This window comes from Oxyura jamaicensis, chromosome 10, assembly GCF_011077185.1.
Source record: "Oxyura jamaicensis isolate SHBP4307 breed ruddy duck chromosome 10, BPBGC_Ojam_1.0, whole genome shotgun sequence".
NCBI classification, from domain to species: Eukaryota; Metazoa; Chordata; class Aves; order Anseriformes; family Anatidae; genus Oxyura; species Oxyura jamaicensis.
The window spans coordinates 17,884,152-17,948,450 of NC_048902.1; the positions used below are offsets into that span (position 1 = coordinate 17,884,152).

Below are 64,299 nucleotides of genomic sequence, written 5' to 3' on the forward strand. Positions count from 1 at the left end.
GGAACTCAGAGAGCCCAGTTCACCCCTGGTGGAAGCTCCTTGGCAGCAGCTGAAGCGTAGCAGCAGATTCCCAAGGGCCAGGTCCCAAGTTGGGTGTTGGGGCCCCAAGTGAGAAGAACAAACCGATGGCAGACACAAGTTGTGGGACATTGCCACTCTGCATCATGTGCTGCCTGTCCCAGCCCCTCCATGTCAGCCAGCACCTCCTCCGGGCCCCTGCAGCCCCTCACCTTCACAGTGAGCCAAAAATTTTTCACCCTAAAGCTCACCTGTGGATCCCTTGGCATCCACACCCCCACCTTATCTCCATAAACACTCTCCTGTGGTGCAAACAAGAGGAGATGGCCAGCTGGCATAAATATCACTGTCCACCAAAGCTACCTGTCCGATGATCTCGCTGGGTATCCCACTGTACAACCATGAGCCCACCTTTCATTGTTATGCTATTTGCTTTAGTGTTACAGGCCAGATGTTGGGATCATTATCCTGTTGTTCCTTGAGTATTGCACCAAATATTTTTTGTTTGCAGTCCTCTATGATCTCCTCAGCTCTTCCTTGACTTATCCAAATAATTGTTTGAAGGCTTAACTTACTTTTGAGACAGGAATGTGGTTTCAGCCAGCCCTCTTCTCTTTTAAAAGGAAGAAACAACCTGACTACGAAGCACAAACTGGTTCCGTAGAAAGCATAATTAACCAAGCTTTTCCTCAAAAAAAAAAAAAAATATATATATATATAAAAATAAAAAGGTGGATGTACTTGTTTCAGGAACTGAAAGGTTGGATATTAGGGCAAATAAGCACTTAGCAGGGTACAAAATCCCAGAAACACAGACCTGGATCCTTTATTCACAACTGTTAGAAAATTACTTTCACAAATGCTCTGCAGTGCTTTCTGTAACCTGAGTTTTCCCATTTCCCTTCATTGTATTCCTTTGTGTAATCCAGATTTGTAAATCATTCCAGGAAACTTTTTATTAACTTTCAAGAGCATTCCAAGACAATATCCTGTAGTTTCCCCTGGCCTGACTCAGACCCAGCCGTATCAGCTGAGAAATACCAATAACCTTTTTCACGTCGTTTGTTTTCTGGTAACGACAGAAAACCAAAGAAGCTTCTGGTCAAAGTTCTGCTCCCTGCTTTGATGGGGAAGATTTTTTCCATGCTTGTAACTCAACAGAATTCATACTGAATAATTTCATTGCACCTGTGAAAGCTCGCCTTCCAGCCTAAGAAGCACCAAATATTTTCCTTCCATTGATTACAGCTGAGTAGTCTCACACAGCTGCATTTCAGTGGAAGTGGGGCGAGGCCTTTATATGAATGCTGTTTTGCCAAGAATGGGTGGTGTGAGGCAGATAAAAAGGGCACAATTACAGCCAGCCTCAGCAGGTCCTCCTCCATTGTGCTCCAAACCTCCTGTAGCAGGATGCTCGTGGCTCTGTCACCACGTTCAGGGGCACGGGGAGCCCTGTGATCCACCAGCCATGGGCTTCAGGAGCAGTAGTGGTTGTGCAAGAAGGAGGAACCCCCCCTCCTTGTAGGGGGCTCACGTTCTCTTTGTGCCAGCCCCTACTGGAGAAAAGTCATTAATGCATCCAAAACTTTTTCCCAACAGAAGTGCTGCTTCCCAAAGAAGACAGGAACTCATTCTCTTTTGTTTTCATCGCTTTTCACAGTGTACTTCTGTTGAGCTGACTGACATTTAAATAAGCCACAGGAGAATTATACCTAAGACACTTCTACTAAATATTGCCGTTGTAGTAGGAGGGTGCAAACGCAAGGGAGGCATTTGGAAGAGACTTGTAAACAGTTGCCTTGGTACTACCTAATTAGAGTGTTACATTGTCTGGTGGGATCCACTCCCAGGAATGTGCACAGCCTGGATTAACTTCTCCAGAGCCAGTGTGGTAGACTGTGCAGTTGGGATCAGGAAATCAGTTGTGAAAGGAGCCAGGTCGCTGCTGAGCCTCTTCCTGGAGGTTTCTTCCTGATGAGCAAAAAAGTTGTTCAGCCTGATGCTACGGCAGCTGTGCCAGTGTGAGTGAGGGGTCAGGTTCTTCAATTATTATTAAAAAAAAAAAAAAAAAAGAAAGAAAAAAAAAAAAAGAAAAGAACAAAAAACAAAAAACAAAAACCATTTATCCTCTCTCTGTGGAGTTGCTCATGTGGAAAACAGAGTGGTCAAAGGAAGCATCTCCAGAGGAGGAGTTGCAAGACCTGAGTTGAATCTTGCTCGTGACGGCAGCCTTGGCCAAGACACTTTTTCTGTCCTCGTTCACACTCCTCACACTTTATTTTCCTGGTCCTGGGGCTCTAGAGGTGCATCTGCCTGTCTGGGAGCCAGCGCATGCAGAGAGGAAAGGAAGCTTTCTCATTCCTCAGCAGACAATTGAGAGCGCTAGATGATTTTTCCTGTGCAGTCAGTGGTAAAGGATCAGACCCTACTTAGGATATATGAGAGATCTCATTAACACAGTCTAGCCATTTATTGCACATACTAATTACTTACTTAATGGTATTGCTATTTGATTATTTAATGGCTGTAGCATCCCTTTTGATAATTCTGCTGTGCATGCTTAAGTGTTACAATTTCTAATTAATTAAATGGCTTTGAATTTCATATTACTTTTTAAATAAAAAGAACAGGGGTTAAAGAGAGCTATTTGAATATATTCTGACGTCCTTGAGATTTTCTATTTTTTTGAGTCTGTTTGCTCAGTTACGGAGGAGAAGCATTTCCAGGCTTTGAATTCTGAATGTACAGGAAGAAAAGTGCTGGGAATCCAACTCAGCCAACAAAACCGAGAGTGGTGTTTCTATGGGGTTGCAGATAACCATCTTTGTTAAAAATTCTAGATGATGCAATCAGGGCAATGTGGAGACTTTCCCTACCGTGAGTTTTTTTTTCTCTACAAGGAGAGCTGAATTTTTGCTGCATGCATTTTAAGCAATTTCATAATTTAAAAACTGCAAAAATCAAAATGCAGACTAAATGTCACACAAACTTGACACCACAGACCTGACAGAGCTCATCTAACATAATGTCCATTGACAACTTAATCGATTCCAAAAGAAATTCTCCTTTCGTTATTGCGTAGCTGGCTAAATTTGGTTTCTGTGACTTGACGTGGCTGAGTCCACCTGTCAATTCTTGTGGCTTCAACCATCATATTTTAAAAGGTTTTTTTTCTTGCTGTCTTTGCATCATTGTGAAAAAAACACCACATGAAGAACAAAAGGAAACTACTGAAGTGACCGCAGAGTGGAAACAGTGAAACTGAACACCCTGTCCGCAAAGTGATATTGAATGAACCCACTGAACAGCCTGGAGAGAGAGAGAGGTGTTCTCATCTCTTTCAGTTTTGATAATATCAGTCATTATTTTTGTAACTGCAGCAAAAAACAGCCCAAAAGGCGATTTTAAGGTGCTTCCTAGAAGCGTTACAAGAACTCGAGTGGGATCACTGAGGATCCACCACATCGGAGCGGGTCAGCCTGGTGCACGTCTCCCTCGTCCCCAGGAGCTGGCGATGGCAAAATTCATGGTGTTTGCTTGCTGGGTTTGAAGTGCTTCCTTTCGCTGGGTGCCGAGTGAGTCAGTAGGCAGGAGCTGCAGAGCGTGCGGGCCATATGCAGGGAGCTGCAGAGATCTGACTCAGAGATGTGGATCTGCGTCTGTGCGCGCAGCCGGGTGCTCGGCGACACCTCGCTCGTTCCGCCGGGTTTGCGGTTGTGGGGGCGGCGAAATGAAAAAGCCTTTTGTCATTTCAGGGACGTTTCCTTCGGAAGAAATCAATTTCTTCCTCCGGGTCGAGAGCGGCGAGCGCAGGTGGGCTGGGAAGTGCTGCTCCCTTGCAAGCAGCGAAGCCCCACGGGTCCTGGGCACCCCCGGCTTCAGCTGCTGGGGGCAGCGGGAGGAGGAACTGGAGGGTGGGTGCTGGTACTGAGGGCATGATCGTAGGGATCACTCGGGAAGGGCGGCTTCTCCATGGCCTTTTATGCTGGCAATACCAGGGTAAAAGTGCAGGTGAGCATCCCCTTGGCAAGTTGTTCTTGGCGTGAGCAATGTTTTGCTCCGTGCCTTCCACGTACAATATTGCCCTTGCGACCAGGTGGACGGGCATCAGCTGGTCATTATGATTAGTGGGCCTTTTACATTTAAGCAATTAAAACTGGACCTACAGATCTAAGAAATTCTAGAAGAAAATGGCCTTTCTAGCACATCTTGTCTTGTTTCTGGGAGCTGGCAGGGCTGCTTGAGGTCCCCTTGCGCTGCCTGAGGTCAGGTCCTCGCAGTTGCAGCCGCTCCAGCAGCCTGTGCAAGAGCTGCTCGAGGCTGGAGCATTGCATCACGCCCGTAAACTGCAGATGGCTTTTGCATAACTCTCCAGCTTTAATTCTGCTGTTACGGCATGCTCTGGGTGTCTGCAACGGCTCCTGCGAGAAGTGTGTGCTCAGAAGCTTTCCAGAGCCTGGAGCAGACCAAAGATCTTAATCTCAGCGGTGCTGTTCCCGTCAGACCAGAAGGGGTTGTGCTCTGGGGCCGTGCAGAAACCCGCCCAGGGCCCACTGTCGGTGGCTTTTTTGCTTCTCCCTGACCCTCACAAGCTGGGCTGACCCTTAAAGAGTGAACGTGGGGAAATCTGGATTTCATTTTGCTGCTCTGGTGAAAAGCGACCAGAGGCTGGGGTGCTCCCTGGCAGCCAGGGTGTAGCACGGCTCTGGGAGAGGGAGGGATTCTGTGCAATGGCACAAAGAAAGAGGATCAAGGGGAAGAGCAGGAGCTGCAGGTCTGGGCACAGTCGTGCCTTCGCTAGGAATTTTGCAAGTCCCTGTCTGCGTGGTGTTGTTGTTGATTTTGCCATCTTTGATCAGGGTAAACAGGACTCATGTTCACAATGAAAACAAACAAGCCAGGCTGGAAAATATCATGAGTCAAGAAGGCTCCCTCAGTGCCTCCACCTTCCTTAACCCCGAGTCAGCAAACACTTCACTGCGTTGCAAATCGAGGGGTGAGCCTGAGACTTGCAGCCCAGGCAGCCTTCTCGTGGGCTCCAGCCTACCTCATCATGGGTTCCAGCCTCCTCACACTGGTTGCTCAGAAGACCATCAATGAAGTGTTTAAACACGTCCATTGAAGTGGACGACCAGCGAGGTGTTACGAACCATTGTACAGCCACGACTCACAAGCACTTCCCTTTGCCTCTGAGACCAGTGCCGAGCCTGGAAAGGAGCCTCCCAAATTCATCTTTCTGGATCAGCAGTAAGAGGTTTTCTGCTTGCTGCAGAGCAGCAGCTGCCTCCCTTCATTCCTTCGCACCTCTTCCATGCAGATATCATCAGCTGGAGGCTGCTCGCTGCTACGGCGCAGATTTTTCTTTCATCTGGGGCCCCTTCTCAGGATGATGCAAAGTTTGGTCGTTTCTTGCAGTTTTCTGCACTAGGCTGATGGAAAAAGAGCAGGAATTTCAGAATCATTCTCTCTTTTCATATTTCGCTTCAGCTGAATCACTTCCCACGTTATTTTTATGACGAAGCACTCACACTTTTTGACATCAAGACAAATGCTGGCAACTTCCCAGGAGGCTGGGAAGCGCAGCGCATGCTGAGAGCGGCTCTGTCTGTCTTTCGGTGTGAATGGAATTTATTTGGGGTGGAAAGAGATTTTCTTGAGCACCGACGCTGCATCCTCTGCTCTAACTCTGCCTCGCAATCCCTCACTCACTGCTGCAGCTCGGGATGCTCCGAAATGTAAAGGGATGACACGAGGGCGTCCCGTGGGATGTGGGGGAGAGAGGAGGCTGAAGCTGTCAGCAGAACCACCTCAAAAAGGGCTGTTGGACATTTTTGTTGTACATTTTTATGGAATTTTATGGAAGCTCCACGTAGAAATGTGCCCCTTTAGTTGCAGACTTAGGAGAACGACAGGGAGCCTGTCCCAGGATCCCAGGGTGCCCCCACGCCACAGGCATCTGCGGTTGCTTCGCTCACAGGGAGATGCTGGCATCAAAGGGGCCTGATTGCCAACTTTTTATTATTATTATTTTCAAGTAATCGTGAGCACTGGGTATTTGGTAGCCCACAAGGAGAACGCGGCCCCTGCATATCTTTTAAATTACATGGTTTGGTAAATAAATGAGTGCAAGGCTCTGAACCATTTCTCATTTCTGGGTGTTTTTGAATCGACAATAAAAAACCCCAAGATATTAGATAACATTTTATTGCAGAATATAAATTAACCTCTGTCTAGCTAAGCAGAGAATATACCACTCAAAAATTAAATGTGGGAGTCCTAAAAAAGTAATAAAATTATTAAATAACTAGTAATAAGGATGTCTAGCAGACTATTATCTCTGTTTTCATCATGTGTGGCTCTTGGATGCACTTCTGATTATCCATGTATTTTATTTTACTGTTTGAAAAAAATGCAGAATTTAGTTATTCCCATATTTAAAAACCTTGCCCACATATTAAATTCAACTTTTTTATTGCATTGCTGAAATTAAGCAAGGCTTATTTTTGCCCCAGAAGTATCTCATGTGTAAGTATGAAAACTCTAACGCAGAGAGCCCAGTTCTTCTATTTGCAGTGTTGGATTTATTCTTTGGAACAGTTCTACCACGTTCAATAGAAATATTTGTCTGTCCGTTTCATGAAGAACCATTCCAGAGTTTGTAACCGGTTCCTTAGCAACTATTTCTTCTTTTTAAGCTCAAATTGTTTTTAAGCACAGATGTAATGTAAAAATTATCTAGACCACACATCAATTGTTATAGTTACACCAGTTTACAAATGATATACCAGTCAATTGTCCAGACAGCTGTGCAGATAATTCTTTTCTTCAGACTAAAAGAACATTTTGGTGTTTTCTTTGTTTCTGCTAGAAAAAAGAACGTGGTTTTCCAATTTAGGATTTTTAAGGGAATAGCCAGCAAGTAGAATTAAACATATTACATTTTCCAATGGACTTCTGCAGTCTTCATAACAAACAGTCCTGCACCTGGACTTCTCACAGAGTGCATTTTCCATTGAGCGTAAGAGGAGTTTATCTGAGAGTGGGCACCATTAAGTTTAGCGTTGTGCTGGCTTTGCTTCCATCTCAGCACTACAGGAGTAAACCAGGAGTAACTCTGCTGGGCATCGTGGAGTTAGGTCTGCGTGCAAGCAGTGAGGGGAAAGGTAGACGATGGGAACAGCACCTATTTCTTTAACAGAAATCCAACCTGTACAACAGAGTTCCTTTGATAATCTTTAATTGCCTTGAACTTGTACTTTTTTATTTCTATTTTTTTTCAAAAGCCCGGAGCTTCCCACTATGTACAACCTCCAAATTTCCAGCCAGCATCTCCCCTGATACGCCATTTACCTCCACACCAGTGTCTGGGATGCTGCTGGTGCTTCTCCTGGTATTCTCCCGCCTGCTGCAGGCAGGCGGCTGGTGGCTGAGGGCTAAACCCAGCCTAAACCTCGGTTTTGGGAACTTGTTCACGTTTCAGCACATGTAAAACTCTCCTGGTGTTGGACTTCTAATTCATATTCTGCACCCTACTTTTAATTTGCAAGAAAAAATGGGCAGGTTGCTTGCTTTTAAAGCTGCCAGCCAGCTCGGTGACAGTGAGCAGGTTTTAAAGAGACCGAATTCTGGCCCTCGGTGTCCATCACATGGATAACTGGTAGCCAGAGTTATGAAGAAAACCTGACTCATGAAGACGTGCTACTAGGACTAATGAAGATGCCAGTCATTAAAGCCCAGTCTGCTGCTGCCCCCGAGGAGCTGATCCTGTGGAATTTCCCCACGTAAATAACTCACTCACTCATTTCAGGAGCTGTTTGGAGGATTGGTAAGATTCGCCTAAACTATTATTTTGATTTCCAATTTGTGATAGCAAAACTACTAGCTCAAAGGAAATGAAAATGAAATTGTACCTTTCTTTAGAATCAGGCAAAAATTTCCCATCACAGTTTCATGTAGATAATGACATATATTATTTAGATTTGCATCAGAATGAGAAATATGAACACCAACATTAGGTGTTACAGACCTTGTTAAGAATATGACAAAATAAAAATAAAAGTGTGAAACTGATTTTTTTAATCTCTCTTTTTTTTTTTTTTTTTCAAGAAAATTAGTAATATTTCAGCCTGCTACATGTTTCTCCCATGGGCTCTCCTGTTTGCTGGTTGCAGCCATGACCAGGCAGACCCAATCCAGCCCAAGGAGAAGGGATGATACCTGAGCTTGCTGAGCCAACGTTGCCTGCCCTGGAGGTTAGGTCCACGCCAGCGGAGATCAGCACAACATCAGAAGTTTTGGTTCATTATCCAAACAGCCGAATCTTTTCCAGCTGGCCCATCGCAGCTCAATAATCATATAGAGTTGTATCAGTGGCACTCATTCATATTTCACAGGCTATAATAAACACAGCAAAAATTAGATGAGGTTCCATTTGAGGTTAAATGTTTCCATGAGATAATAACTTCTGTTTATAACAAGAAAATAAAAAAAAAGGACCAATGGTCTATCTTTAAAACCTAATTTAGTCACTTCATCCAAAGTCCGCAACAGACCATGAGTGATAGAGGATCCTGCTCCCCCCTTCAGAGTTTTAAATGTGAATGAGGGCACCGGGAATCCCACTGGGCAGAGGCTGGAGGAGCAAAACGCCAGGCTTTGCATTGTCCAGCGACTCCCAGGGTAACAAATTTCCCTTCTTTCCTTCCTTGCCCCATGTTCTGCTTCCTAAAACCAGAAATCGCCCCATGCAGAAGTCTCCACTGCCCCCTGCTCCCCGCAGTCCCCGTGGGGCACACTCCTGGGGGTTCCATGGGGCTGGTGGTGGGATGGGATGGCGATGCCACACCGGCATGGCTGGGGAGTAATAGTGGAGAGCCCAGGCTGGGAGGGATGCAGCCGAGGATGCAGCAGAGGATGAGGCTGAGGATGCAGCACCCGCTGCCAGGGAACGCACCCGGACACAGGCAGCATCTGCTGTGGAGAGAGGGCTCAACACCCAGCGCTGTCAGTGCCAAATTTCTCAGAAAGGATCAGAGAGGTATCCTCAGAGAGGTAATGGTGCCTCATTGGGGTGTTTGTGTCTCGAATGAGGGCTGGACTGCGGCGAGCCAGGTGCTGCTCCAATGCAGCAGCCAAACACCACACTGTGCTGTTCAGGACTGCCTGGGCGGATCAGAGGGTGAGAGGTGGATCGCTCACCTTGCCTGGCAGTCTGGAAGCTGCAGCAGCAGAACATCTGCAGAAGGCTTTCCCCACGGCCCTACTAAAAGTCCCAGGCAGGGGCTGAGCAGTCCTCGGGGCTCCGCTCGGTGCTGTAACCACACGGCCGCCCTTCCTACCTGGAGCTCGCGGCTGTGTTTCCTGGCCTCTCGGTGACTTCAGCAGATATTTAGTGTGCACAAAGAGTAAAATGTCTGTAATTACAGGCACCGATGTGTTAAAGAGCACTCAAAATGCTTTGCTCTGGTTTTGCATTGGTGCAAGGAGGCATAGTGCTCTTTTCCCTAGATGATGCAGCTATTTGCCGACAGAGCTGTGTGCTCTGGTTCCGTCCCATGCTGTGTGTGAGCTGCAGTCTGCAGCCTCTTTTCAGTGAGAAAACAAGAAAGCGACTTGCTTTTTTTTCTTGAGAGGTGCAGAATATTACATGAGCCGAGAAGAGCCTTCTGGAAACACAGCTTGGGGACGAGGGCTAATGCTGCACCACCCTGTCCTCCAGCAGCTGCAGTTCATTGAGCCACTAGCACCATGTCACCGGCTGATAGCGGGGTTGCTAGCTATGAGAAAACATTCAGGAAATTATGTGGCAACTTATTAAAAGCACATCCTTCAGCCTGCCAAGCGCAGCTGAGACAACAGGGGCCGACCCCTCTGTCTCTGGGATGGTCGGGGGGACGTCCTGGTCCCACCATGACAAGAGGGGTCCACTGCTGCCACCCCACGTGTGGGATGGAGCAAGGCCACAGCAGCTTTGCTTCTGGTTCTTGTTGTAGTTCAAGATAAGCTCGGAAATCTGAAGAAGAGGAAGGCACTTGGAGGTTTTTCAGTTCATGGTGCAGAGCCTTGGCTCCACAGGCTCCAACCAGGCTCCTGATGCTGGGGTCGGTCAGAAATGCACACAGGCTGGGGAGGGCAAATTTGGGATTTCCAGCCCCTTGGCAGCACTGCCAGGAAAACAAGCAGACAAATACACCCTCTCCTCCAACAAACCCTAGTGGGAGGCCATTCCCACAGCCAGTTCCCCTGCTTATTTATCTGCACCACGAGGAAAACCCCGAGCCCCTGTAAGGTGCCAGGGGCAGGTTCCTGCTGCAGCCAGTGTGATGGCAGCATCACATCGGTGGATCAAGGTGGGAAACGGGGAGCTCCTCGGCAGCTTCCCGGGCAGAACGGCTTCTCAGCCGCGTGGCACCGACGGCTGTCGTGTTTGGAACAGGGAGACCACACAAAAGCATGAATGAAGATTAGACTTCAGATCTTTTTTTCCAACCCTAGAAAAATTTTAAAAGAGTTACCAGAGTGCTCAAAAATGTTTTTAATAGTTTGGAACAACTAAATTTAGCTGAGCTGCAGATAGGCCTCTCTTTATTACAGCTAGAGTTACTATGGCAACATGCTACAATTATTTATCGCCATGACGATCCGCTGTAGATTTTTTAAATGCATTATCTATTTTTGTTTGCATTGTCATTCCTGCCAGGGGAGGGAAGACACCAATTTGGTGTGCAGCGAAATGGCCAGCATTGCATCCAGGCGGCCGCGGGGAAGAGGCTGGGGGAGAGCTGGAAACGAGCGGCAGCGAAAGCCAAGCAACAACCACTCGCAGTTGTTATTTTTTTTTCTTATGCCACCTAAAACAGGTTGCTGTTTCTAGCTGACAAGTGAATAGGATTTTGTTCTTTGAGGGTCTTCCTCCCAGATGCGATTAGTTGTGCCGTGGGGATGCGCAAGCAAGCGCACCAGCAGGAGCCTGGCTGAGGTCGCACTGCCAGCCACGACAAGGATGCTGTTAGCTGAGGTGCTGCCACCACAAGTTCTCAGTGTCTGCACTATATGCAGCGAGTCAGGGGGAACGGAGAAGCCTGGGCATCGCTGGTGTGCAGGAGGGAGAGAAGGAGAGCTGCTGTGTGCTGCAGCTGTTCCGCTGTGCACGCTGCAGGCTCTCCACCAGCTCACTGGTGCTCGTGGGTCATCTTATCTTTTATTCCTGGAGCGGGCACACTCTGGCCCGGTGGTTTCTGGCCCTAGCAGAGCAGGATGGACCTGTCCCATCCCAAGTTTCGGTGCTGGGGCCCCGGCTGGTGCAGGAGCTGCAGCCTCCTTCTCCTCGCATGGAGGCTGGGGTGAGCGGACGTGCTCGAGGAAGGGCCGGTGGATATTGTTCTGACCCATCCGAGTGATGCTCTGCTGGTCTTGTCTGGAGCGATGGTTAAGTAACCCCAAGGAGGACTTAGAAAGAGCTCCCTGTGTGGCTCGCTGACTAATGAAAAGCCCTTTGTATAATCCTGCAATCAACAGCATGGGGCTGCTGGGACGGGTAATTGGGCTACGAACGGGCTCCATTTACAGGAGATTATGTAATTTACCGCTCTGTCATCATCCGCTCCCAAAACTGTGATTATTTCTCCAAGGCTCACGCTCCCGGAGATACAAGTAATGATCAAGGCCTGGCTCTTCACGTCTTGGGTCATGAGCAGCATCTTTACAGACATGGTTAGCTGGGGCTAAACCCAAGTCCCCAGTGCAGTGAGGCAGCTCCTGATGGGAGATGCCAGATTTTTGCTCTCGTACAGATGTCAAAATGAGGGGCACCCAAGAAACAGACAGGCAAGCAAACACTGGTGTTCACTGTGGTTAAGGGAGCCGGAGCCAGGCCTTTACTCACTTTACAGAAAGCAGGGCTCTGTGCTTCCCCCTCCTCCCTTTCTAAACGTGCACACAGCAGCTTCCAGGCAGAGCCAAACTTTGCGGCAGCCCATGGGTTTCCTTGTGGGAGGAGGTCTGCTTTGCAGCCCAGGCACGGTGTTGCCCTGCATCCCGGGGCCAGGCAGCTCCATCCTGATGATTGTGCCCACCTCTGGGTGCCGACCCACAGCCACAGGTGGCTCAGGGCTCCCCTGAGCCATCCGTCCCATTTGAAACCCTGAGGGTAATGAATGTGGCTTGGAGGGAGTGGGATTTCCCCGATTTTGCAGGCTTGGCACCAGGATGGAGACACGTGAAGGTGCCCAGGGTGTCAATGCATGCAGGGACACACGGCCACTTCTGCACTGCATGCCATGAGCCAGCGGCTGCAGCACGAACCAGTGCAACGGGGAGCTCTGCAGGTCACCTTGTGCCCCGGGTCACCCCGAGCCTCTGCAGGAAACTGAGATGTGGACTGTGCTTTATGGGTTTTGCAGGACACACACCAAAAGCTATGAGGAATTAGGCTCTCATACCAAGCTCTGCAAATTCCCACAGTGAAGGACAATGTCTGTCTCCAGCTGCTTAGGAGCAAAGCAAAAGGTGGGATTTCAACAGGGGACTGGAAACACGGGGATGTTCGGTGATTTTTCACAGGTGATGCACACAGCATAGTGTTTGCTTTGGCGAGACTATTTACTGATGTGAAAACCAAAATCCTGCCTGTGAAATCGGACACGCTCTGTTTGGGAAGGTGCTTTCTGGGAATTAAATCTAGTTGAAGTCCCGAACCAGGCTTTGCAGAGCCTGATGAGGAGCTGCAGAAGGATGGAGCTAGTTTTAGGACAAATCTGGGGGATTACAGGGAGCCCTCTGATGTTTCTCAAGTGACAAATTATTTCAAGACACAGCCTGGGCTGTAGCAGCCCCTGCATCATGGTGGCAGGGTGAGAGAGGAACACTTTGAGATGTTAATTAGCAGGGAAGAGCTGTCTTGCACACCAAACCACAAAGATCTCCGGTGATCGCAGGAGGCAAAGGAGAGCAATAGAGCATTTCATTTGTAATGCATGTTTTTATTTCACCTTGGAGATCAGCTCATTGATGGATTTGGCATGCAGACAATGAAACTGCATTGCTGCAGGGTTCCTGCCTGCAAGGTGCTTAAGCACAAAGGGAAGCCCCCAGGAAAGCTCCTGGCGGGGGGGCAGGAAGCATGGCTTGGCAGGAAGCTTGTGGCAAGGGGTGGCAGGGAAGATCTGCACCTGCGGCAGGCTGCAAGCAGCAGAGCCTGGGCAGGAGGAGGCCGGAATGGCAGTGGGAGGATGAGGATGCTCTGCATAGGACCAAGTGCGTGAGCTGGGAAGTGGGGAGTGTTTGAGGTTGTGTGCACCTTTCCCTTGTTTTCTTTTCCGAGTTGATGTCTCCTAAGCAAGTCCCACTTGTCCAGGATCACCATCCAGCTGGGAGCAGTTTCCAGCCCTTCTCCTTTGCTTCCCATCCATGTCCTCCAGCTGGCAGCGGTGCCATGGCCCTGCCCCAGCTCCGTGCCTTGCACTGGGGAGCGCTGGGTGGGGAACACTGCCTGATTGGTGTGGCCACACCAACCTGGTGCTGGTGTGTGCCAAACACCACACCGATAGCTCAGAGCAGACCTCCATCCTACTGCTTTTCTGCATGGGGTCAGGCCTGTGCTGCCACAAGGGTCAGCTCTGCCAGGGCTGTCCCCTGTCCCCCCAGAACGGCTGGGGGCATGCTGGGGCGATGCCAACTCCCTGCCATGTCCTACCTCAGTCATCCTTGGGGTGCAGCAGAGAGCACCCAGAGGTGTAAATCATGGGTGTAAATCAGGGATAATGTCACTGCTGTCAGCTGAGGGGCCTAAGGCAGCAATGAGAATAAAGCCAATGTTCCTGCCTGAACCATTCTCACAAATTCTGCTTAAACACACACATAAAATCTATCAATCAATCAATCAATCAAACAAACAAACAAAAAAAAAAAAAAAATGGGCAAAAAGTGGCTGTTAACCACGCAGGTTTAGGTCTTAGGCAGAGACAGTTTCACCTCATTTATGTAGATCTGGAGGCTGGTCCTGTCTACTACATACAGATACGGCAACGGGGAAGGCGGGGGGGAGAAAGGAGGGATAAGAGTGCAATCTCCACCAAATGTAAGGGCGTAATTAATCAGGTAATTGCAGTATTTGCATGGAGTGTCTGTAAATATTACCCCTATTTCTAAGTATAGTACTTTGGACCACATATCTTATCATGGAACCAACTGTCAAACAGAAAACACATGCACTTGACTGGAATATAATGAATATTAGGTCAGCCGAAATGCAAACTGACTGAATTAATTTGTAGTTGTGTACCAAGTGATGCCGGTGCGATAAGTTAATGAAACCCTTCAAATAAATATCTGCCGGGGGAACAATGCAGGGGAGCAATGGAGTGTGCGCCGCAGGATCACAAGGGCTGTGTGACTGCAGAAGGACGAACCCCAGAGCAAGCAGGAGTGAGGGACCTTGCAGGGGTACAGGGGACGAGCAGGGACCCTGAGGTGCTTTAGGGCCAGTGATGCTCTGGGAACCTGCAGCTGCCTGGTGGGGACCCCAGAATTCAGCTTCAATTTGGGCACCATAAAGAAAGAGAGTTAAAGCAAGAGAGAGAGCACGAGGGGTGAGTAAGGAGCAGTCTGTGTTCTTTGGGCAGTGGTGAGCACAGAGCTCCCCGTACAAGCTGCACACACGTCTCATCTCCTGGAGCCATGGCAGGACAGGCGCTGGATTTATTGGGGGTTTATTAATTTGCCCACAGGATGCGTCATAGGGCTGTCTGCTAAGCCTACACGGGCTGTTCACAGCAACGTCAGGTGCTTTTTATCGAATCCAGCGTTAGTCACCTCGGAGTGTAACACCAGAGGACCAACTGTTGAGGGCTAATAAAGTGACAGCTACGATGATAACGAGTTGCAGCAGCCGAGAGTTGTGTCTGGGCTGCTTGACGTCAGCCCGAACACAGGCAGAGCACAGCACGACAAACACGGGCTGGAAAGCTCAGGTCACAGGGGACAGGCGGTGCGGGGCTGCTGTCAGGAACCAGCACATGTCCCAGGGGGCGAGCCCGGGGCAGAGTATGCCGAGGAGGCTCCAGGTTACCTCTGCTCCTCCAGCATCTGGAGGATGCTTGCATTGATCCTGGGGGATACAAAAGATGGAGCACACATGGATAAGGACAAAAGGAACTGAGGGGCTTCCTTGGTGACATACCCGAGGTGTTGCCTGCACATCCTAAAGGCACCACTACCTCCCGGTACTGCTCCACTGGGGCTGGTGGCTGCGGACATCCCCGACAGCCACAGCCTCTACGTTTGCCCCACTTGGCACACGGCTTTTGTTGGGTAAGTGCTGAAGCCGCCTTCCCAAGGTGGCCCTGGGTGTGGGCCGTGGGCTCTCCCTTCCCTGCGGCGAGCCGGGTGCTGCCCAGCAAGGTGCCGGGGAGGCTCCGTGCCGCCAGCCGGCTCTTCAGGCTTCGGCGTTAGCATTGCCGTGACTTGAAGAGCATGAGGAGGAAGGAAGCGCCCCGGCTGTGGGGGCAGGGAGGGGAGGATGCTGTGGAAGGGCTCTGCAGAAGTGCCTGGGAGGCAGAGAACCACCTCCATGGAGAAACCTGCCCGCGCCAGCCCGGGCAGAGCCTCCCATGACATCAGCCTGCAACCGGCTTCACAACAAGGTGCTGGGGGGAGACCGGCAAAATCCCCAAAACTTCCATGCCCAGAGCCCCTGGGACTCGTGTCCAAGCCAGTCACCATGTCAAATGGCATTGAATTTACCTGGCTGCGAGCACCTGTTTGTAAACATGACCGCTCTGCCCCTGCTTTGGCACTGTTTCCTAAGCGCACCCGGGTGACCCCGGGCTGGGAGGACTTGGTCTCCCACACCAAAATCCCTGTCCTGCTGCCTCCCGTGCCCCCACCACTCAGCAGGGCTGCAGGATCAGGCCCGGCTACCTGCCAGGGAGGTGCTGAGCCCGGCGTGGGCAGGGACCTGCAAACCCACAGGAGCCCAGGACAGGTGTTTTGCTGCTCTTGCCTGTGGAGGCATTGCGCAGTGTGGGAGGGTGCCGGAGACTCTGTAATTATAGCCTGCAAATGTAAATCCCACAGTTTGCAGGAGTTCTGGGATATTTAGTGCAGTGTAAGCTCAGCAACACCTTTGTGACAACATGAAGACTCACAGGTTGCTGCCTCGCTGCGAGCTTTCGCTCATTAACCCTCACCCCACCGATGACTCCTTCTGTCACCCTCTGTAACTGATGGGAGAAATGATGGAAAGGAAAGTGGTAAAGGGGAAGGGAAACCCCCAGAGCTGCCTTCAGTAACGGCAGTGCTCAGGGGAGAGCTCGCCTGTTCCTGGGTCCCTGCTTGGGTTTGTTTCTGCCTCTGAGCTGGAGGCAGCAAGGTGAGAGCTTCAGGTCTCACTCGGAATTTTCTTCACCTGAGTTCTTCCTTGCTGTGTATGCAGAGACAGAGTTTCCATCACCTGACATTTTAAAAAAAAACTAATTTTCAACTCCTCTTCCCAAAGTATTCCCTTTAGCTCAGAAGTGCCCAGTCTGTGCTCCCAAACTGAGGGACATCTGCCGGAAACGGGAGCCTCTGCTCTCTATGGTCTCAGTTTGCCTCCTGCAGGGGAGGCCAGCGGGGCTCCCAGTTTGCTCGCTGGTGTTTTAAAGTGCTCAGCGGGGTTAACAATTTTCAAGCAACAAGTATTAGTTATGCACATTGGCTCAGCATCGCCTATTATCTTAGCACAGTTATTTAATAACTCAATCTGTACCCTCTACTTCGGAGGCAACACTACCCCGTTTGCCACCCACAGCCTCGGCAGAGGCTGAGTGCCCTGCGGCACTTCACCTGCTCCCATTTGTGCCGCCTTTCCCCTGAGGGTCATGCCTTCACAGCCCTGGTTTGTACAAGCAAATTGGGGGCGAGGTGTGCGGGGAGCAGCAGGAGCACGACAGTAACATCTCACCCCCCACCAAACCCCTCGGTGCTGCTAATCACGATGCTTCTGTGCTTTTTGGAATGGATTTAGCTTTGAAGAAAAAGTATAAAACCCATTTCCATCTGTCACTTTGCTGATTCCCACAGCTGGTGTGACAGTGGTGCTTGGCTGAATTACACCTTTAGCTAACTGGGTTCTGCTCGCCCACCCCGGCATGCACGGAGGCTCTGCCTGCCCCAAAAGTCCATCTTTCACCTCTTATCATAACTTGTGCAGCCAGCAGGCTGCTTCCTCTGGAATAATAAATATGCTTTCAAACAGAGGTTAAAGAAAGGCCGGGGAGCGCTGGGAGCACTGGGCAGGCAGGGACGTGCTCGTGTCGACGTTAGCGATGCTCCTGTTCCTCTCCCTGTACCAGTGGGGCGCTTCCTGCTTGGCTGCCCCAGGTCTCAGGTGGGGGTGTGGGCGTTTTCGGCCCCTCCTGGGCAGGGAGAGTGTGTGGGCAGGAGCCGTGGACAGAAAGTCTCCTCTGACCCATAAGAAAACCAAAGAGAGGGATTGCAGCTACGTCGCATCGTTGCACAAAGCTTTGCCGTAAGCATTTTGCTCTCCCTGTCCTGAACGGACAGGGGTGAGCAGCTGGTGCTAGGTCCAACTGAGCAGGGGATCTTCCCCATCCCCAAACTGCTTGTAATTTGGGTTTTTACATTCTTAAATACCACTGGAAAATGCTTGTGACTAAGAGCCCCAAGTGACAGGCGGTAATTCACACACCACAGCTTTTCGCCCAGCTGTGGGTTTTCTAACGCTCGCAGAGATGTAGTGTCGTCACGTCTCTGCTGCTCTCAGACGTGTCAGAGAAGTTCAGAAAGTGCTGCGGGGAAGGAGGAGAGCTGGTAGGTGAGCAGGCAGACTTCTGTGCGTGACCACAGAACGGGGTCACAGCCTGCGGCAGGCAGGGTAACACACAGGGTGGGCAATGGGGAGTTTGTGTGCCTTTGTGTGCCAGTGTACACGTGTGTGCATCCTCCCGTGCGGCTCTTTAATATCCTGAGAGACATAAAAAGTGCCTCCGAGCTTGAACTTCCTCAGGATCCCGGTGTGAGCACTCCGGCCTGGTTAGTCCTAAGAATTTGCAGGGGAGCTTGGAGGTGGTGGGAGGTTTTTCCTCATGGCATGATTGCACCCAGGACCTCAGCGAGGTCGTGTCAAAGATAAATAGATTCTTTTCTTCCCTTCCATGGCTTGCTTTGGCTTTCTTTGTGTCTGTGAGATAAGAGCAGTGGGGCTGAGCCTCCTGCCCGGGGATAGCTCCGTTGACACGAGCTGTAGGGCTCGCACGAGTGAGGGCAGGGTTAGGCCACTGGCTTTGAAGTATCCTTGTCCCAACAGATTTATCACTGGGGCCTAAGCAGGGCCTTGAAAGAAAGGAAGCCGTTCTGTTTTGCAGCCCTTTCCTCCACAAGTGTGTTTGCAGTTGTCCTTTTATTATTATTTTAGCTCCAGTGATTACACACGTGGGGCCCTTTCTGCTTTGAGGTCTTTTTGCTTTGTCGGTATCTCAGGGCTGTTAACGAAAGAATTATTTAGAAACAGAAATCTGTTGGTAAGTGGCTTTGGGTGGCTGTGGGCCTGGTACCGGGTTTTACCATGCAGGCCTTAATTAGTCATTGCATAAGAACTGGCGAGTGGCAGGCAAAGGGTTAAGAGCGAAGGCCCGAGAAAGGGAAGACACGTATCATTAAATAAAAATGTGACCACCCATGATTACAAGTGTTGTGGTCCTCCTTTTAACAAGCACACACCGTACTTTCATTAACCCGGGCCTGCCTGAATAGCAGCCTGTCCGGACGAGCGGGCAGTGATTTTGTAAAAGCCGTCCCTAACGACAAAGCCAGGCCACCTACCATGAACTTTCCTCTATGACTGTATTCTTCAGCAGTGCTCAAGTGTAAATAAACTTGTTTACTCCCATCAGGATGGTAATGATAATGAAGCCTTATTTGTTTCACCACAATGACAAAGTAATTTGTGCGGAGCCAAGCGGAGAAGGGGGGGGGGAGAAATTGGAGTTCTGCTGGGTGGTTTCTCCAGAGGCAGGGCTGCTGCAGCCAGGGCTCCTCCACTCCTCTTGTGTGTGGTGGGTCAGCGATGGAGAGATCAGCACCAGGCTGCTGCGGGGTCCTGAGCTCTGCCGTGCAGGGAAGGGGAAGAGGAAAGAGAGCGGTGCTCACCCAGCAGCGAGGTGGGGAGTCGGGCAAGCCCGTCTGGCAGGGCGGCTGAGTTATCTGCTCAGCCTCGTGAGTCACTACGGAGAATGTACAGAGCAGCACAGCGTGATGCTTGGTGAGGGTTTTTTCCCATTCAGGCTGGTATCTCCAAACCATTAATGAGTCGCAGCAGGGGGAGGACTTGGGGAGAGGGAAGGAGAGCCTGAAGCAGGTGGCAGAGGGCACAGCACAGTGAGCGGGTGCTGGTGAGGGCCTTGAATTACCAGGCAGTGGAGGATGCTTTGGGGTCACCCGTGGGTGGCTCAGGCTCACCTAAGATTGCTGTGACAGCAAGCAGCCACTTGTGTCCCATCGGCTCTGCCCGGCTTGGGCAGCCTTGCCATTGAGGATCTAATCCAGATGGAAATGGCTCTCACCCTCTCTGTCCTGCAGGCTGCAATGACTGGGGATGGTACACAGCACAGCACCACACAGCTGTGGTGCCATCTTTTCTTACAAGCTCCCTCCATTTTGCCCACGTAGATCAGGGTATTGAGCTTTCCAGAACCTACACCCCATCTGGCTGCCCTCGCCGAAGCTGCAATCAGCCTGCCTGCTGGTGTCGAGGTGACTTTCTGTGGCACAGAAGAGCTCTCCAGGAGGCCGCTGCTGACAAGATGCCCTCGCTCCCTCATTCTGCCTTCCTCCAAGCACAGCGAACAAGCACAGCGGTGACTCCAGGGCAAAACAGAAACAGTTAATCTGAGTAATAACACTTTGCTCCTCTACAGCACCTTCTTCAAGGGCCTCAAAGTGCTTTTCAAACATTAATGAATTAAAGCTTTGCAGACCTCCTAATGGAAGTAAAAAGGGAGGCGAAACACAGCATAGCAATGCTACACAAGCTTTAAAACTCTCCAAATTGTTTCCATGGGGACTGAAGCGCAGCCCTCTCTGCTAACAGCTGTGGGAACCAGCCCACCCCTCCAAAATGCTGCAGGAACGCAGCGCTTGCTTGGGGGGAGATGGGAACTGGGGAGGGAGTGAGCAAGTCCAGCTGGGAAAAGGCCTTTGTGCTGAGGAACGTGTTTGTACAGCTCTTTCTGTTCAGAGATGCCCCAAAATCAAATCACTGGATCCTTCCGAGCAAGCACCTGATCTGCCTCCTCTGAGAAATGATGGTTCGCATGAAGCTTCTGGATTTGTGAGAACAGAAAAGTGCAGGCAATGCTGTAGAGCTGTGCATGCAGTTTAGCTTTAAAACCTTCCTTGTACCACCAGACGCACAGCCCTGCTTGAGCACAAAGCAGCCCGGGATCCCTAATGACCTGGTTTTCTCAGCTCATCTGAGCCAGCACAGCATCACGCCCTTCCCCACACCACCTCCACTCTTGCTCAGAAACAACAACTCTGTCACATGTGAAACCTCTGGCACCACCTCACATGCTTCTTTGAGGACTTTCACCCCACGCCTGCCTTGTTTTGACACTGTTTAGCAAGGAAAACCTGTCGGGAGCCCCAGCACAGTGAAATAGAGGAGCCAAATTCTCTTCCCAGGTCACCTTCGCTGCATGACTAAGGATGCAGATGTCCTCAGGCTGTAGGAGCAACTGCATCTACACCCCGAAATCATGATGTCTTTGTGGCTCTTCCCTTGCCAGAGCTCTGTCCAGAGCCAACTGCTCTGTGTGCTCACCTCAGCTGCAGGCAGGGCTGGGGTCTGGGTTTGTAGTTCTGCACCCTTCATCCTCAGAGCTGCAACCTTCATCTGCAACACTCAGACTGGCCTCCAGGGAAGCTGTTGGAAGCTGTGATATTATAAAATATCCCAAAGCAGAAATCTGGTGGTTGTGATTTCATTTCTTGATGTAGGTAAGCCCCAACATTGCTTCAGAGGTGCTGACAAAGGTGAGGTAGGGACCAGGGGACTTCTCTCACCGTGGTGGTCTCAACATGGGAGAAAATGGTTCCAGGGCAAAAAAACAAGAGTATGACTGGGACTCTTGACACCTCAAAGCCAAAATAATTTCATGTGTTAATTCCTCTGAACAGGGAGAAAACATCACGCTGGCGAGGCTAAATGTTAGTTCCTAATTCAGATTTGTTTCATGCACTGAACTGGAATAATATCTAATATGGTAGGCCAAGCCCCAGGGGCAAGCCTGGCTTTCTGGTACCAAACCAGAGCTAAATCTGACAAGCACCAGTAAGAAAAAAGGCCAGAAAGATTATGAGAAATTAGTGTAACACATATAATAAGCACCAAAATCAATAAAAATAGCACAGCATAATTTAATTTTGGGGCTCTATTATAGATTATTGAGTTGTGTTTTGGAATTGATTGCTGCAACGTCTGTCTCAAAGATGTTTCTGTTGTTAACTCTCAAGGCTTCAAGCAGGAGAAATGGCTCTGATAAAGGACTCTGCATTTATAAAAACGACCCCTTTGAAGGCTTTTAAAGCTTGTGCTTAAGTATTGTCAGAGGTGATATATCTGTGAGCATATTTTTGCTTTCTTGCCGCATCAGCCTGCACAGATGCCTGCTTGACAGACAAGAAGAGGAGCACCATTGCTGAGGTTTCTCTGAATATTTCAGGCCTGATCGAACTCCGAAAGCAAATGCTCTCAGCAGTTTCCTTCAGGAGCTCTTGCAAACAACCAGGTTTGCTGCTGTTAAAAAACAGGATCAGCATCTGCCCAGGTTTGTTTTTTAGGCTCTAAAATATCAGAGCAGCATTGCTGCCCTTCAGGGGTCCAACCAGGGGCAGGTTTCAAGGCCCATTTATTGCTGTAGTCCCAAATGTCTCACAGACTGAATTCCCACGGAGTGATGGGGGGCTGAAAAAGTGTGAGAGGCCAAAACAGAGAGGGAAGGGAAATATATCTGTGGGTAGCTGAAAAAAGAGGGGGTAACTGGGGAGATATGGAAGGTTAAAAAAGCACATAAGCTAGTCCTAAAAAGAGAAAGAGGCAAAAAATACTCAGAGGGATGTCAAGGAGCAGGCTGCAGGTGGAAAAAGAATGGGAGGCTGCGGTGGGGGTGAAGGCCAGAAGGGGAAGTTGGGGGTCAAAAAAGTGCAGGAGGCCAACTGTGAGCTGGAGATAAAGGGTAGTCGATATCTGAGAGGGAGTGGAGGCTGAGACAGAGGTTTGGAGGAAGAGGGAAGGGGATCATGTGAGTTCAGGACCCAGCAATAAAAAAGCCCTGGTCCCAGCAAGCAAACGCTGGGGCGGCTCGGCAGGAAGGTCTTTATAGGCCTCTCAGAATTGCTTTCTGCAAGCAGGAGGAGCAATCTCTTAGGAAAAAAAGAAAAAAAGAAAAAAAAAAAAAAAAAAAAAAAAAAGAAAACATCTAGCAACACCCCGCAATACCCCGCAATAACCACATGAAAGCCCAATTCCTGTGCGGGGGCCTTTGTCAGGGCCCTGCAAGTGCAGCGCAAAATGTCGCGGAGCCGTGCACCCGCTCAAGGCTGCCGGGGAAGAAAGCAGGGTATTTAAGTGGGTGTTTATGCACTGAAGTGTTCCTTCACGCTTGGGAACTGCGACTGTAGCCTCGGCATCAAAGATAACTTCATAATAGCCTTTTAGTGGAAATAGCTGCTATTTACAAGCTAAGCTGAGGTGTAAAATAAAAGCAGTGGATATTATTCCTAATGCACTAGAGAAGTTGCGTGCATGCAAAGCCTTTTTTGTTAACTTCTAAAAGCAACAATTTCAGGTTAGGAATCGTGGGGAAAATCCTGGACCCATTGAAGCCAACATGAGTTATTTCCTTCCTGGTGTTATTAAGAACATCTAGCTTATGAAAGCTCACAGATTTTTCATCTAATTTCTTCTTTAATAATTCTTTCTATTTGATTACTTTCTGTGCTTTTCAGTTGGACAGTGCAAGCAGATTGGTTTCTTTTCTACTCTCAGTTAATTTAACCATACCATTCCTATGTCTAAGACCAATGAAGAAAACCACACTTTCTTACAATTTCTAAAAAAAAAAAAAAAAAAAAGAAAAAACCAACTCCACACACAACCGAGCAGCTTTTGTCCCTTACTCCAATCTGCTCTTTCTTCTCTAAGTCCTCCCTGCTTCTTTTCTGGAGTGACCAAAACTCGGGGGTTAAATTATCTCCTGGTGTTCCTTCAGTGCAGTGAAATGCTGACATTCAGAAGGAAACCACTCGGTATTTTAAGTAAGTCACAAACTATATATTGGATATTTGGTTAACCAGGGTCTATCTTCTATTTGCATTCCTGGGTACTGAAAGGCGTTAGAGAACTAAAACAGAAGGATAACAGAAGCTGTGTTGCTTGCTCATCTCACACACGCTTCCATACATTTTTTTCTCCAGACTATCAAATTGAGGTACAGAAATAGAATCACGTGTCCTGTGATAGACTGGATTTTTATTCCTCTAAGACATTTCCATAGAGGAATTATATCAGGTATATAGTACAGCCCATTTCAACCCCGCATAAGTGTAACATGAACTACCTGGTTATTGCTTGTCCTACTGCAAGGCACATCCCTGCCTGCCGTCCTCTCACCATCCCCATAAGAGATGTGCCTGCTAAGATCCAGATTCAGGCTGCAGGGAGTTATGATCGTCCTCCATGACATAGATCTGGTATTCTTCCTCATTTTCTGCCCTGAACTCTGAACTGTTGTACTACACATGTAGAGCAGCTGTGATGTCCTGAAAAGGATCTGGGACATGAAGATCGTGTTGGGATCACTTCATCTGCCTCATGGTGAGGTCCTGGGTCTCAATTAATTATTACCCAGAGAGTTCTTTAGCGTTTGGGGCAGCATGCCCCACAGAAATCATGCCACAGCAATCAGAAATCCCCTGCTCAGCAGCTTACAGCTCTCAGTGAGCTTCAGAAGTTTGGGGAATGCTACACGCTTGCTAAAATACATGTTTTCCCCCCAAAGCTTCATAGTTCCATCCTGTGTTATCAGGATTAAAAAAGAAAAAGAAAGAAAGAAAGAAAAAAAAAAAGTATAAATACTGTATATGCAGTTAATTATTACAAAAAACATTTTAGCCTTGTGGTATTACCAGTCTTTGTCCCTTCCCTCTCTCATTGCATTTAAGTACAAAAGCAAAGGCATTGTACTAGAAAAAAAAATAAAGATTTTGTTTTATTTTAGTTAGCACAGGAAGGAACCAGGAAGACACACAATACTACCAGTTCTGCAGTAGATACATCACATGTCCAACTACATATGCCATACAAAAAACTTTTTTGAAGCATCCAAGCACTCTATTTTTATCATTTTTGTGTTACACTGCAGTCACATTCTCACCATAAAGGAAACAAGGAAATACTAAAATCTGTTTTGTTTGGTTGGAGAGCGCAACCTGTCTCGGACAAGCGAGCAATAGTTATGTAAAGGCCCAGGAGTAAAGTTCTTCTGGGTAAAACACACCATCTAGAGGCGGACACCACTTCTGCAAGTGCTCTGAAAAAATGCACGGGCTGAAATGATTGATCTGCTCTCAGAAAGAAGAAAACTCCCCTCTGTGGAGACAAACAAAACCAGAACCTAAGGCTTTCAGTCTTTGCAATAAATAAATATATAGATTTTTTATGTTATTTCATTTCATTTTATTTTCTGAAAAATGCACTTCTGTATCAAGTCAAATAAGGCTTCAGTTCTCACAGACTGAAAAGAAACCAGGTTACTGCTCATGCTTGAAAGATCCAGAGGTCACAAAAAGAAGGTGCTTGCTCTCCAGGGCTGCCGCATGTATGGAGAGCAAAATGCCTCTGCAGATAACTCTTGCTTTCAGTTTAAGGCTCTGCAAAGTTTTATCCAAAGGGGTGCAAATACGGCAGGGTGACAGATCTGAAATCGCTTTTCTTTGGTAGCTCTCCCAGAAGAAATCCATAAACTGTGAAACTCTTGCTGAAGCCAGCAGGGACGGTGGAGACACTGCAGAGAGCATGGGAGTGCAAAAGGATGCCCCTGGTCTGGAAGCAGAGAGAGAATCCTGCGGAAAAACATTGCCTGCTGTATTTTGGTGAGTTTTTGAGGATTTCCAAGCGTGGTGGAGCCCAGCAAACAGGATGCAGAGAGCCAAAGTCCATCTTTCCCCATTATTGTGGAATTACCTGGTATTATTACAATAGCAAAGTGCTGGTGTTTGCTTTACTATTAATGTTACAAATGCAGGGTGGCCATGACAGCCAAAAGGTGGAGATGGGGAATATTGCACATCACCCTCCTTCCCACCCAGTACAGAGAAATATTCCTCCGAGGATCTAACAGAAGGAATTATCTGTAAACACACGGGTGTTTTGAAGCTCCCATGTAAACAGAAATCACAACATCTTGAACCTTTTTAATAAACGATATGTTTTCTTTGTGTCGATCTATCACAGGAATGTCAGAACCAGAACGTTTCCCCAGTGACAGCTTCATCCTTTAAACTTCGCAGATGAGACAGCATGCGGAGCAATCTGTGCTGAAGCAGGATTAAGAGTTACCAGGGTGACACTTTGTGATTTGTAGGATGCTGACAATGAACCTTGGAAAAGCACAAGACCTTTGCTGGAGCTCAAGAGACCACAGAGACCCAATTTGCCTCTGCTGTCACCGAAGCAGCAATGAAGATTGTGAATTCCCTCTGCTCTTTCCCTCCCCAGACCTGTGCTACTATAAACTGTGCTTTAGGGCTGATTTCCCAGGGGCAGGATGGGGCTCCTAGCACCAGGGATTTACCTGGGGAGGAGGGAGGCTCCAGGCCATTGCTTGTCTCAGTTGTGCCAAAGATCTGCTGCTGAGAAGTGATCTGTTGGGCTCTGCTGCAGCCATCTTCAGCGTCTGTGATAGCGAAGCTGCAGCTCCACCACCCCTCTTCCCCCAAGAAAAGACAAATAACGAAGGAAGCAGAGGCCTCGGTGTTTTTCATTTGCCCATCGTTGGTAGATTGCATTGGGTTGCTTTTCCCTTCCCTTCTGCAGGCACAAAGTATTTCATTAAAGTCTTCAGGGAGAGCTATGCCAAAGATGTGTTTGCATTTCAGGTATCTGCACACCTGGGGGGCTACGGAGGGCTGGAATCCAGGTCAGACAGCATCAATTCTGCTCCAGCAAGGGCCTAAATTTTGCCCATGTCAGTTGTTCCCAATCCTAGACAACAAGTTTCTTGCCCAGTTGCTGACAACCAGGACCAAGCTACTGGCTGTTTAGCAGACATCAACAGGCACAAGTTTCACAAGAAGCCGATTCCCCAGCCTGGAAAGCTGTTCAGCATCTAGAGAGAAGTTGTGGTGTTTTCTCAAGAGAGATAAAGGCAGAGGTTCAGTACCTCCTGGGTTTTCCACAATGTAATCATAAAAATTTATGAAAGCAGCTGCAGCAAGAAATCAGTCAAGTTGTCGGCAAGAAAGAACAAGTGTCTGCCAGCTTGACATTTGCAGGACATTTACAGCGAACCCCAGAAAGCTCATTTCAACCAGCTGCCCTGCTCCTGTCAGTGTGCAGCAGCATTGCTGTGGGCAGCACGCTGCTTGCCAGCCTGCTCTTTATTTGGGGTTTTTAGGCTAACAGTGACATCAGAGGTAGAAAAAGCCTGTAAACCACAGGAACCTACCTCCTCCCAGAAGCACAGTGGTTTCCCTCATAAAAGAGCAGCAGGTGTTAAAGCGTCACCAAGGGACTTGATTTTGACCACAAGGCCAAGAAAAAGCAAGTGTCTTTAGTAAATCTCAGCTTCCCAGTGACCTCTGACAGAGCAAATCTGCCAAGGCTGAATTGGCTCACTTTTAGGCCAAAGCCAATGATTTATCTGCGGTGGTCGGGCTCAAATCCTGGAGGCTTTATTGAGATTAAAAGGGAACTCACTCTGTGGAGAGCCAAGCAGCAGCCAACATTTGGCCTTTCTGAGAAAAAGAGAGATGGGCCGCAGAGGTGAGGGGCTTCAGGAAGGGGGAGGACAGCAGAACAGGGGATGCTGTGCCCCCAGAGGGTGGATGCGGTACGGCTGTGCCCCAGTCCCCAGCTTCACAGGGCTTGTGCCAAATTCCAGCTGCTTCCCAGTGTGACTGGTGTTGGGAACCATCCCGGGGAGTAAATGCAGAGATGGTGGAGGTGCGGGGGGCTGGCTGCCTTGTGTGAAGCAGCAAATCTCTGCAAAACAGCCCTGGGTGAAACTGAAGTGTGTGTGCGAGGAGGAATGAGAGAAACAGTGCCTGGGGAGATGAAAAAGGGTAAAATGAGCCACTCCTCATCCTTTCCTCTAGTTTGGTAGGTTATACAGGGAGTGATGCTTCCCCGCCTCCTTGCTGAGCAGCTCACGGAGTCATAAAGTCACAGAATTGTTAGAGTTAGAAAAGACCTCCAAGACAATGTGGTCCAACCACCCCCCTACCACCAATGTCACCACTAAACCATGTCCCCAGGCAGCAGGTCCAGCCTTTCCTTGAACACCCCCAGGGACGGTGACTCCACCACCTCCCTGGGCAACCCGTCCCAGTGTCTGTCAGCAGGATCCTGCTGTGCCCCCAGCCCAGACATGGTGCAGAACCAGGCGGTGGGAGCAGGGACACACTGGCTGTGGGCGCTGCGTTAAGCCCAGGAAACGGGGCGCACTTCTGTCATGCCAGCATGAGCCGTGCCACAGGCTCAACCTTGGAGGCTTTCCAGCGGCTCCCACATCCCAAAAGCGACGTCCTAAACCAGCTGTTGCTGCCTGAGGTGAGCTGAGGCCCAGCACTGGTACGGACGGACCCCCGGCCTGCCCAGCAGGAGCAGGCCGGGCCCGCCAGGGGACGCCGCGGGGCGACGGAGCGGGGCCGGGGGCGGGGGCGGGGGCGGGCGGCTCCTGGGGGCGGTGCGGGGCCGGGCAGGGCCGGGCCGAGCCGAGCCGGGCCGGGCCGGGGCAGGACAGAGCAGCGGGCGGCGGCGGGGCCGGGCAGAGCCCCGTGGGGAGGCGGCAGGAGGGGAACGGCGCCGGACAGCCCGGGGACCCGCCGCGGTCCCGAGCCCGCAGGCCGGGCAAGATGTGGCGGCGCTGGGAAGCGGGCTGGGACGAGAAGAGGGAGCTGCAGGAGCTCAACTCCCGTCTGCGGCTCTTCGTGGGCCGGGTGCGGGAGCTGGAGGAGGAGAACCGCTTCCTGGCGCGGGAGCTGGCGGAGCTGCGGCAGCAGGAGCTGGTGGGGCTCCGGGTGCCCGAGCAGGAGCTGGGCTGGCTGCGGGTGCAGCTGGAGGAGCTGAGCCGGGCGAAGCTGGAAGCGGAGCTGGAGCGGGACGGGCTGCGGCGGGAACTGGCCGAACTGCGGCTGCTGGGCGCGGAGGTGCTGGAAGCGAGGCGCCGCTTGGAGCCGGAGCTGGCCGGGCAGCGGGAGCTGCTGCAGAGGCTGCGGGGAGACTGCGTGGCCCTGGAGGAGCTGCTGCTGCAGCTGCAGGTCGAGCACGGGCAGCTGGCCGAGCGGCAGCGGAGGGAGGCGGTGGAGATGCGGGAGCTGCGGCTTGACCTGGCCGCCCTGCCGCCCCCCTTGTCGGTGCTGAGCCTGGAGGAGCTGGAGGAGACCTACGAGATGGTGCTCGGCCAGAGCTGCCGGGAGACCCTGCTGCGCTACCAGGAGCAGATCCGGGCGCTTCAGGAGCAGGAGGCGCAGCGGAGCCGGGAGGACCTGGAGATGCTGCGGGAGGAGGGCCGGCAGTGCCGCCAGCATCTGGAGGAGCTCCGGCGGCAGGGCCAGGAGCTGGTCGGGCTGCAGGAGCGGCTGGAGGAGGAGCTGCTGGCCGGGCAGGACCGCCACAGCGCCGAGGTGGAGGAGTACGAGGTACGGTGGCGGGACCCGGCCCCTTCGCTGCTCCCCCGGGGTCTCCTCCGGCTCTCCCGCTCGCTTTTTGCTTTAGGTCCCGGCCCCTGGCGGGATGTGGGCCCTGGAGCCCCCTAACCCCTGCAGCAGGATTTCCCCAAGCTGGAAGAGGAGGTGGCCCAGCAGGAGCTGGCTGCTGCCCAGCCCATCTCTGGGGGCTGCAGGGAGCCCCCTGCCCTGCTTTAGGGAGAGCCTGCTGCAAAGGATGGGGGGCCACGGGGTGATGGTGACCCTGAGGGGACCCGCTGGTGACAGGTGCTCCCCTCCCGATGTGCCCTCACCAAGTTCCCCAGAGCTGGCTCACAGCCTTGCCAGGGCCCTGTTCAGGTTGACACTGGGATGGACAAGCCATATCCCTGGGCGGTGGGACACGGAGCTTCCCTTCTGCCCGGAGACTTGAGGCTGACCTGTTGGGATCAGAGAAAGGATCCAATTTTTTTATTATTATTATTTTTATTTTTTTCCACTTCTGGACATAGAGAAATGCTCATAGTCTATGCTGTAGTTGAGAAAAGTTAGTCCTTTGAAGGCAGGAAGATTTGTTACAGTGCTACAAATGACAAGCTGAGCGTGAATTGTTTGGAGATAAAACTTTAACATTGTAGGTGGCTCATAGCTGTTTCAGGTGGATTCTTGTGGTTTTAATCAGAGTTACTGTAGCATCTGTAGCTGAGGATTTGTTTGCAGTCAGAATAACGTTTGGCAGCATGTGTAATCACCCCCTGTGCGCGAACTGATCAGCAGATGCTGGGACAACAAAATATCAGTTCATCAGATTTAGGGCACAGAGCACATATTAGATCATCCAGACCATTGATCCATTTCCCGAGGGCAACATTTATTTTGCTCGTTGCTAGACCTTTTACTAATGCTGCTGGAGCTTCTTGTTTGTCCGAATCCCGCGTGTTTGTGGTCACGTTGGGTTGAACAGCCGTGGCAGGTCGTGGAGGTGCTGGCCAGTGGGCAGGGACTGGGACCTGCTGCTGTGGGTCTGCGTTTTGTACCCTACTAGCTTGTTTGCAAGTTGTGTAGCTTGCAGATTGCTGTGAACTGAGGCAAATTAGACATGTAAGAAGTAATCAGAAAGGCTTTTAACTTTTTTTTTTTTTTCATTTTTGACAGGATAGTTTATTCTTCCAGTCATGTGTACAAACTCTTCCAAAGCTTTAGAAGTTGTATGTAAATCTCTCAATAGTTAAATCTATCTATTGGTCAAAGCCAGGTAAAAATGTAAAGAGAAAAAGAACATTTTAAAACCTTTTTTTAGGAGCATAAGTTTATATAAATGTACATATACCTACTAATACTTAGTTATTCTGATTTTCAAAATATATCCTCTTCACTACCTATATTTGTTATTAGGGATTTAAAATGAAAATGTCACTGACCTTTAATCATCATTGCTTGAACTGAAAGCCTTTAAATACAGTGTTATTTTAAAAAGAGCATTTAGTATTGCTCATTATCCACGCTACAATTTTTTCTTCTAGAACCAGTCAGAATGGCTGTGTTCAGATGGCTAACTCTTTCTTTCAGCTCAGTTAGGTGGTTTTATACCAGTGTGTTGCCTCTGTATCTGCCTGCATTTTTAAAGAATTTTATACAGAAGAGCAAGTGGAGACAGTGCAACGCGTTTTAGAAGTCAGATAATCAAAATCAATGCATGCCCTGCAGTTGTTCTGTTTCAATACCCAAAACTGGATTGTAATTTTGCTAGAGTTGATAAACTTGTGTTACTCTCAAGAGCATCTGGCATGCTTCATTCTTTTACAGGAACAATAGCTAGTAAGTAATAAATAGTAATAAAAGAAAAAAAAAGTGCTTTGATATCCAACTTGAAAACATGTGAGCTGTCTCATCTTTGTATATACATAGATAGAGAAAAATATTTGAATTGTGGTGAAAATGACAGCATAAGGTTTAAAACTTCTGAACAGTTCCATATTTAAACTGACTGGTTTCTAATGGAAAAGGTCTTTTCCAATGGCCAGTCTGTTGTACATGAGAACAAAAAAGTCTTTCACTCACATTTGGTGAGGGGAAAAAAAGATAGAATGTGTAGAAGTAATTTTTTCAGGTTTTATTCTTGTGATCAAAGCTTTTTTTCTTTTTCTTTTTTTTTTTCTCCTGTCGTTGCTTCTTTTATTGGTGGAAGTATATTTAGCATGGATTTCAAGTTACTCTTTAAAGAGCATCTATTCCGTGGTTATTTATTGGGAAGTGTCACATAGAAATGATATGTATGTACAGATTTTAGTCAAGTGATTACTGTCCATTGCAGCTGCAATAGCAAGTAGATTTATTCATACTTTCCATATATCATCCAGTGGCCTTATATGTCCATCTTTGTCTCCTGCCCCATTCTGATCCTCGCTAAAGCTTTCAGCAGTGTTAAATAGAAATATGTGCTTGGAATTATAATTCAGCTGAACCCTGCAGGCAGTAAATCACACATTGTTTGGAACGTTTTCACTCATCCTGGATGCCGAGGGATGAAGTCAGTAGATCTCTTATGTCTTACTTCCATAATTTTAGCTGTGTGCTCTGACAATACTCACGCAAAAGCTCCCAGTGGTCTGAGTGCCAGTTCCCGTATGGAGTGACAGCAGAAGGAAGCCCCATATTTTTCAGATGCAAAGAAGGCCACAGCTCATCCTGCTGCTTTGGAAAGAGGCAGAAATTCCTCATTAATTCAGTGGGTTTAGGATTAGTTCCTGTGTCAGTGATGTTGGGTGTTCCAGAGCAGAAAACATTTTGTCAAATTAACATATAATATTATTTTTTTATGTTTTATTTTGTGTACCAGTTTCTAGCCGGCTAGGCAGACAGTGTCAGTTCTTCCCCTTACTGAGCCACTGAGTGAGCTGTGGGATTGGTGAACTGTACCAGATGGAAAGGGCTGGAGTCTGAAGCCCTGCATTTATTCTCTCAGTAGGTACAGTTTGGACAACCCAAGTACATTCTTTTCCTGCCACTGCCCTTCTAAAATTTCCCACTGCTGACTGGAAAGGGACATCTGAAGGATGAGACTTATATTCAGTTAGTCAGTTCTAGTAGGACTTCTCCAGAGTTTGGAGGACAGTTGATGTAGATGAGAAATGTTTGCAAGTTAATCCCGTTGAGGAAACTCCAGCGTGAAGCAAATGTGGCTGCAATGATATAGATTACCTCTGGCAAAATGGAAAGTGGTCAGCTTGCAACCTCCCGAACTTCATACACCTTTTAGCATGCTTGGAAGCAGTACGTAAGGCCAATTGTCCTCTGCATCATGTTTAAACATCAGGGAAGGCCAGGCGGTGGCTGTCTGCCATCCAGTCTATACAACGTCTGCTCCTGCTGGAATGAATTCCTTCGGAGCTATTGCACAGTTGGCCGAGGTATGTGGCCCCTTATGGTAATCGTTAGGACACTATTTAACACAAACTTTTGGATCCCATGTGCTCTCTGAATCCAGTGGGTAGAATCTTGGTGGCTTTTCTAAGTCAAGCTTCAGATCTTTGGGGTGAGGAGCCAGAGTTCCTATGTCTTAAGCACAGGCATGCTTATCCCCAGTCATTTGGAATTGCACCCTTAGTCCAGCATACGGACTCTCTGTATAGGTACTCCTGGGGCTTTGGCAACACCTGTGCATTGTGAAGCTCTTTTTAACATACACATGCAGATGTACACTTCAGTCTCTGTTTAATGGGGAGGCAACAAATGCCTGAACCACTTCTCGTCTTGTATCAGAGCTCTTACCACCTTTGGTAGTCGGTCCTGTAGAGATGCAGTCTTTCTTCTCTTTTCTTCCTTTCACTGACTCTTCTGGTTCTGGTAACATCTTCTCCATCCCTTTTTGATAGCCTTTTCCTTCTGAAAGCAGGGCCTGGCACTTTTCTTCCCTTCTCATCTTGAGATTTTTCCATTGTGTCAGTTCTTGAATAGGCCTGTTGCCTCAGAGCTGCTGAAGGTCAGCGGTTCTGCTTGCCATCATGCACGACCACACAGGGTGTTACCTCCACTGCAGGCTGGATGAGGCTGGGGATGGTTGATGGTGTTGTTCCAGATATTATTTGCTATTATTAGCTGCAGTTATTATTTGTCTTCTGACATTAAAAAAAAAAAAAAGGGGGGGGAATTTAACATACACTGAAGAACGTAGGCAAGGTTTGTCACATCACTTAAGTTTAACACCCAAGCATCAGTGTAATTGTGTATCAACAGCTGCAAATGAAGATGAATGTATTATAGAGATATACCTACATCTCTATGAAGACACAGGCAGCTTCCTTCATAAAGCTTTATTTTTGCTTTTACTTTTAAAAAAGGCCATTAATGTTGGCAATGTAAGGCTTCACATTCTTAATTCTTAAACCTTACTTCTGCCAAGAGTGTATCGTAGTGGCATTAAGCAGAGTGGGGAGTCCCCTGCTCTATCTTCATTTGTTCATACTGTGATACTTGAACACTTGATGCATAAAAGTGAAGTATTTTGAATTTTTGAAAACTAGACTGCCAGTGTCTTTATGTTGCAGTTTGTATTGCAAAGGATTTGTTAAGATGCATCAAATATATGCCGTCAAGAATTCCTGTTCAGTGTTGTGTGTATGAGATTTTGTTCAGTAAGTGACAGTTTGGTGTTTGTGCCTAGTGCAGTGTGCTGTGAACCAAATGGAGTCAGGCCTTTGCTGAGATATCCTTTCTGTCCTCCTAGCTCCCAGAACAAGGTGTGATCTATAGCATTTCTGTTAGCATCAGTCTGCTGGCTGAGGAGGATGGATTTGAGTTACTGGATTATATCTGTAGCAAGGAAGCCATTAAGAACCACACTGAGCAGCTAACATCCATACTTGTAGTTCTGAGTCTGCACTGAACATGTTCCTTTCAATTATCAGAGGGTTTATTTTCTGGAGATGGGAATTTGCCCTTCATGTGAGATGTAACACCAGTGATTAGAGTACTTGTGTCCTGCAATGTTTTTTCAAGAGGAGTCACTTACCTGGGTCTAAATCAAATCTTAATGTTCTGTCGAATAAATCTTCACTGCTTTTTCTGTTGGGTGCAGTTACCAAGTATTTAAAGTTCCATTTAGTATTTTAAAGTGTGTTCAAATTTAGATATTTTTTGATCATTTTTTATGCTTATCAGCTTCTTTCTGCATTTTCAAGCTTGTTAAAGAAAGGTGGACAGGTTTCTCATCAGGTCTACTCTCATATCATTTGTAGTCATCATATAAAGGTGCAGCATTATTTTCAGTTATCAAGATGAAAATGAGCAATCCCTTCTATGTCTTCTGAGTAGCAGTCAGGAGAATGCTGGGTGGTTTATGAAGCAGGCATGCAAGTACTGTAGAAAACCAGACTGGAAGGAACCTCTGAAGGCTCATCCTTTACCTTCTAGGCACTATGAATATCTCCAGATACTTGAATCCAAAGACTGGCTTGGGCACACGTCTGTGGACCTCAAAATACTAACAAAGAGAAATTGCCAAAATTCCTGATCTCAAGTATGATTCAAACACTTAGACCTAAGCTCTTAAAATGATAAATCACATTCAAGTCACATTTATAAAGCAATGTGTTTTCCTTGCTAAGTATGCTTGATAATGTCTGTATAGGGCATTTGAATGGGTTTTGCTTAAGTATTTACCTAGCTTCATAAGACATAGAGTAAAATCTTAGCATAAAATTCTGCTTCAATAATAATGCATATGGGGAGGTCACAGAGCTGATTTGTTCTTTTTTTTGAAGTGATGGAATATTTGGATTTATTGCTCTCTCAGAGGTTTTGTTTGTTTGTTTTTGTTTTGTTTAATTAAAGCTTTTAAGTTATTGGGCATGCAAGTGTGACAGATGTTGAGTTCATTTAAAACTGAAAATCAATATTTCTATTTAGCGGATAATCGACGCCCTAGAAGAAGAAAAGCAGATCCTGACCATGTCGATCACAGACTACCTGAAGGACTATCAAGAACTACTGCAAGTGAAAGCCGGCCTCATCCTTGAGATTGAAACCTACAGGTAAGAGTTGTGGTCACACTCAATTGTCCTAATCGGAGGGTAATTTGAATCCCAGATCTGGGAGTCCCATTCATCTTTCCAGCATTTAAAATGCCGACAGTTACCTTTAGAGTCTCAGATCTAGACTCCTTGGATGTGTTGTAATTTTGATGGAACAGAGTGTGTGGACCCCTAATGTCAGTTTTTAGCTTGCCATTGACGTTCTGTGACGTGGTTATCGTGCCATTTTGTGCTTGACTGTGCAAGCAAGATTACACCCCTTCAGAAGGCTGTTAATACATGTGATGTTGTTTGAGATCTCTGGAAAAACTGTAAGAATAGTAAAATAGCATTATTCATAAGTAACACTGATAGGTGCTACCAGTGGGCAGAGGTGAATGGAATTTTGTCCCTTGAGCAAAATTAACTCTTGTAGTAACACATTCTATTCTGCTGTCTGTAGAACATGCTAGAGAAGCCAATATAAACCACAGAAATCCTCCTCTTACCTTTGTACAAATATATTGGTATGTAAGAAGCCTTAGTCCTGGTCAAGTTGACATCAGGTTGATGTGAATTGTTGATGCTGTATTTGATTATAAGCTGAGGGGCTCGTATCTCTAAATTGCAATCAGTAAAACCTGAGGCAGTGTAGCTGCGATCTGTCAACTTACACAGCACACTTCATCATTTAAATATGTTGTCTACTGGCCACTTGCAGCATCAATGTCAGTAGTGAGTTTCCCATTCTTGTTTTGCTTCAGTTGCAGAATAGTGGAAAGATCATAGAAAAGTGATTGCTAAATCCTAGCTTTCTATATCCTTGGTTTCTTAGGGAAATTTTGGGTCAAGAATGAGATATCAACAACCAACTTTTCTGCTAATAAATCCTAAGTACTGTGTGTGTATATATGTGTGTGTGTGTGTATATATATATATATATATATATATATATATATACATAAATATATATATATATAACACTTAGTAGCTGTGCGTCTGAAAAGCCACAGTAATTGTCCTGTCTGGACAGTCATGATGTATTGGTTGGCACATGGCATAAAATTGATTCAGAAGGTTAAGAAAAACAAAACCAAAAACATACGGATTAGAGGTAGATACTACTTTTATTTTAAAGATCATGTTTTCTTTTATAACTTGCACAGTATTTTAAATAAATTTTATGGAGCTATTGATCATCAAAAAGAGAGAAGTGCAATTCTTACTGAGCTAAGTAATAATTTGCAAGCATTTAATGTCAGCATAGTTTCCTATCCTTTTTAAGGAAGTATGCCTCAGTCATTAGCTCTTTTATATACTGTGCATTTTTCACATTCAACCTGCATAAACATTTAATTGTATTTTAATCATAATTATAGTATAACAGAAAATTTGAGAAGCTTACAAGAGTAACTTCTGAATGGCTTGGTAACAAACTAGAGAGCAAAAGATGTCTGTAGTCCATCAAAAAGTAAAGAGAGTAAAGATTGTCTGAAAGTAAAGATTATCTGAACGTTATTGGTTTGTCTAAAGATTCCCAGCCCTAGATAACAGAGAACAATCCATCTGCAGCATGTGGTTGTTGCCTAGTTGAGATGCTTTCTCAACGTGTAGGGTTTCTTTGTCTGTTTGTACTGATTGCAGCTGGTATCAGCAATAGTTTTGGCAAGGCAGACTTCAGTGGATAAATGAGTATCTATCCACTGGAAAAGATCTGGAGATGAATACAGAGAAATGGGCAGTCCTACAGATCAGAAAATAATAATAATAATAATGCTTGCAAACAAAATTCTTCTAAAATCTCAGAAGCTGAAAAGCAATTGTTTTTATTTGTTTTACATGTATGCAGTTTTACTTCGTTGTCTTTTTTTCTCATTCTCCCCTCACTTAAGGACGTAAGGCCTTGCCTTCTGGATGGCCTTTATCAGCACTGCTGTCAGAGGGGAAAAAGTGTGGATCCAGTTAGTAAGCTGCTTAGTAAGAGAATTCTGGACTGCTGATCTATGAAATCCAATCCTTCTGCCAGGCCTTTTAACCTGTGATACCCATGGCACATGAACCCAGCTTCCATTTGTCTTCACATATACCCTTGCTTATGCATTTTGGAAACAAAAAGCACCTACTCACACTCAGTTCAACACCCTGAACTTTCCATTAAGAAGTTTCCATGAAGGCTTTGGCAGTTCCTCGCCTCTTGGCGTTATAGGTCAAGGGTGTGGTGTCTGGTCTACTTCTTGGAGCTGTCTTTGTACCTCCCACCTATATTTTTCCCTTTGTTTTACAACTCCTACAGGTCCCTTTTTAAAGCTAGTTCTTTCTGTTAGTGCTGCTTCTGAACTGGCAAGAAGGTTCCCTGTTGCAAGGAACACCCTTCCCCAGGGACCAAGCATACTTCCTCTTGCATCCTGCTCAGCCTTTCTGCTCTGGGCGCTGAGGCCCACTCAGGAAGTGAAATATGTATCTGGTATGGCTTTATGAAGTGCTCATGGAAATATTCATTCCCAACTCACTTTCTCCAATGCTCACAGAATGTTTATCAAGTGCCTTTTGATTTTGGTCTGTGTTCTTGGAAACCTGCAAAACCACAACTACTTAAACTATCCTGAGTTTTATTTCCAGAAAGGAGCGGTGAAGTATTCACTGTTTAAGACTCTAAAATTAAAAGCAGATAGAAAACCTGCTTAAGGTTTCTCCCTAAATCTCCCTAAACTTTATTGTTGTTGAAGGGTAAAATATTTTATTTTGAAATCTTAGTGTCACACAAATGTTCTATCCTAGGCTATCATCCTGCATTTTGGAGTAGTGGAGCCTACAAAGCATGTTTTTTTGGTCGTGGTCATTGTCAAGACCTCCTAATAGACTTGTCAGGCCTACTTTCCAATCTTTCTTAGGGTGGTTTCCTCCATCAACACCTTTCCAATCCTACCTCTCATGAAATCACTAACATTAAGGCCTCCTCAGCGCTTCACCATAGCTTCTTCGGTAACTGGCACTACTGCCTGTTTACAACTTGTGCCATCCAATGCCTCGTATTTGTCTTTGTTTTCTTTCCTGGAGAATATTCTGAGTCTTTCATGTCCAAGGATTTTCATGTGCAGTCAATCACCTGCTATTCTTCACACAGTCCTTGTTCTCTCATCCCGCGATGGAAATGAAATGTGTGGGACTGGCCTTTACCCCCTAAAAATGCTTCCACTATTCCATTTCCCAGGGAGGGTTTTATATAACTCTTCCTCAAATACCTGGGACAGAGAGGATTAATTTTTACGGCCTGCTGGCTAACTACCCCTATCTCAGATTTCTGTAACCGTTTCTGTAACTGAAACAGAGCAAGCTATTGCTGTTGTGAATGACCACGATAACATTTGTGTGGCATCATTTTACTTTTGGTAACCTCTTTCTTCCCACCCCAACCAGTTTATCTCATACACCTGCTCTCCTGGACTAATTTTTATCACCCACCACACAGCAGGGCTTCAGGTTGGCCACCATGTAGCTGCTTACCTTAGATAAATGGTATTAATAATGAGACGAGTTAAAGGTGCAGCTGTAGTATTTTCTGGCAGCATTTAAACTAAGTCTTAGCACAGCATGGATATATCTCATGTGGGGTCTGACTTCGAGGAAGTGGCTGGCAGTTATTTTTTAGAAGAGTGCAGCTGGGAGGAATTTTTTTGTTATTACTGTAAATACTTAGAAGTTCATACAGTTAAGATTAATCTATTATTCAGGTTTAAAATAAGATTTAAAGCAGTACTTACCACCAAGTGCTTATGACTTAAATAATTAGTATTAAGAAGGTATGCAAAGGAACAGAGAAGCAAAATGTCCTGCATAAACTAAAGCGATGGTGAAGCTGATGAATAGAGCCTGACTTTGCTGGCTTCCTGACCAGTGCTCAGTACATTGTGCTACAGTTTCTTATGCTAGCTTATTAAACCAAAGTCAGTTTAAAATTTTCTTGTTTACCTGATAAGCTTCAGGAAATACGTTTTGAACTGTGTACAGTAAAACAGTGTCCAGTTTTAGAGAGCTTTAATGAAGCTTTGCCTTTCATTTTCAATTACAACATGTATTCAGTAGTAATATTTCAGCTCCAGCTTTTCTGTGTGCTGTTGCCCTTTGCCATATACAGTTACCTCTTGGAACTTATTTTTAGTGACTTCATAGGTTGCTGCAGCAACTGAACAACTGTTGTTTTAACAGCAGCCAGAAATCCTTAGTCAAACTACCCACATTCCTAGTTTCCTTCATCATGCTTAACACTTTCATTGCCAGCTCCTTGGTACGGTTCTGTAATGCCATCAACTTTTTTAGCAAGTCTTTCGGAACAAATTTTTTTGGCACTCACTAACTTAATCAGTTAAGATGTTTGCTCTTGGGAACATACTCTAGAAGTGTTGAAGTGATTTAATTTCTAGCAAGCCTCTCTTAACATGCACTAAGACAAGTTGCTTTTTTTACTTTGGTTTTACCTGACAAAGGATGTCCTAGAGTTGAATTTGACTAACAAACTACAAGTAAAAGTGTTGACCTGAGCATGTTCAAGGAGGAAAGTAGTCTGTAAATAATGTTATGTAATTGCAATTGTTTTCTTCGGAATCTAGGCAAATCCATGGTTGCAAAGAACAAAATTGCCAATGATCTTTGCTGGTGTAGCATTGCCCTACTGGATCTAGGAGCAGTCAGAAACCAAAAGAAGCATACAGTGTCCAAAGTGATTAGTCATGTCATGTAAAATCTACAGGTGATATTTAAAATGTCTGCATTATTCATTTTTCTAGAAATGCCCAGCAAATGTGTTTATCCCAAAATCTTCACGTGCTTTCAGCTCCCCCCAGAGAGTCAGAAGCCTCAGCTATCACAATCCTCCAGCCTCCCTCTTGACAACTTTCATGTTGTGGCTCTGTGTTATCAGTACAAAACATCTGGCATTTCCAAAACTAGAAATGATGAAACAGTTACCTCAGCAGTAGAAGTGACTATAAAAACGCCAAAGTACCATGCTGATTACTGCATTCAGTTGCATATTTAAAGAACTTGCCATAGGATTTTTAGGCTGCTGCACCTATTTCAGGGTATAGCACAGCTCATACCGCAGCAAAAGTGGAAAAGGGATGATTTTTTTCTTCTTTTCTTGAAGAGCAGCTGGACATACTTCATGTCAGACAGTACAAGCATATGGGTAGAAAGAGAGAAGAAAGCACACACAAATTTCCAGAGAATTTATCAGGAATTCTGACATACGGTCTTATCAGACCACCATATCTAACAATTCCAGGACTGAATAAAATGTCACTCTGGCATCTATTTTTTTACTTGGTAAATGGAAGAAGACAATTTCGTTTTTGTAGGGCAGTTTGGTAATTACAGAGAATGGACTTAGTCTTTTTCCCCCCGAGGGGACATAAGTGTGTTGTGTGCCTGTATGAATTTTCTTAATGTAGAAGAGTTAACCCTGAAAATGTTTTGCCCCTCAGCTTTGCTTATATCTCTGGGAAATGTACTTCTGGAGTATATTCCACCATTGTAGAAAGAAGAAAATGGAGGGTAGCAAGTCATTTAGCAATCGAACAAGCCTGTGGCTGCTGTCAGGTTGTTCTTGAGGAGAGGTGTTGTCCGTGCTCCTGCATGCTGTATAGGGAACGTTTGGCATAAAGGTAGGATAGCAATAGATTGGGTGCAGTGTCTCCCAGAAGAGATGATGTGTGCCACCAGTATAGAAGAGGCACCCTAACAGTCTCCATTCTGTGACTTAGCACAGGTAGGTAATAGGCGAAACTATGGAGCAGATTATCAGCAGTTGTTCCCTGCTGAATCTTTTATCCAGGCTCTTTTGCTTGTAATGATACAATTTCCGTAAAGGTAAACCAGTTAGCTTGTCCTGTGCATTTCTGAAAAAGTGCAGCTGAGCTAATATGATGTCTGGGTTGGTCAACATGAGGAAGCCTTGACCACAAGGCTTATGGAAGTGGCATCTTCCTGGAACTGTTACAGAGGTGCTGCAGAAAACGAATGGATGGAAGGCTGATGAATGCAGGAGACAAAGAGAGGTGCCACTAAAAGAAACTGAGCAGTTTCTATCACGAAGTTTTTTTTTTGTTGTTTGTTTGTTTTTTTTTCCTGAAGTTCTTTGCTGTAAAATATGTTGTATTGATTTCAGACAGAGTAAGATCTAAGAATAGTTACTTTAATGCACTTTAACACTGTAAGCTGTTTCCTCCAGCACTAGCCAGCATTTGACAGCAGAAATAATACTTTTCTTCCCTTTTCATTTGGAAAGGGTAAAAATTAGAAATCCTGGGTGTAGCAGTTCCCTCATACATCATCTTTTAGTACTATATTACCAGCAGGAAAGCTGCTGATTATTTGCTTGCTAATATTTTCTCATCTTTGCCTTTTCTTTAGAAAACATTTCCATGTGTTTCTCTGAAAAAGCTTTACTGAATATTTGCTAAGTTTTGTTTGGCTTCATTTTTTTCCTGACTCTGTCATAAGACCATCGTTCTGGAAAATTTTGCTAGCTTCTGTGATTCCGTAGTGGAAATAGGTGGATCTTTTCAATGTCAGGAAGCAGTATATTGACTAGTTTGGAAGTTTTAATGTAAAACTGTATGGTTTCTTTGCTATAACCTACTGTAAGATTGGATTGTTCTGAAGAATTGGACTCAGTAAACTAAGAATCTGGAAGAAGCTAAAGATATCTCATTACCACTGATAAGAATATGGAATGTGAAAAACACTCAGGATCTGACCTACCTGCAGAATAATTATTTCAGTTTCTAAGACTTACACTTTTTAAATATTATAATTATTCTTCCCAATATTTGATTGAATGCTCTCTTTGTGTTTTGCAGGGCTTTGTTGGAAGGGGAGAGCAACCAGTGGATTATTACATGGAGAGATCAGCTTGCAGGACAATTGCCTCAAGGTAAAAAATTACTATTAAAAATGAAAGTTGAATGAAGTTAAATATAACTGGAAACTATTGCGTTACGGTGTTTCTGAAGTGCACATTTTACCAGTGTACTGCGACGTGAATATTGAGTCAGTTCTGAGTTTCAATGTTTTAAATCAACGTAGTTCTATGCTATATGAGATACTTTATAAAATCATGAGTCAAGTGGAAAAGGTAAGCAGGAAGTGATGTTTTGTAGCTCTAATAGTAAAAATAGCTCTAAAAGCAAAGCTTTTGGATGCACATAGCTCTGAAGAGAGTTTAGAAGTATGGAGCAAGAGGTATTTAACAAAACTTATTTAAAACCTTGGCATTCATTATCACGAGATACTGTGAGTGTTAATAAGTTTACATGGGTTTAAAGACAAATTTAAACAGTAACGAAGAAAAATCCAAGACTTACTAAACATAAAGATACCATTTCTATCTTAGGAGCTGCAAATCTCTGGAGGCTGTGAGAGTATACCAGGGAAGTATCACTATTTACTTGCCCTGTTCTTATACTCTTCCCGATGTATCTACTGTTGGTCACTGAAAACAGGACACTAGATGAGATGGACTTTTGATCTGACTGTGATGGCCACTCTCCGCTCCCATGAATTAGTCTAGATAATACGCCTGAGTTTTATCTTAAGTGTTATCTTAAAATCATCAGACTATCATAGGCAGTAGTCCCAGAAGAGACTTGAAGGCTGTATCTGTAGCAGCAAATTAAACAGAGTCAGGCCTAGGCCCAAACACTCGCATACATTTATTTGCGTGTGGTGTTAAAATCGTTGGCACTGCCCTGGCACAGTTTTGATCTGGACTAGCTGGTCTTTTTGCAGACAATGCTCAGGTGTGTTCAGTGGTTACCACAGACCAGGAAACACCACAAAAGTCAGAGCAGATGTGGCTAGCTTTTTAGGAATAGGAAATTTGAGTCAGTCTTAGAGCCAGACAATGCTTCCTGGTCCATTTATTAGCTTGCGTAGGTATGGCCTAAGAGGTTCTTTATTACTCTCTTTTGTAGTAGTTCGTTGTGTCTTGTGGCAACAGAGAGTTGCATTTGTGTTGACTATTTCCATTATACGGTGGCAGATATGCCATTCATTCTTCATAGAAACTGAACAGCTTCAGGCCACTTTGACTAACAAAGCAAAAAAAAAAAAAAAAGCCTGGGATATTAGCAGACATTGTTTAATAAGAAGTTTTAAATGTAAATGAATCTTAATATAAATTTGAAATGTGTAATTCTTAAGTAAACATCATAATAACCAGTAGATTATAAAACATAAAATTAGCAAGCACTTGCAACTTAGTAAAAAGCTTTGCTTTCAGCTTTAATATATTTTATGCATAGATTTAATTGTCAGGCAAAACCTACAGGAATGCCTTGCTAAAGTTTCACTGAAAATGAAGAGGCATTGTTTCTTTCAAAATTCTAATATTACATTTCCTAGTTCTCTTCATTTTATATTCTTTTTAGATACGAGCCATTATTTTAATGTTTGGTCACCTATACTCTTTTTGCAGATATTATAAACACTTCATATAACTACACTGATATTTACTCTGCTTATCAAGAAAGAAATAAAAATCAAGCTTCACCAGCTGTCAGGATCACTGATACAAGATATAGAATACCTGCAGCAAGTATAAGCAGTTCTGCACACTATTCAGCTCAGTCAACACAGGCTGGATCACAGACATCAGCAAGTGGAAAAGGTTTTGGAAGAGATGTACTTGGTTCAATATATCGCCCTTCGACAACTGTTAGAACGGATGAAAGGATTGTGACAGATCACAAAGAATTAAGAGCGTTTACTCCATCCTACAGCAGCTGGAGAAACACTGAGATGCAGCAAAAGACAATTCCAGAAAGAAAGAAAACAGAAGTTACAGCTTCATCCACAGTATCTTTTTCAAAACAATCAGCACACACTGAAAGATCAGACAAGGACAACAAAGCTGATAAAAAGCCAGAGATTACTGAAAATATAAGAACAAAGCCAAGCTTCACTAAATTTCCAATTTATGAGCTGAATACCAATTTTAAACCATCTACGTATGAAGAAACCATAACCGAAACTCGGACCACGGTAAAAGAAAAAAGAGAAGGTAGCAAACCAACTGACGAAAAAATATCTCTGCTGAAAGAAAAAGATAAGCTCGAGAAACAAACAAAGGAGGAGAAAAAGAAGACAGATGAGAAGACTTTTGTACAAGAAAGAAGTGCTGATTTTGGAAGGAAGACTGAGACAAAAACAGGGGTGGAACAGAGAAAATATATCCATGAGGAAGTCATTAATCAGAAGGTAACAGGGGCTGATATTTCTAATGCAAGAACTCTGAAAAGCGAATCAACCAAAAAAGATACAGATGTATCCAGAAGCAAAGATGTCATTGAGATACCCATCACTCTTGAAACACCTGTTCCGGACAAAGTATCTCAGAAGAATAAAGAAGACATAAGGTTTCAAGGTTTTAAAACTTCCACAGGAAGAGAGACAGATGACCATGTAACCAAGCCTGCTGAAATTCACAAAGTCAGTGTTACAGATTCTAGTCTGAAAGATGAGGAGAGAATTAGTGACAGAAGTCATAAAACGGGAACTCTGACAACTGAAAATATTGCAGAAAATATTGTTGCTGACATTCTTAAAAGTTTTACACAGTCTTCCAGTTCACAAATATCAACAGACACAAAAGTCACTTATTTTAATAAGCAAGAACAACCAGACGATGGGAAAATAAAGACTAAGACCACAGTGCAATCTCGAGTTCAGGAAAAGATAGATATTTCTGATGCTGACCTAGGAAGTCTTTCAAACCAGGATGTTAGAAAAGTGGTTCGAGAGGGTGTTGAGGGAACTCCCTCCAAACAGAAGATAGAAGATATAGTACATCAGGGCCTGAAAGGAAGTGAGGGCAAAAAGAATTTGTCTGTTAATGTCGAGATTGTAGAGGAACCACTAGATTATGCTGCTGATGAAAGGACTGATTTTTCAACACCCTTTGAAGTAGAAGAAGTGGAAGATACATTCCCTGAGAGAGAGAAGCGCTATGGTGATGAGGAACAAACCATAACATTTACACATGAAGATCTTAAAAAGAAGAAACAACGCCACGAGAGCTTCACTCATGTGGAGGAAGTCACCGAGGAAGATGACTCACCTATTGAACAAAAATATTTTGTATCTGTTCCCGATGATCATCCTATTATTAATGAAAAAGATGATGACTCAGTATATGGACAAATCCATATAGAAGAAGAATCAACTATTAAGTATTCTTGGCAAGATGAATTCTTGCAAGGCACACAAAGTAAGAGGGATGAAGGTGTAAGCTCTACAGAAGAAACGTATCGCGTGGTAGGAGAGGAAGCAAGTGCCCATATTTTAAAAGCAGAGCATCCCAAAGCTGGAACATCCCATGTTGAATCCGTTGTTATTGAAAAAGAAATAAAAATACCCCAAGAATTTCAGACTTCAATAAAGGGTCTTTTATCAAAGGAAACTAAGGACCCTAAGCATCACTTAAAGGAAGCTTTGGAGCAGTTGGAAGGCAGTCTCCCAGAAAGTGTGAAAGAGGAGCTGTCTGCATTAACAAAAGAAAACCAAGCTGACTCCAGTAGCTTAGAATTTGATATCAAAAAAGTTGACCAAACAGATGAGGGAGGCTCATTGACAATTGTTGCTGAAGTCAATCTATCTCAGACCCTTAATGCTGATGAGTTTGATGTAGCTGAGCTTGGTGAAGTAATAGCAGGGGAGAAGGAGAAGACAACATTGCACTCCGTGAAAAAAGAGAGCTCAGAGAGAGTTGTTGATGGTAAAAGTAATATAGAAATAGATGTTTCTTCACGCAGTGATAAATACACTCCTTTGGCTGATCAAGAAGTCTACAGTTCATCCACAGTGAGAAGGAGTGGTGGCACAGGCTATCATACCACTGAAAAAGTTACTTATGATGGTTCAATTTTGGAAACTGCAGGTTTTGGAGAAGTCTCCCACTCACCAGAACCAACTGATGAGAGCAAATCCATCAGGCATATTAGAGTCGGTCCAACAGAAGTCCAGAGATTTGAGCAGATCATATATGAACAGCCTGGTTCTGAAACGTTCGGGCTCAGTGCTACAGAAGATGTTGTTCAGACAGAAGGCTCATCGGAGGTGAGCCGGTCTGTGAGGCATTTTAAGCTGGGTCCTAAAGAAATCCAAACCACAGAAGAAGTAATTTTTAGAAGCCCCAGTACTACAACGATTGAAGAGATTGATTCTGGAAATCTTTCCCAGCAGAAATTTTCATCAGATTTCAGCAGGTCCGCAAGACAGGTTACGGTAGGATCGAGGCAAGTAACTGAAGAAATGTCTTTTGGAGAGCCTGCTTCAGGCTCCCTGGAGCTCAATAGCTCAGAGAATCTTTCTCAGACAGAAGGGTCTCTGGATGTCAGATCAGCAAGGCACTTCAGATTAGGTCCAAAAGAGATTCATACAGAACAAGTTATCTTTGAAGGACCAATCTCTGGTAAAGTGGAGGTCAGTGACACCAGAGACTTTTCACAGACAGAAAGTTCAGTGAGACACATTCAGTTAGGTCCCAAAGAGTTTATGACAGCTGAAAAAATCATCTACCAGGGCCCCATCACTGAGCACATAGAAATCAGTGAAGTGGGAGACGGAACTCTTTCAGAAGGCTCGGTAAAGCATTTTAGACTAGGTCAGACAGGAGTTAAAACCACTGAGCATATCATATATCAGGGCTCCCTTTCTGAAATCCCAGAGCTTATTAATAAAGGAGGACATCTTTCTGAGACTGAAGGAAGCTCAGATATCAATACATCTTTCAGGCATGTTACAATAAGTCCCGGGGAAACTCACACTGAGGAAATAGTTTTTACAAGACCCATTTCTGAAGCACTGGAAGATCTTTCACAAACAGAAGAGTCATCTGAGAGCAGTAGGTCCATAAAGCATTTTAAAGTAGGATCCAAAGAAACATCTTTTACTTTTCAAATGGATGTTTCCAATATGGGTGGAGCATCTGCAGTGGCAAGTGGAGAACAGCAAGCAGCGATGCTCATATCTAATAAGCAAGACCCTTCTTTTAATCAGTCACAGATTACAGTTGAAAGTGACCACACTGTAGAAAATGAAAGTAAAAGAAGTGGTTATATTCTCTCCAGTTTTTCCCAAGGTCATGGTGAAAAGGTAGTGGAGGAGTCTGTTTTTGATAAAACTGTACAATTGCAAAGAATGGTAGACCAAAGGTCAGTTATTTCAGATGAAAAGAAGGTTGCTCTTCTCTATCTGGACCATGAGGAGGAAGATGATGATGAGAATGATGGACAGTGGTTCTGAAAGGACACTTTAATGAAGTCTACTTGGTAATTTGTTTATACAGGTTTTGATTATCCTTTTTTTTCAAGCAGGAAAAAAAGGGATGGGGAGACATTCAATCTGTCTAGATACTAAGAGTGGACTGAGAAATATTGAATCTAAGCCTCTGCCTATTCAGCACACTTTTTACTCTACTGGAAACTATATTTTTGGGAGAAATCATGCTATTAATGTGTTTTTCCAGATGTATTTCCAGTGATTTGAGATTTTTCCACCTGTAGAGACAGAAATTTACTAGTGAGGAATTCAAAGGATTGTAATTTTGTTTGTTTTATAGCAGGTTAATTAACAAGTGTGTATTTTGAATAGGGTTTTTCAATTTGTGAATACTGTATTCTTCTTGGTTACTGAAATATTCAACAATTCTCTTTTAAGCTACTAACCACAAATATAAGAGGTCATGAGACTAATGAAAGTGGTAGGTAGCTGGTTTTCAGTTCCATTTCTGTGTACTTGTATGCCATACCTAATGAAGTCATTGTAAGATGAGATAAAATTACTACATCTATAACAACTAAAAAAATTTATTAGGATGAAACTATGCATAGCAAGAAATGACAAAAATGGTATTATTTGTATAGCTACAATGTAATGCAAAAAAAACAAGAGGTAACACTGAAGCAAGAATTTCTCATGATATTCCTAGTGAGAAATATTGATTTTTATGGTTGCAGAGTACATTTAATATTTTTGAAAAATCCAATTTTAAAAATAAGCTAGATAGTATTTCCACTGATGTAAGGAGAAGAACTCTTTACAGCTTCAGTGTCTACACACATTAACAGCATCAAGTTATTTTGCAGTATATTGATTACCTTGACACAAGGTATTGCTAAGGATAAGAGCGAAGTGTTAAACATAGTGCGTAATTTCGTAACAGTGGAATTAACTGAAACGTTTTCCGTTCTGAAGAAAAAATGTAAAAATGATATTGATCACGTCTATGATCACCACGTGTCAGGTAATTTCCAGATAATCCTTTCTTTGTTTACAATTGAGATGTTCTTTTTTTTTTCCTAGCCCTGCAAACCCAACCTGAGATTTCAATCCCCCCCTGCTTTTTTTTTTTCTTTTTTTTTTCCTTTTTATGGTTATAACATTTTTATCAGGCCCAAGTTGGTTTCTACTTAAACCATTTGAAAATAGGCTAACTCACTTGGATTGCACAAGGGTTAAGTGAAGGATATAATTCAGTTTTACAATTGCAATTCAGTGACTTCAAAGTCCAGATCGGAAGCCAGAACCAGTAACTGTACTGAACTGTGCAGTGATAGCAGAAACAAAAATAGCAGCAAAAATATTTTTGTCACTGGGGTAAGAAGATACGATACTGGACACGTGTAAGAAATATGAATCATAGAGAAATGAAAAGCTGCTATGTTTGCTCTATTCACATGCACACACGCACATTCACTCACTCTCACACTTTCTCTGCAGAGCATACACACCTGTATCCGGATGGCTCTGGTGTGCCAGTCTGGTAGTCTCAGAATTATTTTCCTGTGGTTCTGTAAGCATAGTTCTGTGTGTGCTAACCCAGATTAGAATCTAGTGAAACTATCTTAGTCTGGCATGGATATTCACTTTTCAGATTCTTTAATATTAACAGAAGCTAGATTTTTCAAAACTGACTGCTACTTTATAATATGAATGTAAATGCAAAGCTAAGGAGAAGCTACATGCTGACTGACATATCATTCTGTTTCAGATATGGGACAGATTAATCACTGTGTGCCTTAGTAACTGAATTTAAAGCTGTATAAAGTATATTTAAGCTATTATCAGTGTTCTGAAGACAAACTCTGGAGGTTTGTTTGCATTACAAAATTTTCAGTATATTTTCCTGACTTTATATAAATGCAACAGCATGAGTGCCAGTGTTGATCAGGAATGGATATTTTTTCAGTTATATACTATGAAATCATTTGTTGAAATTGGCTGTGTAACACACAGCTGGAAAACGAATAGGAAACTGAGGTGTGTAGAAGCACTAAAGGCATGTATGCTGAGCTTATTTATACTGTTCACTGTGTAATAATAATATTTTTTAAAATTATGCATACGTGCTTATAAAAGATCCTGTGCTTCCATTTATAAATAGGATGTTATTAATTGTCATACTTCTAATATCATCCTATACTTTTTTCTTAGCTGACCATCTACTTTTTAAAAATGGTAACGTGTTTATTTTAATAATTGCATATAAACCAGAATTTTCCAGCTAGATGCCTAACTGTAAGCAAATTCTGTACTTCAGGTAGTAAATAACTAAATAAAGAAAGGAGTCAGGTCTATAATAAGCAACAGAGTTAAAATAATAATTAAAAAAAAAAAAAAGTGTTAATATTCTCAAAGTTTGATTCTAAACTATAACTTAAATGCTTTCTGTAAAATAAATCTAAGAATACCTGCCGAGAATGTATTTTGTAATAAACAAAAAGCTACTTACAAGGTCAATCCTATTTATTGATACCTTGTGGAAGTTTTGACAGACATTCTTCTTAAGGACATCTCTACCAACACTCTGTTGTGTTTATCTTCACCTGCTCTGCAGCTTATGTCAACTGAAGGAATAAACCAGTAAGGAGCATGTGAATCACGAAACACAGGTGTCCTTAGAACTGCAGGAGAAAAAAATAAAAATAGTGTTGTTTCCATTGAGGCAATAACACCTCTTCTAGAATTCCTATTAACATCACTGTCAGGTATAGTAGATTATACCAAGATACAGTACTGGTTTGATTGTCTGGAGAGACAAATTTCTTTAGTGTATTTTTTTTAGTTCCATTTAAGATCAGGATTTTAGTGAGCTGTTGGAAAGCTAGTTTAGTCTAGGGAATTGTCAATGTGCATTAGCATAACATTTAAATATATGCACAGTTCCTTTGCAAGAATACTTTCAGGCTGTGAAAACAAAGAAACCTTATACCTATGAAGAAACGTGTATGGATGGTATAAGTTTTAAAAACTTTTATATAAGCAGCCAATTTTCCATTTAGCTCTCATCAACCTGAGGCATTTTGGCATAATGACAGCTTTTGGCTAACACTACCTCCAGGCAACAAAACATAGTTAGGTGGACAATCGCATCCTGCAAGCCTAAGAGTCACATTTGCAGAATCAGGGCCATAGGTACATGTGTTACTAGTAAGAGCAAATATACCTTACTGTGTAATGTACTAACTCACCCTATAGAATCACTTTCTGCATAAGTATTATAACGTGGCTGAAAGGATTGGTGATATAACCTCGGTCAGCATGCGCTTCTGAAGCTTGCTTATATAAGCTGTGCTTTTCATTAAATACAAAAAAGAATTTTTATGCTGTTTGGATTAGGAAAAAAAAAAAAGCTTTTAAAATAATAATGACTAATTTGGGGGTAAAAAACTATGTATTTATATGCTGAAATAGATCAGAAGTGGGTCACTCTTTTCTAAATGTGTAAACCACTGGTCTAGGAATCAAATCTAGAAAGATGTGTGAGAGATCTAGAACTCTGACTGTTTGTGAATAGCAGGTGTTTAAAAAGACGGTAAGAATGTTGAAACTGGGTTGTTGATGTCAGCTGTATGAGACTGCAGGCAGCTTGTGTTTTGGTTATTTGCAATGAAACTGCATTTTTGTGGTGGTATAAGCTTTGTGATTTTACACTTTTTCACTCTTGAGTATTAAACAATCAAAATCAACGCAGATGTTTCTCTTTCTTCCTGTCTGATATTTTTAAGGCTGCATTGCCAAAAAAAAAAAAAAAGAAAGGAATTGGCGTTTATAAATATCTTGTTCTAAGGCCTCTCAGACTGATGAGTTCATTTCAGTCCAAAGAATGAACATAATTTTCATTTCCAGCAAAGGCGTTCCTCTTTCACATTGCTAATAGAAATGATGGCAAAGGATAGCATATTCTTTATAGCAACTACATACAACGTGGGGGGACAAGCAGCGGTTCTTGAGTTCAACAACTGGCAGCAGGAGAGGAAGAGGCTAAAACAACACAGAAGGTGGAACTCGTAGAGTTTCCAGTATTATAACTTGACCAAGTACTAACTTTTACTCTTTTTCAGCAAAAGAAACCCTTTTTATGCATGTTTAGACTTTTAATGGACAAGTGTGTGTTTGTTTGTTTTACAGTACCACTCTATATGCTCTAAAGCTTATTTTTCTCTTCAACCACATACTTTGTTATGAAGTAGACTATCAGGCCTTTAACCCAGTGTTATGTTGATAGAAGAAATGGGTCATAATGAATTTTGTATGTGTGAAAGTGAGATTTTGTTAAGATCAGCTAGTTTTATCACATTGAGAAAAATTCCATGGTTCTCCATTTCTCCCAAAACATGAAAAAAGTATCTGAAGTTACTGATAAAACACAGCATATTCTGAAGATGGTTTAACGATCAGCAGCATAGTTTCCACTGAAACTGGCCTCCATCAGAAATACATGTTTTCAGCCTTCGTCTGCAAAGTTAAGAGGTATTGCTGCTTAAACCTTCAGTTAGGAAGATCTGATTTCTCTGAAACTTGAAGCGTGGCTCTGAATAGCAAGGAATGGCTCTCATGGTGGGTTGGTGTTGATAACACTAGTTAAGATTTCTTTTCAGTTTCCTGTTTTTGACACACATGTCAGTTGTGATGACACTTCAAAGATGCAATGAAGATAGGGTGTTAAATTCTAGAAAGGAGTACTTCAAATTAAATGAGGAAAAAAAAAAAAAAACATATTTATTCATACTCCAAAATTTGAACAGTTTCAAAGGTGAAACTGATTTTTGTTTCCCTGAAACAAAACATGAGCATAACAGAGAGCAAGTAACCCAGTACATGAGGAAAGGTTTTTTGCAGCTAGGATAAGCTCTGTTTTTTTTTTTTTTTTTTTTTTTTTTTTTTTTTTTTTATGGTGCTAACTTCAGCAACATTTATTATTTCAGTTTATTAGAAACCATGATATTGTTCTTATTTTTCATTCCTAAATCACACTGTGAATTTGCTGTGGTAGGAATTTACAGTTGGAGTCAAGCCTACGGACTCTTTTTTTTTTCTTTTTTTCAAGTGAGAAAGTTGTGAGATGCTGAATACTAATACTAGGCAGAATTTGCTTCGGGTTTTATAGATCCGATAGGAAAAACAATATGATTGAACCAAAATGCCTCTGACAGGCTAGAATTCCTACTTTCCATTTAGTTTTATAGTTCATTCTACAATTAAAAAGTGCCTTGAATAGACCAGAAAACTAAATGTATACAAGAATCTAAGAAGTTGATTTGAAGTCCAGAGGCAGCTATGCCTGCCTGAATTTTACTTTGATTTTACTTCTTCTGTACTGAATTTCAGTGCTTTTTCTTTTTCTTTTTTTCTTTTTTTTTTTTCAAAATGAGATAGAAAGACAGTAACAAATATTTTGAAAAGACAGAGTGTAAGACGTGCTGATCTGCATTAATTTTTCCTGTACTTACCTATGCAAGCAATGTCTCCTCAAAGAAATTAATTTTTATTCAGTATTTCATGCAAAGAAGGGACATTGGGTCTTCATGATGGATAAGAGAAATGGAACAAATACAGTCATTGTTGCTAAGAAAGAAAAGCCTGTCTTGTACCGGCCTTGTTTCCTGATATTAATGTTGTGCCTTAAACAATAGTCGGAAGGAGACTCATGGTGGGTTGGTGCTTTCAGTGGGTTGGTCTGTCTGATTCAACCTCTGTTTTGTCAGCATTTTTGTGACTCTGGAAATGGAATAGATTGTAGTTAATTGCCAGGTCCACGTTGTTGCTGATTTTGTGATATTTACAAATGCTGCAGAGAGGGTATGCTTGCAAGATACTTATACATTTCACACAACTCTGTATAAAAGCACGTTCTCTGCCTAATTGGAAACTTCTGCTTTTGCTTTTTTTTTTTTTTTTTAAAAAAAAAGGCCATCATTTTGCCTTTATTTTTACTTAATGGTGTTGCATTATCCTGTCAAAACAATGAGCTGCTGTATGACCAACTCTGTCACTATTTGTTGTTGTCATTAAAGCAGAGGAGTTAACCAAGAGAGTTACTGACTTTCTTCATATGAATTAGGAATAAAGCTGAAGGTGAAGATACTTGCTTCTGATTCTGCACTTGCTGCTTTGATTAATCAGGAAGCAGTGATGATGGCACATAATCAAATCTTTTCAGACAACGCCTGTTAGACCAGTGACACGTCTGACATTTAGTGGAGGAAAAAGTCTGAAGAGTTCACTATCTGAACTGCTGCCCTGGGAACTTTCCAACAGTTTGACTCATCTGTCTTTTCCTGCAGGCATTTTGTGACTCTTGTGCCTAAATATCTCTGAGAAGTGCAAAGGAATAGATTCTAAATAAGATGCAAAAAGATGCTCAGCCAAGAAGAGATCTAATTAGAAAATCACTCTGAATATAAGCCCACAGTTTCTTGAATTGCTCCCCATCTTTTTTTCATCGTGGATGCAAAATGAGATGTATAACTGAAGGTACTGCACCATACAATTCAACAATATATGTTTCTTGGACTGTCACTGGAGTAAACATTGATAAGGTAGATCAGGTTCTGTTTAGCAAGGGATTTAATGAAAGCTTAACAGAACTCTACTATGGTATTTTGTTTTAGGCAAAAATGCTCTTACAGCAGAGCATTAGAAATTTGCATTAGGATTACTCTAAAATCCTTAGATTACCAAACAAAGTGACAAGAGAATACCCTGAAAATTAGTAAATAACCTCCATGTTACTTACTACTGTGTTTTTATTTTTGCTGTGAACCTATGAGTTAGTATTTTTCTTTTCCCTCCTTTATCATGGTGATTTTATGCAAGCCAAGGAGTGCTTAGGTGGGCTGAATAATCTGGGGTCACAAAATTAGAGGGGACAAAGTGTTTCGAGGCTCAGTGTTTTTGAGCAAAGACTGTATTTACTAAATGTTAAAGTAAAGATGGGAAGAAAATATACCTTTCCAGATCAACCGATGAAGTTAGAAATAAAACAAAAATGTTTTCAGGTGCCTGTTTTTCCCCTGTTTCAAATGAGCTGTTCTTGGTTTACTGATGAGATTATTCATTCTCACTTAAGCAATACTTTCCTGTTCCATGCATCATGTGCTGGGTGCTGTCCCAGTAGGTAATATGGAACTATGCTTATGAAGCAGCCTCTGGAAAAAAAATAAGAAAATAGTGTACTGATTTCTAATAACTAGTTTTATGGTTGGCTTTCAATGCAATATTATAAATTATTAACCTTTCATTTCACTGTTACCGGTAAGATACATACTTCTGAGTTTTCAGAGATTAATTGTTCAAATGCAGTCTCAACTTCCAATTTGCCTCTTATACTGAAGAGCCAGACCATTTCATAGACTCAAAGCCACATCTGGAAAAGCTTCTATTCAAAGGGATTCCATACAGCTATGCTGGAAATGACCCCTGCAGCTGCTGCTATAATGCAGAATGGAAGTTAAAACAGCCTGAAAAGCAGCCTGTGCTAAGAGACTCTTGGTTTCATTTTTCTGAATTTTTCATTGTTCTGAATCAGGCAACTTTTGTGGCTTGTATTCAGCTCTGTAAGTTTTATCTTTTTGTTAGATGTTGCGACTCAGCTTCAGATCAGTTGTTACAAAGGAACAGTTTGCACAATTCTTACTGAAAAATCTTTCTCTATAAATTGGTAAAAGGTAACAATTTTCTTCCAATTAGACAAATAACAGCACATTACTAGAATTTGCCTGCAGAAGAAGGTTAGCTTATGAGCAATGTAGTGAGGAAAAAAATATATAGTGTTCTGTATTAGCTTTTTAAAATGAAGCAAGCCATAATATTTCTTAGAGTGCTATACAGACTCTTAAAATAAAGCCAATGGCTGTGCTTTTATAAAATCAAAAAGCTACTTTCATTTTTTCTAGGAAATGTTTGTAACAAGTGATTGGTACTTTAAATACCAAAGAGGGGGAGGAGGGAGAAAGGGAGTAACTGGCAGGCTACTTTCTTGCTTTCTTTTAAAGAGGAATTAAAAATACATATACAAATTATTATACTAATTCTGTAAAGGGATAGGTAACATGACCCATTTTTCTTTAAGAACTTGCTTTACATCTTATTTTGCACCATGGTTCACTTAAGGGTGAACAGAATAACAATGGGTTAAACTGGTGCTATAAAATCTAATTTGGAGATATTTATGTGACACCAAATACGGTTTTGCTTGCTTGTAGTTGAAAATAGATTAAACTTCATTTGAAGCATGGGAATTCACTTGAACTGTACTAGGGAAAAACAGAAAGATAAGGAAAACTTGTTTTGCTAGCATTCCTAAGTGAATATAATTCTATGTCGGAGGAAAAGGTAAAACAATGTTCTATAATAAATGCAATAGTTTTCCCTTTTTTCTGGAAACTTATAAAGAACGTGCTCATTATTAAAATTACCCTACTGAGTTGTTATATTAAAGTAAAATTGCTTCATCAGTTGCTGGTGGGCCGTTCAATATATTGATGGCTTACTGATCCCTCTCTTTATGCTGGCACAAGTATTTTCCAGCTTAAGGAAGAAGGAAAATAAAAATAGAAGAAGAAAGTGAAAGCATGTTTGTTAGCAATTATTTGAATATATTACCATTTGATAATATGCTGGCTAATAGTTGGGCCCTGATTCTACACCATTAAACCGTAAGCTGAATATTAATTTAATGCAAGAGATGATCAAAGCCTCAGCAATGTAATCTGGTGACTCCCTTTTAGGGCTTGTTTTCAAAGGAATAAGATTTAAATTATTATTTTTGGAAGGCAAGCAGCAACAAACCCTCTTCTTTTGTCTTGAAGCAGAGCAAATATTTTATGATATCATAAATAAAACACTTCCTGCCGGCACAAGCAGAGGGGAGGAATCTCCGATTATCAGTGCTTGTGAACCATCAGCCAAATTCCCAAGAGTGTAGGAGGGCTCTGGCAATTGGACTCTGTCATTTGAGGAGGTTTTTGCCCCCAGTTATCTGCCAGCAATTAAGTGACACTTTATCAAGGACAACAGAAGGGGATGTGTACAAGTTCTTCAGCTTCTCCAGTTCTCAGACCTGAGTTTTAGTGCAGACTGAAATAGGTAATGGTTAAATTTATTTTTAAACCATATAGCTGGCTATAAACCATAAACCATCTTTTTAAACCATATAGAGAGCAGGGAAGTTAGAGTTCATAACAAAGCCCAGTGCCCCGATGGAGAAGAATACCTGGCTCCTACCATAGCCAAGTTCTGGAAATGCTGACAGAATAAGTTAGTTAATAATACAGGTTGATATTAGTTGGCAGAACTGAAAAGCGTAACTTTTTCCATGAGTGTTGGAATGCAGATGCCAGCGTCAGATCCTCCAAGAGGATCAGTCAGCAGCAGCTACTAATATGGGATTTAGCTTCTCTGCTTGCTTTCATGCTGCCCTAGTTCTGCAGATGGTTTGGATGAGCCAAGTTTCTGTTACTTAGATGAAGAAGCCTGGTTCATTACAAAGAGCCAGACAGAGTAAGATCTGCCAGGGCATAACTTACCTATCTGAAAAGCATTTTTATAACATTGCCAATCCTTAAGCTAATGGTTTTACCTGCTTTGGTTTCTTGTGTATTGTATTTCTGTGTCCTTTTACCCATGCTGTCACTTCAAGGCACCTCTCTGGCTTGGCTACCTCTGGGCTGAGATCCCTGTGTGTAGCTGTTGTCATTCCTGGCCCTTCTTTGGGCAGCAGAGTTGGTTTTTGCTGGAGAAATAATGACCAAAACATTTAAAAACTTGTGGTCAGGGAAGAGAGGGAAAAACTATCAAGCCCTACATGAGCTAAGTAACCTCAGTTTTTGTTATGAAATAAGATGAAAATAAATCCTATTTACTAAAAATAAAAAATAAAGTATTCTCTGTATGTGGGCTACTGCCAAATGCCCTCAATTAAGACCTATCTTAATTATAAGTGCAAAGTAACATCAGGTCTTCCCACCTGAATTTCTTTATTTTATCACAAGGGAGCCATTAAAACAAACAAACAAATGAAAAACACCACCACCACCAAAAAAAAAACTGTACTTTCTGGAATTTAACCAAGGTAGGTGCGAGTTTTCTGTGTTTCTGACAAGTTGTTTTTGCAAACTGCCTCACCCAAAGCCTTCTGAATACAGTGCAGAGCCTGCCATTGTCTTCCCTGAGCTTTAACTCGGTATTGCAATTATTATCTTTAAATACAATCCAAATGTATTCATCCAAGTTTTTGTCTGTAATGCCTTTTGATTCACTGTGTTAATATCTGTAACCTCCAACATTTGGAAAAATGTAATCCAAGTATCTATTTGTAATGATAAACGAGGGAAATTGTGGCTAACGAAGCAAACATATCACTCTGAAAATTTTCCACTGTGGAAATGCTCTCCTAGCACACTGAAGATCTGCACAACAAATCCAACACCCTGCTCTTGCTCATGGCAATAGCACGGTGTGCCTGAGGTAGCCCACTGCCTTCAGCTTGCAGGTTGCTCACAGCATCCATTTATGAGCAAACTAGCAAGTGATGTCAGTAACAGCTACGCAATTAACTGTGTTGAAGAAAAAAGACCAAATTATTACATATATTTCCCTTTGTTTTTTCTTTATCACTACTCATGGTAAACTGGGTGGAAAATTGTAGTATTTCTATGGAGAGACTATAACCAAAAAAAAATTACATTGATATTACAACTGAATTACCAACGTAACTAAACTATTTGTGCATCTACGTCTGATATCCCCTTTTTTCTAACTGAAAATGAACCAAAGAAACTTTAACTTGGTCCTGTTTAAAAGTAAGCAATTGAAGTGTTGCTGCTTTCTGTGCTCCTGTTACCAAGTAGCACTAAATTCTCGACTCATAAGAGCTACCTAATATATATAGTCCTGTTTAGAGCATTAGCTCACTTTCTAAACCCTTGGCATTTGGGCCGGTCTGTAACTGGTACCTCAGTGGCAGCTATTTTAATCTTTCCTATGATCAGTTGTTCACTACCTGGTTAACTCAAGGAGCTCTTTCATTTCACTCAGGTGCTGTGCAAGGGGAAGGCAGTGGCACTGCCGCAGCTCCTTACCTTTATCTGAATTCTGGGAACTCAGCTCAGCGAAGAAGGGGGTAGCTGCTGTTCCAAAATACTCTGTGATACTTGTTTGTACGTACAAATACATGTATCAGAAGCGCCTTCCTGCTTCGTTGTACTCAAGCACATGCTATTTTAGGCTGACATTTTCAAACCGGGCCTGAGGGAGTTAGATGTCTAAATTAAATTCAGTTTGACTGATTTGGACATTGAACATCTCAGAACTAAAATCCTAGCAATAGACAGTGGGTCTGTGCTCAAATGACATTATTTAGCTCTTCAGCAATGCACAACATGTACATCTGCTTTTTTTTTTTTTTCCTTTTTAAATTAAGATGGCCATATAATTTAATTCGATAATGCAAATACAGAACTTGAAGACTGGGTAACATTTTATTAAGTTAATATGGTAGATAAATGCAGTGAAACAGCTATAGCATTGCCTTGAGCTGTTTTAATTTGAAGATGATACAAGCACTGTGAAAACACTAAGGTCTTGTTGATCTAAATACTCATGTACTTTATTGAGTGACAAATAAGAAATTCATTACAGCTGGTTCTCTCATGGAAGAGAACTTGTATTTTTTCATGCTTGACTTCTGATGGTAGAGATTAAATGTTGAAAACTGATGGCATTAAACATGATTCTTGTTAAAACTCTGATCATTGCCTCAGACTGGGATTGCACAGTGATATTTCTGGACAGAGGTGTGAAAAAGTAGGCTGTGAGCAAGAACTTGGGTTCTATTACCAAATCCTGGCTTATTTTGTATAATCATTTTGAGCAAAATTACAAGAGCATTCTGAATTCCAGTTTAGTCATCTCTCAAATGAGCTTAAACACACAACAATAGGTTAATGAGGTTAAACAGGTTCTGATGTGGTTTGAGATTGTCTTATCAAAGGTGCCATGAAATTGTAATACTATGATTTATATAATAAATAGGGAAAATGTTAGTGTTTTACATAGCATAAGAGACAATATATAAGCATGAAATATAAATCCAGAAAGTTTACAGCAAATTGAACTGATTCCAAAATAACTGCGAACTGCTGAATTTCAGTACAATTATCCTTGTACTGAACTGTGACAACTGCAACCTGGGGAAGAACAGTGGAGGTAAAGACGTGGCCTTTTCTCTGGTGCCTGCTGTGTTGTGCAGACTGTATTCAAATGCTCTTTAAAGAACACAGTCTGGAAGGGGCTCAAGCATTGAAAAGCAAAGAGGGAAACAATTCCAAACAAGGCTGCCTGTGTGCGGCTCTGTTTCTGGTATCACCCTTTGAAGGTTTACACTGAAGTACTCTTTGTCTCACAAGCTACTTCAGATGAATATCATTTATGGGAATAGCTATAAACAAAAAGCGCATGTCTTGAATGCTTCTCAGTGCTGGGGAGAAGTGTTATTATAAAAGTCTGACACCAGCTGATGCTGGCCACCCTGGCAAGGCCAGTCTGGCTCAGGTTATCACCATTTTGCAGGCCAGCATAAGAGAACTACAAGGTTGTTCTCCTTTGATTTTCTCTCTTCAAACTGACTACATCCAAAAGTGCTGTACTTGAAAAAAGATCTAAATTTGTCTGTTACAGATGTTTCAGCAAGCCATAACTATACGGAGCAGTTACCCAAAACAGCCTGTGAAACTTGGAATTAAGAAGAAATGTACTCAGGTTTGAAATGCTTAGGGAAGATGACTATTTGGGATCTGTGTCCCTGGAGTATTAACAAGTGTACTACAAATAGTCATAGGAAAACACGAGAACCTTGATAAGTGACCCCAGAATGGGCATCTATGCCCTTCTTGAATGCTGACCTGTCACTACATGCATATAGAAGCTTTACAACTTGCTTTGAAATGAACAGAAAGTTGGGAGGGGTAAACTTGCCAGCATATCCCACCTAATGTGCACCATCAATTTGCTCTTGGTACAATTCAATCAAAATTGTATAAGCTCTGAATGTTCTGAGAGCTGGCTTACCTGTGTGATCCCTTCCCAACGGCAATGTGAAAGCCAGGACGTTCCTTTTAATGTCATCTACTTCTGACTGTCTTTTGGAATTGACAACAAAAGTCTTTGCAGAAAGTTCCCACCTCTGGGAATGACTGTTCATGGGATTTCTGTGCTCTAGGACACATTCCCAAGCAGCTTTTTTATTTTTTTTTCACCCTCTTTCTTCAGTCAACCTAACAATAGGACAGTCTCATTGCAGAAGCTTTTCTGGCTGCAATAAGAGCAGTGGCTTTTCTTCCCCTTTTAAGGAAGTTCTCTCTGTGTTCTTTAAGATTTGTAAATAGCTCCAGGAAATTAAAGCACTTAAAAATCTCAAGCAGATAAATCAAATGATCACTTGCAGTTTACTGGGAAAGGAGCTAACTAGAAATCTGTATCTAGAATTTATATGGCAGTGCAGTCATCAAATGTTGCTAACCTTATCGGTTGCACTGGTGAATTTGACTTGGGATTGTGCGTCATTTTAAAATGTTTATCATTCTCCTTTCACTGGAGATTCAGTGTAGCTGTGGAGTCCCAGCAATGTTACAGTTCTAACCCAGGGCTTATCTATATTGATGTATTAGCCTGAAGCCCACACTCAGGGCAGCACAATGGCTATATATGTGCACCCTCCTGCCCCTCCGGGGAGGGTTAGACACAGAGGAGGACTTGTACCCGAGCTCTGCACCTAAGGGTTGTGTGGATGCCAATAGATAGAGCTGTACAGAGCAGTCAGCATGAGCCCTCTTCTGAGAATAATGCAGACAGAGCCAATGGTAGATCTCCCCAGAGCTGCAGGTTTGCTGGAATGGAACAGAAGTGAAAGGAGTTGAAAGGTGGTACCTGATGAAGGGACAGCCCCAGCTGGAAAACAAACAAACAAACAAAATAAAGGAAAACTCTAGTCTGCATCGGCAGGTCAGGTATGACAAAGCAGAGACAGATATTGCTATTCCATTCACTGTGGACTTGGGGCTAAATCAAGGCTGTAGCATCCTGACGTAACCAAAGCTCTTTTCTCTGATGCAATGCTCAGCAAAATTTGAAACATTTTTTGTTAGACAGAAGATATTGCCATGGTTTCTTCCCAAGTTCTTGAAGCAAGAAAGCAAAACTAATAATCCAACTGTTAGGTGAAAATAAGAAAGCAAAGACACAGAAAAGCACAAGGAATATGTCTCGCTGGCTAAAACACTGATAGGACTAATGTAAACTTAGATAAACAGCAAGTTTGTTTTTATGATTAGTGCATATTTCCACTTTTGTAATTTCACTGGGCTTAACACCTAAGCCTTTTGAAGATAATATACCTCTTCATTGAGGGGTGCGAAAGAAGACTCCAAGGGATCTGAAAACAGAGGGGAATGCACCTAAGGGTTATGAGCAAAATGCTGTAACTCTGCTAATGCCTGTCACATGGTGGGTTGGCAAGTCAAATACTGCTGAAAAGGGGGTTTTATTTTCCTTCTATTTATTTTCCTTTCATAAACTTGCTATCCACAAATCTTTGTTTGCCTTCCTGTCTCTGGTCACTTGAAATAGCCTTTTAAAATATGCATGAAAGTACTTTGCTAGCAGCATTTTTACAAAACAATGAAATACTGAGCATAAATCATTCTGTGGAAATACTATCTTCTTCCCACACATTGCCTTTAATTGATCTGCTTAAACTGGACAGCTAGTCCATGTAGGAAAGTTAAGGACACGGGTCTATCTGTATTGTTAAGTGACCCTCTGTCTGCAGCAAATGTTTTTAGAAATATTTTTAAATAATTGACTCAGCCCTGCAAAATCCCTATTTTATCTTGGTTCCTCCTTGATTCCTACTCTTAGTAAATAAGCATAGTTTCTTCCTTGCACTAACATTCACTGGAATTTCCTCTCATTGAACTTTCAGAGATGAAAGTCTGTACAACCCCCCTGGACATTTCATATTATTGCACTTAGAGCTATAATTTGGAGTGCAATAGATCTCTGCATTGAGCTGAATTGCAGTTTTACTGAATAATGTCCTTTTGTAAAAAGATCCTACCCTTTTCTAGCTTTGTATGAGTAAAAGCAGAGAGAAATGCTACTAGCTTTGCAGCAATATTGCAATCTTTTGCTTGCAATATTTGCATGTTGCTGAGTACTGAGTGCCACAGAGAGAATTCAGCATGGGAAGATAAAACTCAAAAATCTCAAGAAATTAATAAAAAACAGAATAGAACAATGTGCTCACTGTAAAAGAATCCTAAACAGATATTAGTTAAGATGGTAAAAATTGATGGTGATGCCCCTTAAACCAAGTTATTGAACTAAAATCAGCAAATTCCTTCTTACTGAGCCATTCAAGAGAAAGTGTATATATTGCAACAACAACAACAACAAAACTTGGCAGTAGTTCGAAAAACTTAAATCAGGAAGATGAATAGCAGTGATAATTTTAACTTGTTACAGATCTAAATCTGCCAGATTCAAAATTACTTTTAAACTAGTATGCAAACTGAGCAAAAGTACTCTTCTTCCAGTATGGACCCAAGCAGTTCAACAGGGCTCAAGATTACTGTGTTAGAATTCACAGGAAAGACTGGAAAATAAAAAATATCTCCTTGGCGATGGCGAGGGAATGTACTTATGCATCTTAACATAGAGCAACGAGACTGAATCTAACAGAAAACCTTGCAGCAAATGGTTGTTGCTAGTTCTCTGGAAGATGGAGCTGCTGGCTGAAAAGTCCTGTCTCTCAGGGCATAACTTCCATTCTTTTTGGAAAAGGAAAATTCTCTTTCTATGCTACACATTTTGCAGTTTTTGAACTCTTCCATCAGGTGCAGAACAAACTCAAATACTTTAAAACAGCAGCTGAAATCAGAACACTGAGACTCATCTAAGCGCTTACCCTGTGTTATTTTTAACTACTAAACTTTGCTCCTTTCCCTTTTTGCTCTTGTCTTTCAATATTGCTGTTGTGCATTGATCCTTGACTCTGTCTCTCTGCAAGGAGAAATATCTTCAGAAGTTATTTCATGTTCTTTCAGTGAAGTCCTTCCCCAGGGAACCGAAGGAAAAGGTTTGGAGATTTTTCAAACATGAAGGGTTTGCCATTCACCCGGTACCACTTTGAAAATGACTCGTGTGGTGAAGAGGTCAGGGAGGGAACACCTGCAAATGGAAAAAAAGAAATTATTTGCTTCACGGGCACAGTTTTCTCTGTAAGTGGGATGGGCAAATCATTGAGACCTGACCTCCTCTTCAAGGAAAATAAAACTTAGGCTGTCATCAACCCATACAAATTTGACGTGCACAGTTAAATGCTGGCATACTACACCACATAAATCTGCTGTGGAAGTGTGCCTCTCCATTTCATAATATCACAACACCTTATCAGTTTTCTATCTTTCCCCACTTGTTGAAGGGTATGCGATGACTATTTAGGTGGTGTCCATGTGCAACCTGAAGCTGTCTTTATTTTGTCTACCCAACAGAATTCCTCAAGTTAGAATTCAGTCTGAACTGTGGCTCTATTTACATCTCAATTCTTTAAAAATAAAATAAAATAAAAAATTACTAATGTGATTAGCCTTCCATATAGGGCACAGTTGTGCTCGTGTACAAAAAGATCATTGAAGACTTGTTTTTGTGGTACTGAGTACAAAAAAGGTTACCTAATGTATGCAAGGACTAAAAATCTTTGAGATTTTCAGCACACGTTTGATGATGATGATAGAAACAAACAGAGAACCAGTATATCTCTAAAATATTTATATTCACAAATGTGTTGGTGAACTCAGATCCTTATTTTTTTTATTTTTTATTTTTTATTTTTTTCTCGCTGATGCAATAAAAGGAAAAATGCTTTTAACTTTACAATACAGCTTGTAGCCCTGATTAAATTAGCATCATATTCTTGCAGGAAAAAAAAAAATAATAAAAAAAAATA

General features: G+C 43.4%; 1 protein-coding gene and 1 long non-coding RNA gene across 2 annotated transcripts; both read left to right on the forward strand.

The window, feature by feature from the left end:
* The first annotated feature begins 1,358 nt into the window (after positions 1-1,358).
* Positions 1,359-1,812, forward strand: LOC118172340. The gene is made up of 2 exons (XR_004753651.1): positions 1,359-1,502; positions 1,544-1,812. It is a non-coding gene; the product is annotated as an uncharacterized LOC118172340 (long non-coding RNA).
* A 26,211-nt stretch (positions 1,813-28,023) lies between these two features.
* On the forward strand, positions 28,024-50,980 carry SYNM (synemin). Its single transcript, XM_035335603.1, has 4 exons — positions 28,024-28,938; positions 34,852-34,976; positions 41,813-41,886; positions 43,429-50,980. The coding sequence occupies exons 1-4, from the start codon at positions 28,153-28,155 to the stop codon at positions 47,253-47,255; spliced, it is 4,812 nt and encodes a 1,603-aa protein (XP_035191494.1). The 5' UTR covers positions 28,024-28,152; the 3' UTR covers positions 47,256-50,980.
* The last annotated feature ends 13,319 nt before the right edge of the window (positions 50,981-64,299 follow it).

Excerpts from the sequence above, each read along its gene's own strand:
- SYNM (XM_035335603.1), top strand. The coding sequence starts at position 28,153 with ATGTGGCGGCGCTGGGAAGCGGGCTGGGACGAGAAGAGGGAGCTGCAG. Across the intron at positions 28,939-34,851 it reads CCGAGGTGGAGGAGTACGAG|CGGATAATCGACGCCCTAGA; the intron begins GTACGGTGGCGG and ends ATTTCTATTTAG. Across the intron at positions 34,977-41,812 it reads CTTGAGATTGAAACCTACAG|GGCTTTGTTGGAAGGGGAGA; the intron begins GTAAGAGTTGTG and ends TGTGTTTTGCAG.